Source organism: Cervus canadensis, chromosome 19 (genome assembly GCF_019320065.1).
Source record: "Cervus canadensis isolate Bull #8, Minnesota chromosome 19, ASM1932006v1, whole genome shotgun sequence".
Lineage (NCBI taxonomy): Eukaryota > Metazoa > Chordata > Mammalia > Artiodactyla > Cervidae > Cervus > Cervus canadensis.
Genome location: NC_057404.1, coordinates 8088129 through 8151535, shown reverse-complemented (window position 1 = coordinate 8151535; position 63407 = coordinate 8088129). Strand labels below are relative to the sequence as shown.

General features: G+C 43.4%; 1 protein-coding gene and 1 long non-coding RNA gene across 5 annotated transcripts; both read right to left on the bottom strand.

The window, feature by feature from the left end:
- Positions 1–27717: 27717 nt before the first annotated feature.
- On the bottom strand, positions 27718–44081 carry LOC122422364. 3 transcript variants are annotated; one of them, XR_006263794.1, is made up of 5 exons: positions 43802–44081; positions 36444–36871; positions 30043–30245; positions 29266–29449; positions 27718–28041 (listed from the first exon to the last, which is right to left on the bottom strand). It is a non-coding gene; the product is annotated as an uncharacterized LOC122422364 (long non-coding RNA). The 3 variants fall into 3 exon arrangements; XR_006263792.1 differs by lacking the exon at positions 43802–44081 and having other exon boundaries at positions 36444–38750; XR_006263793.1 differs by lacking the exon at positions 43802–44081 and having other exon boundaries at positions 29403–29449; positions 36444–38750.
- Positions 44082–55946: 11865 nt separating this feature from the next.
- Positions 55947–62719, bottom strand: TLR10 (toll like receptor 10). Of its 2 annotated transcripts, XM_043438867.1 has the most exons (3): positions 62651–62719; positions 58095–59032; positions 57456–57625 (listed from the first exon to the last, which is right to left on the bottom strand). In XM_043438867.1, exons 2-3 carry the CDS (start codon positions 58942–58944, stop codon positions 57591–57593), a joined length of 885 nt encoding a protein of 294 aa, XP_043294802.1. In that variant the 5' UTR covers positions 58945–59032; positions 62651–62719; the 3' UTR covers positions 57456–57590. The 2 variants fall into 2 exon arrangements, with proteins under 2 accessions (XP_043294801.1, XP_043294802.1); XM_043438866.1 differs by having other exon boundaries at positions 55947–59032.
- Between the last annotated feature and the right edge of the window lie 688 nt (positions 62720–63407).

The window sequence follows — 63407 nt, the reverse complement described above, 5'->3', positions numbered from 1 at the left end:
GCTCCTTTGTCCAAGGGATTCCCCAGGCAAGAATACTGGAGTGGGTTGCCATTTCCTTCTCCCTATTATGATCCTAACTACCTCCAAAAAGAATTTTCCGTTTCATGTGTGTAATAACTTTAAACTTTTTAATAAAAGATCAAAATTCATAACTTGGACAGTGGGGAGTCAGGAATTATATCTGGATGAACATGATTTCTTTAAACCTTCAATAAGCCATGTCCGTGGACACTGCTGTGTCTTTGTCATTTAGAGTTTCTAAGACAAAATGTCTTGCCCTCTCAGAATCCCTAAATTTAACTGAAGCTGGCTTTTTAGCTCTCTCAACAGCTTCCTCCAGCAAACTTCATCTTAGCATAACACAAAATAATGTCTGACTGGTGCTGGTCACAAGGCAACTTCACCGGTTGGATGAGTGAAAGAAGATGGGGAGAGGCTGAATTCAGTCTTCGAGTACTCTCCATCAGCCTACTCCAGGGAACTTCTCTGCTTTTATATTGTGATAGTTGGCTGCAAGCTCTAAACGTATTGTATGTGTCTATTGCATTCCAATGGAACGTCACCTTGAATTAGTCCAAATGATGGGTTGCAGTCCTCCACTACACATGGGTGAGATGATGCTGCCTGCTGAGTTGAAAATGCGAGCTAGTCATCTAAGAAAATACTTTGTTAAAGCTGGATTCTGCCTGAGTGAGTGATCAGAATGATGACAAATACAGGTTTTATGAGAAACCAAATTCCTTGAGAAATGGTTGAACAAATTAAGATGTTCAGCACACACACACCAAATACATAACCATTGCCCAATATTTTATATGCTGTAAGGTTGAAGACCAGGAGCTGACTATGGCTCAGATCATGAACTCCTTATTGCCAAATTCAGACTTAAACTGAAGAAAGTGGGGAAAACCACTAGACCATTCGGGTGTGACCTAAATCAAATCCCTTATGACTATACAGTGGAAGTGAGAAATAGATTTAAGGGACTAGATCTGATAGAGAGCCTGATTAACTATGGACGGAGGTTCATGACATTGTACAGGAGACAGGGATCAAGACCATCCCCAAGGAAAAGAAATGCGAAAAGGCAAAATGGCTGTCTGAGGAGGCCTAACAAATAGCTGTGAAAAGAAGAGAAGCAAAAAGCAAAGGAGAAAAGGAAAGATATTCCCATTTGAATGCACAGTTCCAAAGAATAGCCAGGAGAGATAAGAAAGCCTTCCTCAGCGATCAATGCAAAGAAATAGAGGAAAACAGCAGAATGGGAAAGACTAGAGATCTCTTCAAGAAAATTAGAGCTATCAAGGGAACATTTCAGGCAAAGATGGGTTCGATAAAGGACCAAAATGGTATGGACCTAACAGAAGCAAAAGATATTAAGAAGAGGTGGCAAAAATACACAGAAGAACTGTACAAAAAGATCTTCATGACCCAAATAATCACAATGGTGTGATCACTGACCTAGAGTCAGACATCCTGGAATGTGAAGTCAAGTGGGACTTAGGAAGCATCACTATGAACAAAGCTAGTGGAGGTGATGGAATTCCAGTTGAGCTATTTAAAATCCTGAAAGATGATGCTGTGAAAGTGCTGCACTCAACATGCCGGCACATTTGGAAAACTCAGCAGTGGCCACAGGACTGGAAAAGGTCAGTTTTCATTCCAGTCCCAAAGGAAGGCAATGCCAAAGAATGCTCAAACTACCGCACAATTGCACTCATCTCACACACTAGTAAAGTAATGCTCAAAATTCTCCAAGCCAGGCTTCAGCAATACGTGAACTGTGAACTTCCAGATGTTCAAGCTGGTTTTAGAAAAGGCCGAGGAACCAGAGATCAAATTGCTAATATCTGCTGGATCATCAAAAAAGCAAGAGAGTTCCAGAAAAACATCTATTTCTGCTTTATTGACTATGCCAAAGCCTTTGACTGTGTGGATCACCACAAACTGTGGAAAATTCTGAAAGAGATGGGGATATCAGACCACCTGACCTGCCTCTTGAGAAACCTGTATGCAGGTCAGGAAGCAACAGTTAGAACTGGACATGGAACAACAGACTGGTTCCAAATAGCAAAAGGAGTACATCAAGGCTGTATATTGTCACCCTGCTTATTTAACTTATATGCAGAGTACATCATGAGAAACGCCGGCTGGAGAAGCACAAGCTGGAATCAAGATTGCCGGAGAAATATCAATAACCTCAGATATGCAGATGACACCACCCTTATGGCAGAAGAGTGAAGAGGAACTAAAAAACCTCTTGATGAAAGTGAAAGAGGAGAGTGAAAAAGTTGGCTTTAAAGCTCAACATTCAGAAAACTAAGATCATGGCATCTGGTCCCATCACTTCATGGGAAATAGATGGGGAGACAGTGGAAACAGACTTTATTTTTTTGGGCTCCAAAATCACTGCAGATGGTGACTGCAGCCATGAAATTAAAAGACGCTTAACTCCTTGGAAGGAAAGTTATGACCAACCTGGATAGCATATTAAAAAGCAGAGACATTACTTTGCCAACAAAGGTCCGTCTGGTCAAGGCTATGGTTTTTTCAGTGGTCATGTATGGATGTGAGAGTTGGACTGTGAAGAAAGCTGAGCACCGAAAAATTGATGCTTTTGAACTGTGGTGTTGGAGAAGACTCTTGAGAGTCCCTTGGACTGCAAGGAGATCCAACCAGTCCATCCTAAAGGAGATCAGTCCTGGTGTTCATTGGAAGGACTGATGCTGAAGCTGAAACTCCAGTACTTTGGCCACCTCATGCGAAGAGTTGACTCATTGGAAAAGGCCCTGATGCTGGGAGGGATTGGGGGCAGGAGGAGAAGGGGACGACAGAGGATGAGATGGCTGGATGGCATCACCAACTCGATGGGCATGAGTTTGAGTAAACTGCGGGAGTTGGTGATGGACAGGGGGGCCTGGTGTGCTGCGATTCATGGGGTCGCAAAGAGTCCAACACAACTGAGCGACTGAACTGAACTGTAAGGTTGAAGAAGAGATTAGAAGGCTTGCTGGGGGCAAGTTATCAAGTCTAGTATGCCTTCAAGGAAAGAAGTGGCTCTGTTAAGGGAAGGATGGGTTCAGGAAAATAGACTAGGTGGCTCAGTGGGTAAAGAATCCGCCTGCAATGCAAGAGATGCAGGAGACGTGGGTTTGATCCCTGGGTTGGGAAGATCCCCTGGACAAGTAAATGACAAGCCATTCCAGTATTCTTACCTTGAACAGTATCCTCCCACAGAGGAGCTTGGCGGGCTACAGTCAAAGGATTGCAAAGAGTCGGACAAATCTGAAGCTGCTGAGCAGGCCCACATGCATAGGTGTCTGAGTTGAACGAACAGACCAAAGTACACACAAAACAATAAACTGCCTTTCAAGGGTACATTTATTTTCTTGTTATTCAGTGGCTCAGTCGTGTCCGACTCTTTACAACCCATGGACCGCGGCAATGAGGCTTCCCTGTCATTAATTGTCTCCCGGAGTTTGCTCAAACTCGTGTCCATTGACTCAGTGATGCCATCCAACCATCTAATCCTCTGTCGCCCTCTTCTGCCCTCCATCTTTCCCAGAATCAGCATCTTTTCCAGTGAGTTGGCTCTTTGCATCAAGTGGCCAAAGGTATTGAAGCTTCGACTTCAGCATCAGTCCTCCTAATGAATATTCAGGGTTGATTTCCTTTAGGTTTGACATTTGTTTTAAGATATATAAACTGTACCTGCTACCACTTCCTATTCTCTGAGCCGATAACAGACCTGGTGGCTGGGATGAGACTGCATGTGCAGAGTGTGATCCCCAAATTAAAATGATGCATGCGGTCATTAGAATTCTTTCTAAGCTTATTCCTTTCCTGTGGGGAATAAGTTCTCACCAAATAGTTCTCACCAAATCTAGACATACTTACTGCTTTGAGTTCTGTTTGCTCTGTCCTGGTTTTGCATTCCCTGTGGGTGTCCTGAGTGATATCGGTTATGGATAGAAGACAGAAACTGGATCTGCAGGTTCCTAAACCGATATCTCTCTTTCACACTGAGCATATCCAGTGTTTCTTCCTTCTCAAGACTCAGTCATGGTTCTCTGGAGAAACAGAAACAATAAGACATATAGAAATGTAAGTGTAGATATAAAGAGATTGTCAGTGTTGAATTGGAGGCTGAGGAGTCCCATGATCTGTTATTTACAAGCTGGAGACCCAGGGAAACCAATGATTAATTCTAGTCCAAAAGCCCCATAACCAGTTTAGCCAAAGGTGTAAATCCTAAGGGGGCAGGAGAAGACCAGTGTCACAGCTCATAAAGCAAAAGAAGCAAATTCCTCCTTCATATACCTCTTTCTTTGCTGCAAGCCCTCAATTGGATGAAAGTGAAAGTGGAGTTACTCAGTCGTGTCCGACTCTTTGCGACCCCACAGACTGACTATAGCCTACCAGGCTCCTCTGTCCATGGGATTTTCCAGGTCAGAATACTGGAGTGGGTTGCCATTTCCTTCTCCAGGAGATCTTCCCGACCCAGGGATTGAACCCAGGTCTCCCGCATTGTAGGCAGATGCCCACCCAAATTAGGGAGAAAATCTGATTTACTGAGTGCACCGATTCAAATGCTAATCTCATCAAAAAAACTCCCTCACAGACACACCCAGAAACACTGTCTAATCTAATCTCTCTACAGCCCAGTCGGGAAAAGACCCTGATGCTGGGAAAGATTGAGGGCAGGAGGAAAAGCGGGCAACAGAGGATGGGATGGTTGGATGGCATCACCGACTCAGTGCACATGAGTTTGAGCAAACTTCCAGAGATAGTGAAGGACAGGGAAGCCTGGCGTGCTGCAGTCCATGGGGTTGCAAAGAGACATGAGCGACTGAATGACAACTACAATCCCGTCAAGGTGACATAAAATTCACTGTCACACTCAGGAACTTCATCAGCCCAAGGACTGGGCTTCTAAAGAGCTCTGTGTGGTAGAGGAGGCCTTTGAAGACCTTTTGCTAATATTTTCTCCCAGCTTGTGGCTTGTCTTTCCATTCTCTCAACAGTATCTTTTGAATAGTGATGTGTTTAAAACTGATGAAGCTTAGTTGATCTGTTTTTTTCTTTTATGGGTTATATTTTTTATGTCCTAAAAAGTCTTTGCCTAAGCCAAGATTACAAAGTTTTTTTTTTTCTTATTTTTTCTTATAGAGGTTTTATAGTTTCAGGTTTTACATTTAGGTCTATGATCCATTTGGGGTTAATTTATGTATATAATGTATGATTCAAGATCAAAATTTTAATATACATGTCCAATTGTTCCAGCATTATTTTTTTAAAGACCATTTTTTCTTCATTAGATTGCCATTGCATCTTTGTCAAAAAGTCAATTAACTATATATATGCATGGGTCAATCTCTGGATTTTGTATTTCATTAATCTATGTGTCCATCCTTTCACCAATATCACACAATTTTGATTACAGTAGCTGAAACCAAGATCTATATAAATCCATGAACATGAGTAAATGCAAAATGCAAAACACTTTTTTAGAAGAACATACCCTTAACCCATGACACAGAGAAAGCCCTACTTATTTAAGTCCCTAAGTCAATCTAGCAAACACTACAAGCAAGAGTCAGCAGTCACTGCAAACAATACCACAGAAGAAAGTCATGTGGTGGAATTGTCAGAAAGAATATAAAAATAAGTACATTTACAGACTTAATAGGATTAATCAAAGCCCTGAGAAAAGAGTGTCTGGTTCAGGTCAATGTGAATAAATGCATCCCACTCTATTCCTCCTGCTAATTACAACCAAGAACTCTAGAGTAAAACATAAAAGCGACTATAAGTAGACGCTAAAAGGTGATGAGAAGATGGTAAACCAGCTGGAGAACTTAGGACTTAAGGGACCACCCAGCAGTAAGTTTCTTGAGTAGTTTTTTGTTTATTTGTTTAATATCCTGTCATATATCCTGGGACCTAGAGCAACCCAGGACCTGGAACCACTCTCAGGTACCAACCAGAAAACAAAACAGAAAACAACTCTTTCTTAACCAAAGACCAAGAGGATGACTACAGGATGGAACATTTTTTACTCTAACAGACCTAATCCAGGCAAATACCGTACGTGGTGTAACCCCGCCCCGCCCCCCAACCCCGTTACCCACCATCACCATCCCTACTCTGCACAAAATGAAGGTCAAGCAAGATGTGGCTCCCCTTCGCTTTCTGAGAGACAGTGGGGAGCTGTCGAGGCTCCCTGCCCTGCATTAAATAAACACACACAGAAGCAGCACTTCTACCACCAAGCGCGCTGCTGAGAGGCTGTGGGGTATTGCCCTGTTGACAGTATTCACCCTGCACTAGGCCAGGAGGCAACATCCCCTCCCCCTCCCCGCCAGAGAGTCAGGAAAGGATTATGGAAAGGAGGGAGCAGAAGAAAGAGACCTTCTAATCTAAGCCCCAGGCTCATCGCTGAGTGGCTCAAGCATTAAACTGACCAGAATCAACACCTCAAAAGCTTTGCGAACTGAACCTCAGTGTGGAATACCACCCAGGTTTCAGGCTGGCCTCTCAGTAGTACAGAGTGGGGCAGACCAGAATAGTGCTGCAAAAGTTTAAAAGTTAAATTAACATTCAAACCACAGCCCACAAAAGTGGGCCAGGATGTGTGTTCTAAATCTAAATGGGTTGACTGCTTGCTAAAATAGAAAATTTAAAGAGGAACAAGAGTCTCATAACATAATACACAGAATTTCTAAAATACAGTCCAAAATTACTTGGTATAGTAAAAGCCAGGACACTCTCATCTTGTGTGAGAAAAGAAATCAACAGATACTAAGGCCCAAAGATGGAAGTGTTGGAATTGTCTGATGAAGATTTTTAAGGAAGTTTCATCAAAATTCTCAAAAAAGCAATTATGAACATTCTGGAAACAAGCAGAACACTAGAAAATCTCAGGAAAGAAAAAGAAGATATAAAAAAAAAATCAAATGGAAATTTAGCACCAAGAAATAAAATATCCAAAATAAAAATATTCACTGAATAAGCTCAATTACAAAGATCACAGAGCAAAGAGAAAATTTAACACGTGCATGTCAGTCACTCAGTCCGGTCTTTGCAACCCCATGGACTGTAGGTTCCTCTGTCCATGGAATTCTCCAGGCAAGAATACAGAATGGGTTGCCATTCCCTTCTTCAAGCGATCTTCCCAATCCAGGAATCAAACACAGGTTTCCTTTTAGTGTAAAAGCTCCCCCAATTTGTTGCAAGACAAAAAGAAATGAAAAAAAAAAGCAAACTCCAGATTCAAGTAGCTGATTAAATTTGAAAAACAATAAACCCAAAGAAATCCCCACCTAGACACATCATAATCAGACTGCTGAGATAAAAGGGGGAAAACCAACAAAACAAAACAAAAAACCCAGGATTAGACATAACATGGATGAGACATGATACAGCATTTTTACATTGACAACTAGATAGATAATAAATACTAGAATTGTAAATGGTTTTCCTGATGAAAACATTTAATAATAGTTCGTGTAATTTCTAAAAATTAAATGAAACTTCTCCACCTGCCCGTCTGCCCAATCCTGTTTCCCACATTCTCATGCAGGGCCCATTCTCTACTACTATTGCAGGTTCTGTTCCCCCACTAAACCACCTACATGCAGATCTCTCTCTTGGAGTGTATTTCCCAGGAGCCTAACCCAGCTATGTGCAGCTATGGCCTGATGGCAGAAAGAAACATTGGTCTTCTGTCTTCACTTTCAGATGGTGATGTAGTGAGACAAGCAAATGGTGAGCTTGCTGGTAGACATCGTTAAATGTACTCCTGTCTTAAATGTAACTTAATTTAAATAGCTTTGTTTTTTTAGTATTTATTCATTTGTCTGCATCGGGGCTTGGTTATGGCACACCAGGTCTTCACTGTAGAAGATCTTCACGTGGAATGTGTTGTTGTGGTGCGGAGACTCTAATTGTGGAACACTCGCTCAGTAGTTGTGGCCCCAAAGCTGTCTAGTTGTAACACACGCACTCTGGCGTGCGTGGGCTTCAGGAGTTGTGGTCTGCAGGCTTAATTGCTTACTCCTCAGCATGTGGGATCTTTGCTCCCTCACCAGGAATTGAATCTGCACCCTCCTGAATTGCGGGGAGGATTCTTAACCACTGGACCACCAGGGATGTTCTAGCTTTGATTTTTAATTTTAGATATTTAAGTATTTGATGTCTCTTCATTTTGTATTCTTATCCCAGGTGCCACAAATATTTGGAGTAGGCCTTCTCATCCCTCTTTATTTCTGTTATATTTTTTAGTTTCTGTCCTAGAGGAACACCATTGGTTTTATTAAAAAATGATCTTGTATCTGGAAAACAAGGTGAATTTTCATATTTTTCTATTCCTTTTCTGATGATACTACTTTTTTTTTTTTTTTTTTAGTAAAGATAAGTATAATAACTGCAGTAATAACTATTAGTTTTCTCCTTCAATCCTCATAGCTCATATGCTTTTCTCCTTTTACAGTGTTGGCTAAATTTTGCGATATCATGGTAGGTAGTAGTGGCACCCTGTGGCATCCCATTTATTGTTCTCTTCAAGGAAATACATCAAAATTTGTTCAATAAGCATGATTTCTGTTGTAAGATTTTTAGTATACTCGCCTTTATCTAGGCACAGAGGGTCCTTTCTTCTTCTGGTTTTCTGAGCATTTTTTATGTAAATAGGTGTTAAACTTCAACAAATGTTCTTCCTTCATCTGTTTAGATACGCTTATGGATTTTCTCCTTTAGACGATTAACATGGTAACTTACAGTGAAGGATTTCTTTGATGTGAAACCATTTCTCATGTAAAGCTTGCTTGTGCACAGGATATACAAATATGCATATTTTAATAAAATGTAAAATGTGTTTACATCTGTGACAATAAGTGAAATGATCCTATAATTGCTTAAGGTTTCATTTGCTCCCTAAACTGTGTAGAAATAAACAAAGACCAATCAGATGAGAATAGACAGGGCTATTATTCAGAGCTTGCTGAAGCAAGAGAGTCAGTCACCATCACTTGCATTTGGGGAAAGACTCAAAGGCAGGCAGAAGAGGGGGAAAGCCTTAGTGAAAAAGATGAAAGGCTGAAGGTTTGCCCTGCTTGGAGGTCGTTGACATGGGGAGGCTGTAGGAGGGCTAACGAGTGGGCCCTTCTGTGTGATGGGTTAGGGGTACACATTTGGCTTTCTCCTATTGGTCCTAAATTGGAAATAGGGACAAAAATTAGAGAAGCTGTTAGTTATTAATCAAGTCCTGGCTTATTCAGGGCTGATGACTGCAAAAGTTATAGTTGGTTTCCTGGACTGTTTGCTAGAGACAGTGGTCTAATTTTCTACAAGTCTGACTTGGAGATAGTTAGCTTCCTAGGCTGGTTACCGTAGATTGTAGACTAGCTTCCTGGGCCAATTATTGCCTATTTTGGGTCCGAGTTCTATTTTTATATATGATCTGGTCATCATCTGTTTGTATATTTAGACCCTTCACTGACTTTGGCAGCTTTCCCTCTTTTAAAATTTTCTGGAACAACTTATAGAAGATAGAGATTCTTGAAAGTTTGGGAAAATTCCTCTGAGAAACTACCCAGGCCAAATCCTGGACAGTGGAGGTCTTCGTTTTCAATAGTCATTAAATAACCAAATAACCATTACACTATTTAAATTATCTGTTCTTCCACCAATTTTTGCCTTTCTTACTTTCCCGAAAACATATCTGCTTCATCTAAGTTATCATATTTACATGAAACAGTTCATCATGGTAGCATTTCACAATCATTTTCATCTCCATAATCCTACTTTTTATGTATTTCTGTCTTTTTTTTTCTTTCCTTGATCAACCTTGCCAGAAGTCTATCATTCCAATTTTTCAAACAGCCAAATATGTTTAGCTAATTAATCTTCTGGGAGGCTTGTGTTAGTTTGGTTAGTATCTGATTCCATTAGTTTCTTTGTTACTTCCTTCCTTCTTGTTGGGTTTGCATTGTTGCTATTTTTTAACTTCTTGAGAAAATTGCCTAACATTTGTTTTCAACTTCCCTTGTTTATTTTTTCAATGTATTGTTAAAGTTACGAATTTCTTTCTGTTTGCTTTAAATGGGTTCCCTAAGTTTTGGCACAAAGACAGGGTAAGCCACAAAATGTAATGCATGCATCATCAGGCCCATCTGAGGGGTGGGTGGAGGCTCTGGGATGAAGATTGTTATCTTCCTTTTAAATACCTAGAAGACATGGACATGCCCTTGGGTACTAGTAGGTGTAAACACACAAAAAGTCAAGAGATCTGTGCCCCCAACTCTTTTGTGTGTGTTGGGGCAGGGTGGGGAGGTGGTTTATTGAATTTGTTACAATGTTGCTTCTATTTTATGTTTTGGTTTTTTGGCGGCAAGGGATACGGGTTTAGCTCCCCCACCAGGGATTGAATCCCCACCCCGTGCATTGGAAGGCAAAGTCTTAACCATTGGACCACCAGGGAAGTCCCTGTGTTTTAAGATTCTTGATATTGGTTTGTATTTTTCATGGTGGAAAATCTCCTTTAAAGAGCAGGACAAGCCTAATGTTACTGAAGGATTCTGGAGCCATTTTATATACATATGTGTGTGTGTGTGTGCTATTAATATACAATCTTCTACACACACACAAGTTCAATTCCAAGAGCACATTTGTAAGTCCAATTTGTTCATAAATCCAACAAAGTTAGCATAGTTACCCAACAGACATAACTGACTGCATAGTGACTTCGCACACATGTAGTATTATACTGTAATCAGTTTGTAATGCTTTTCACACAAATAATAGGTTAAAAACAAATATGAAAATAAAGAAAACATGCTTAATCACACAGTACAGTACCTTGAAAAGTACAGAGGTACAGTACAACCGCTGGCATACAGGGGCTAGCGTTGACTGAACAGCAAGAGGACTTACTCACTGGAGGAGGGAGAAGAGGTGGCCGGTGGCGGAGCTGAAGGATCGTCAGTAATAAGAGATGGAGGGGGCAAACTACAATTTCACTCACGCCTGACACTGATAACGCAGGTTCTCGTTCCTTGCTGGATTCAATTCTATCTACCCTTTGAAAAAACGATCCAGTGATGTCTGCCTAGTAGCTCTTTCTTTCTCATCATAGATGACACAGTAGCCCTGGGTTGCATTCTAAATGACTGCTGCAACCCTCATGTACCATTCTAGGTTTGGGTCTTGTGCCTCAAAAACTAGTAAGAGAAAGTGAAGTTGCTCAGTCGTGTCCAACTCTTTGCAACCCCATGGGCTATATAACCTGCCAGGCTCCTCTGTCCATGAGATTTTCCAGGCAAGAATACTGGAATGGGTTGCCATTTCCTTTTCCACAAAAACTAATAATGCCTCCTCAAGTAAAGAAAATCCCCTTGCCATTTCCTGCATCCCGAATCTCTTTGGTTCTCCAGTTACTCTTCTTCCTCTTGTTGCTCTTCATCCTTCCTCTGGACCTCCAATTCCATCAGGTCCTCATCAGTAAGCTCCACACAAGCACTTGTAGAGAACGCACACGCATGACGATGTACGCCAGTCACAGGAACTGACTTGCGTGATTGGACATGCAAACACCCATGCTCATCTTTGAAAGCTGGCAACTTGAAGGTTTATATGTAGGAGACTTACCTATAAACATTAGGAACATATGTATATATGAAGGCTGCTTTTGGTTCCCATTAGAATTCACCACTGGACCCATGCACCTGATACATAAGAAAGATAATAACCCACATAAGAAAGATAATAACACACATTAAGAGGTTTGTTTTTTGTTTGTTTGTTTCTGTTTATTTGTTTTGGCCATTTCACATGTCTTACGGGATCTCAGTTCCCTGACCACGGATTGGACCTAGGCCACAGCTGTGAAAACCTGGAATACCAACCACTAGGCCACCATGGACCTCTCGAGAGGTGAAAAGCTATTTAGAAAATGATTAGAAAAAACTGGAACACTAGTCAGAGAAAAATAAGCTAGATTTTCTACTTACATAAAAAAAAACAAATGTCTGATGTAAAAGAAAAAAGCTAAATGCTAACAGGAAAATGTAGGAGACCATCACTGTGAGCTCCAGGTAGGGAGAGAGTTTATGAACGAGACTGGAAATATATAAACCATATGGCAAAATTGTAGTGGATTTCACTGTACCAAAATTCATTTCTTTCAACAAAGTTAGCAATAGTTAACAGAACAGAAACAGATACTTCTAGTATCTATATAAAAACTGTACAAAAAACATATAAACCATTATTGATAGACCTCAAAATCAGTGTTGAGTGAGAAAAGTAGGAAGCAATATTAATGTTGCATGCCATCCGTATGGGGCTTCCCAGTTGGCACTAGTGGTAAAGAAGTTGCCTGCTAATGCAGGAAACATAAAAGATTCAGGGTCAATCACTGGGGTCAGGAAGATCCCCTGGAGGAGGGCATGGCAGCCCACTCCAGTAGTCTTGTCTGGAGAATCCCATGGACAGAGGAGCCTGGCGGGCTACAATCCACAGGGCCGCAGAGTCAGACGCGACTGAAGCATATCAGCATTCATGCATGCCATCCATAGAAACAGCTGCACATATGCACACAAAACAAAATGACATGTTTTATAAGAATATAGACATATTTAAAGTCAGGACTTAAAGTATGTATATTGGATGGAGATGAATGACAGTAGAAAGTAAGGGAGAAAAGGGAGGGAAGAAAGAAAGACAACCTACACTTCAGCTCAGAGCACTAGTCTAAACATGAGTACTCAATTCTATGCAAGAAAAAATTAGACTAAAAAATGTTCGTCAAACGTTTAGTCTAGCAACTCATGGACCAGTCATTAGCTCCCTCCCCAGCACCACCTCAAAGACTCACATAAGTTTATGCCACCAAGACTAGGTTTACTGTACATATTTTTTTCAATGAGCAGAATCATTCAACCTTCCTAATCAGAACTTTCTTTTTATTACAAATAACAGTAAGGAAATAGTTGAACTGAGTGTTCGAAATGAGAGGAATCCTCTGGCTCATTTCTTTTAAAGGCTTCCCTTCCCTAATAAAATATGGAGTGAAACAATTGGTTGCATTTGAGCTTTTAATTAGACCAAACTTAATATGCCTACAAGTATTTTGCCTGCCAGGCATTGCAAAGATCTTTGCTGCTGATTTTACAAGAATTTAAGACATGGGAAGACACGTTGGCTGGGATTAAATAAGAGATTATCTTGGCAAGTGAGAATGACAAAAAAGTCAGGGAGAAATACAACCTTATTGGAAGGGGTGGGGAGAGAGGGATGGGCTGGCAGCCATATGGAAAATGAGTCTCAGAAATGCAGTGTAATTGACTCAAGAGTAGATATAGTTTTGTAGATGTATATATATATATCTTAAATATATATATTTGAGAGGGGAGAGGCTTAAAAAAATAAAACTATGAACACAAATACAAAATTTAAAAATATGATATCAGTTATGATTGTGAACATTTATTTCAAATGAGAAAAGAAATCTGAGTAAACTTTAAAGGCTCATAGATATGTTAAACATTACAAAATCTCTAACAATATCATACTGTGTCTTCACAAACCATCTTGGCCATTTCAGCAATGCTTGCTTTTCTACATTTTTTTGGCTGCATAGCTTTTTTCTATGATAATAATTTCATAGCTTTTTATATAGAGAGTGAGAACAGAAAGGCAAGTCAGTCTTTCCTCTAGTATGGTTGACTAAAATTAGATTTTTATTATTAATCATTGGATGTATGTATGACTTCACACACAAATATATACGCTTTTGTAAGAATGTTACAGGTTTGTGCCTTATAAATACAGAAATTCTGAAAAACATCTATTTCACATGACGCCAGCAAAAAGAAAAGGTGTGTGATGCTTCACTTAGAACGATACTCATTGCATTACTGAGTAGATTCTTGACAGCAAAGAACTTTTGTTTGGCTCACGTATTGAGGAGAACTGAGTCCCGTGCCTGGGATTCTGCACGCCTGATGCTTGGGAGCATTTCCCCTGGGTTAGCGTCTGACCCTGTACATTTCAAACCTCACTTCTCTTCCACTGGCACATCTGGGCCAGACGCTGCAAGATCTTCTTATTGCTCCACAACCTCTGGCCCTGCAGCTGCATGCAGCCAACAGGTTGAGCCAGCCCTGTGGGCGATAAAAATATTCCTGGATGTTATTCCCACATTGGCAACAATGCAGCACAGAAGTAACAACAACAAAAAAACAGGAGTACATCCTTCTAAGCCCCAAAAATGAAATTCCTCAGTTAGTAGTCCTTTCAGCAAATCCCCAAAGTATCCAAAGCTGCTCTTATCCCACAACCCAAGTCGAAGTCATGAAGGAAGCAGACAGCTGTCTTCACCAACCTTAGTTGAAATATTATACTTCTGCAAATATCACAAGAGCAAATGTTGAGGGAGCAGGACACTGGTGCCCACTTTCCCCCATCACAACCCACCTCAGACTTGCAAAAGCCCATGCTAGTAAAGCCCTGGAAACTTCCTTGGCTTCTCAGCAAACCCACCTGGGACTCTATAGGGCTACAAACCTGGCTGACAGTCCCGCTCAGCTGCAGACCTGGTTAGAAAATACCAACTCGAAGGCCTCTCATGAGTGGAAAGGGAAGTGGTGTTTTTGTAAGCCAGGTGGGGCGGGGTGAAGTCAGCAAGGAGATGGGAGTGGGGAGAGGACAGAAGCCCTCCCTGCGCCCTCATTATCTCATCTTAAATAAATGAGAAAAAAAAAAAAATCACCTTGGGGCTGGTCCCAGCAACCAATGAGCCACTTATCATCTTTTAAAGTCTCCTGGTTTTTCAAGAAATGGTGACCAGGACCAGCGTCTTCAAACTGCTGTCACTGACTTTCTGCCACAAACCGACTTCTCCTTTTACTCTCTTTTTGACCCTTTTCATTTATTCATTTTCAAAAACGTATTTTATTGAAGTATAGTTGATTTACAATGGGTTAATTTCTATTGTACAGCAAAGTGATTCAGTTACACATATATATTCTTTTTCACATTCTTTTCCAGTATGATTTCTCACAGGGTACTGAATACAGTTCCCCGTGCTGTTCAGTAGAACCTTGCTGTTTACCTGTCCTATACATAACGGTTTGCATCTGCTAATCCCAGACTCCCAATCCATCCCTCTCTCACACTGGCAGCCACAAGTCCATCCTCCACATATTTAGACCATTTTTAAATAAGCCACTTACTCCTTGGAAGGAAAGTTATGACCAACCTGGATAGCATATTACAAAGCAGAGACATTACTTTGCCAACAAAGGTCCGTCTCGTCAAGGCTATGGTTTTTCCAGTAGTCATGTATGGATGTGAGAGTTGGACTGTGAAGAAAGCTGAGCGCCGAAAAACTGATGCTTTTGAACTGTGGTGTTGGAGAAGACTCTTGAGAGTCCCTTGGACTGCAAGGAGATCCAACCAGTCCATCCTAAAGGAGATCAGTCCTGGGTGTTCATTGGAAGGACTGATGCTGAAGCTGAAACTCCAGTACTTTGGCCACCTCATGCGAAGAGCTGACTTATTGGAAAAGACCCTGATGCTGGGAGGGATTGGGGGCAGGAGGAGAAGGGGCCGACAGAGGATGAGATGACTGGATGGCATCACCAACTCGATGGGCATAAGTTTGAGTAAACTGTGGGAGTTGGTGATGGACAGGGAGGCTTGGTTGCTGCCATTCATGGGGTCGCAAAGAGTCGGACACGACTGAGCGACTGAACTGAACTGAACTGAACTGAACTGAAATAAGCCACAACACACACGTACACGCTTTGCATTTTCCTCTAAGTTCCTGCCACGCAGGCAAAGCATCAAGTCAGGAACTGAATCTATCGATTGGAATCTCGGACTGGCCACTTGGAAACTGGAAACCTTTTTCTCCTTCCTGTTATAAAACCTCCACACATCCCCCAGACAGTTGAGGAAGGAGAGCACGTCAATGCCAGCCACCTGCAGTGTATAGGAAGGAAGCTCCTTAAAACCTAAGGATGGTTTCCCTTCTTTAAAAAAAAAAGATGCCTTTATTTCTGCACTGCTGGAGGGTAAGAGACTTGATATGCATAACTATGACCTTGGATTCCCATTTAAATCATCAAAAAACAACTGAGAAAGGACATGACAGTTAAAGTCACTTCCATTTAGGACAGAGTAGCCTACAGGAGACCAAAGCTTCTGCCAGGAGAAACTGGAAAATCTAGCTATGATTTTTTTTTTAAAAATCATTCAACAGTGTCAGAGGGCTGAATGAAGTAATAAGTCTTGGGCAGTGCTGATTCTGGAGACAGAACTGCAGGCTAATTGGCAGCCACTCGCCCCAGGGGCCCCTCATCCCATGAGCTTCAGAGAAAGAGTCACTTCCTCGGAGGAGGAGGACTCTGTCTTAAAAGCAGCTCTTCTCCACTTTATTCTCCGCCAAGGGGTCTCCCAGCGTTCACTGCAACTTGTAAGCAAATGTGGATTTAGTTGTGCTTTTATCTGTTTCTCCATTTAGACTATGAATTTCTTGCAGGCAGTTTTGCCTATCTTGAAAAAGTGAAGTCACTCAGTCATGTCCAACTCTTTGAGACCCCATGGACTATAGCCTACCAGGTTCCTCCGTCTGTGGGATTTTTCCAGGCAAGGGTACTGGAGTGGGTTGCCATTTCCTTCTCCAGAGGATCTTCCCGAACCAGGGATCGAACCCGGGTCTCCCGCATTGTAGGCAGACGCTTTACTGTCTGAGGCACCAGGGAAGCCTTGCCTATCTTGTTCCCTGAGGTATTCCTAGCTCCCAACACAGCGCCTGGTTGGTGGTGGTTTAGTTGCTAAGTCATGTCTGACTCTTGTGATCCCATGGACTGTCGCCCACCAGGCTCCTCTGTCCATGGGATTCTCCAGGTGAGAATCCTGGAGTGGGTTGCCATTTCCTTCTCTAGAGGATCTTCCCAACCAGGAAACAGACCCCAGTCTCCTGCATTGCAGGCAGATTCTTTACCAACTGAGCTATCAGGGAAGCCCCGGTACATGGTAAATGTTGAGTTGAATGTGTTGAATTCAACTGAGTAGAGCTGAGTTGAACTGAGTTGAACTGAAACAGTGAATACTTTCTGGCTCTTTCAGATCTTCTGGATTCCAGAGGGACTTTTCCCCAAAACCTGGAGGCCCTATTCTTATACGACTTCATCAATAGGGTCAAATCTAAGATCCTTTCTGACTAGACCTGCATCTTCTGGGTCCTGCTGTAATATCTCGAGGGCTTGGAAATGGGCAGGGTTGGGAGCCTTGCCATCATTTTTCTGTTAGTAAAATCCCAAGCCGGGTCCATGACAACACTGCTAAGACCCCAGGCCTTCTCTCCCTGACCACACTCAGTCCTCGAACCCTAACAAGAGACGTCTAACAGGAGACTTCTCTGGTGGCCCGGCAGGCATTTTCTGTTTAGCTCAACCCATTTCCAAATCGCTACAAAAGGCTGTAGGTTCCTCAAGTCCGCCTTCCGGGCTCAGCACTCACCTGGAGATTCTACACCAGGCTCCATCCTCACTGGGCTCTGGGCTTCCCCTCACTCTACAGGGGCCCCGAAGTCCCCACCCTGAGGGAGCAAGGATGCCGACAGGAAACACACTCTGTGACACATACTCAAGTCCCCAGCTGAGGGATACTTTAAGTTGGCTTAGACAGTCTCAGAACTTAATTTTGGTGCATTTTATGTCCTTTTTTAAATTCCTTTCCAAGAATAAAGAACTGTGACTGAAGCCAAGGCAACTGAGTTCTACCCCTGGTTCTGCTGCTGTGTGTCCTTGTATTGTTATCGAAAGAGTGTGTAGGATCTGGCTGCTCACTGATCAAAAGCCAATAAACAGCCAGGCTGGTGGAAAGGCAAGTTTGCTTTATTCCAGATGCCAACAACTCAGGGAGAAGGGCAGACATCTGTCCAAAAGCCAACTCCCCCCAACTGGCAACTAGGGGGGCAAAAGGTTTCATAGACAGAAGGAGGGGGCCATATCTCAGCTCTGACAGTCATCTTCAAATTGGTCATCAGTGGTCTGACTAGCATCATCTTGATTGTTTTAGGTACAGTTAATCTTCAGTTCCGGGGTCCACTTGTTCCCATTTCTCTGAGTCCAGTTCTCAGAACTGTAGCCGCTTATGTTGTGGGTACAGTGTGGTCATAATGTAGTTAACTTCTTCCACCTGGTGTTAGCCTCCATAAGACAGCTCCCAGGCTATGGCTCAGAGTATTATCTATAGCCCTTGAGAAAGAACCAAAGGTCCTTGACTAAGCTTAATGACTACGTTATTATTATGTGGTCTCCTTTGACTGTTTTCCTTTGTCTCCAAGTGTTCTCGTTTCTCTGATTAAACTTATTCTTTGACTAAAGTTTTCCCCAGACAAGAGGCGGGCAGAGGACACGGTGGGGACAGACCACAGGGTCCTGACCTGTTTCCTTATCATCAGTTCTTTGAGGGGACCCTGACCCATTCACTTTGGAGAGAATTTTATTTTCTTGGAGCACCTCGAGGCTTTCAGGCTCCAGGAAACGTGGGATGTACATTTACATGAGACTAGGCTATAAACCCAATGCCACATAATTAAATCCCAATGAGAGGCTTGCAGGCACTGTGTGCTACCCACCCAGGATCCAGTGACCAAGGAATCCAAACCACTCATGAGAGGACTATTTTGGTGCCTACAGAAGGACTAGTAGTGCTGTGGGTAAGAGCAGGGGCCCCGATGCCACGTGGCCCTTCTCTGCTACCTGACTGGCTGTATAGGATGGTCGCCTTCAGTAAGTTACTTAAACCTCTCAAGGCATCAAATTTTGAAATTGTTGGAGGGACAGTATACCTATTCCATAAGTTTATTGCGAGGATTAAATGGACCATCAGATGTCAAGGGCTAAAAACAGCCCAGGGTACAGAGAAAGCCTCTGTAAGTACTAATGTGACAGATTTACCCAAGTGTGGAGGGTCTTAAAAAGCTTTCGCTGACCCAGACAGCTCACACCTTTCCTGATGGGATCTTGCACCCTCCTGGGGGCTGGATAATGACTAAAAGAATGGGCTTGAATGCTTCCTTTCTAGGACACCATGCTGGCTCTGTATTTTTATTGTCACATCAAGGCTTTAACCACTCAGATTAATTCAGTTGATTAGGTTATACCTTTGTTGACATCTAGTTCCAGGTAGCACTCTGAGGCACCTGGGGGGCAGGGGTGGTGGTTTGCTTCATCTTTAAATCCCCACTGTCTTTGTTTGCAGATTGGCCGGTGAAGCTCCTTGTGGGCAAGTCCAAGGTTCTGCTCACAGAGACAGATCCAGGACCAAGCTCAGGCCCCAGCTGGATGAGTTCTGTATGCGCTTATGAACTGAGTTATTGGAACTTTCAGTGGATTAAAAAAGGTCACAGTAGCTTGGCTCATAGTAAGGCACTCAACCAGCGTCTCTTCACATGGAGTTGGTAAACAAAAAGCACTGAGGCACAGCTATTTGGACCCAGAGTTTGGGATTCAGAGTCAGATAATCCCAGAATCAAATCCCAGTTTTGCTTGCTTCTTTTTGCATGCCCTGGGCCTCTCCTCAGTAAAGGCCCTACCTCACAGGATTGCCGTGAGATGGCATGAAATCACACATGTGAAATCTACATTAGCAATTACTGATGCTTGCTCAAAATTACCTGGGGCCAGAGGCTGTTCTAGGGCTTTCCACTTGATCCTTATACAACCTGAAAAGGAAGGTGCCTTTTCCCCCCCACATACTTTATTTACTTAGTTGAAAGCCTTCTATGGTCCATAAAATGTTTTATATAGTTGATCTCAAATTTGTTCACACTGATTTCAGTGAGTCAGATATTGGTTTTCTATGCTCGGGACTCTACTCAGGGTCTGCCGTTGCCAATTGATTTATTTCAAGATCAAGGTTGGCACTTTCATATCAAATCCTATTTTAAATCCCTCTCTGTCAATTCTTTCCTGGATTCTAACTTTGCATTCCTACATGGAACCAGCATCATAAAGTCACCAAGATAAATCCCTTTCCTCCGATATCATGTGATCTAATTCGACCTGCCCCTTCCCGGGGCCACCAGGCTCCAGAGCCTTGGCTGTGATGCCAGCTGGGCACCTCCTGCTCTACCCTCAAGGAAAGGGCCTTTAACCACCCCCACCCCCCACCATACAGGTGAGGACGCGGTGGAAGAAAAAGGTAAGTCAAGTCTCCAGGGTCATTCAGCTAGTGGTAGTGATTCTGTGAGCCATACACAGCCCATAATCTTAATTAAGGGAGAGCTGCAGGTTGCCACATGTGGCTAGAAGTACCCATAAAAGGGATGCCATTATTATTGCTTCCCCGGTGGCTCACACGGTAAAAAAAATCTACCTTTAATGCAAGAGACCCAGGTTCGATCCGTGAGTCAGGAAGATCCCCCTGTGAAGGGAATGGCTACCCACTCCAGTATTCTTGCCTGGAGAATCCCACAGACCGAGGAGCCTGGCAGGCTACAGTCCATGGGGTCACAAAGAGTAGGACGCGACTGAGCAACCCACGCAGGTATTATTAATGCAGCCGTCGTGTCTGAGGAGCAGAGAACCCGAGTCCCCACGGCTCCCCCGCAGAGCAGTCACCCCGGGCCTGCGCGCTCAGAGCTGGGCTGCCCTGGCTGGCGTCCCCGGCCGCCTTCCCCAAGGCCGGTCCCGGGCAGCCACACCCCGCACCCTCGCCACACCCTGCGCTGGGCTCTCACCACCCCAGAGGTTCTGGCCACACCCTGTCTGCTCCCGGAAGGTAAACAGGGCCACCGGAGAAGGGTGGCATTGTTGTGCCTGCGGTCTTGGCCCCGGAGGCCCAGGGCTCAGGCTTGCAAATGCCACAAATCAATAAGCAGTAAAAGTCAGCACGGAGGCCCTCTTGAACTTCAGCTGACCTCCGTTCCCGGCCAGTTAGTCACGAGAGCAAATGCTCGGAACCGATTCCAGGAGAGAAAACTTCCGCGTGGCCTCTAGTTAACTACCTTGAAGGAAGGGGTTTGCAGCCTGGAGGAGGTGAGGGGGCGTTAAGTTCTGGGGGAAAGGCAGGCAGTCTTCCAGTGTCACTTAGAGCAGGAAAAAACTGCCCCGGTCCCAGTGAAATTTGCGGTTGTGAAAGAGTGCAAGACCCTTTCTTTTCCGCAGCTGCTTGCATGACTAGGTTTCATTACAGCAGCTCAGATTGATTGATGGAGGGCTTCCTGGACGCCAAGCCCTGTGTTTAATCTTTACCTGCCTTAACTCACTGGAGGTGCTCAACGACCCTAGGAGGCGGATTTTATTATCTTCATTTCACAAATGAGAAAACCATGGTGCAGATAAAGGGTAAATAAACTGCCCCAGGGTTGCTCAGCCTCTATGAGGCAGATGCTAGAATCTGAACCCAGGCAATCTCCTGGGTTAGACAGTCACCTCCCTGGAGGCTGTCCTCGGGGATTTCTCTGTTTTCCCTCCTCATTCAATTTTGAATCGGAATTCTAATACCAAGATATACACAGAAAAGGATGACTTGGAGGGGCTGTTGAGGGTCCCCCTGAAACCTGCGAGGGCTCCTCAGGGGCAGCTGGGGAATGTGTTGGATGTTGGAGAAACATGCATCCCAGGGCCATCAACTTTGTTGCTGTCCCTAGATGAGAAGCTGCCAGTTAAGGTGAGGCCCCTCACCTGATCTTGCCTGCAGATTATTGCAAGGGTGGAGGGAGCATCTGGTTTGGGGACAGACCTCTCAGAGTTATTTCCCCAACACTGTGAAACATTACAAATTCTGCCAAATCTGGTCTCCTGGCATTTCTGTTTATGGTGCAGGTTGAAGTTTGGTTTTCTGTCGTTGCTCCTTGGAGCTAATTTCTTGCAGAGGAGGCAACAAAGGTCACTAGAGAGAAAGCACCCTGGTGCAGGTTTCACGACGGCGAGGCAGCCTGCACCGCACGGCCCCTCAGCTCCGCCAACAGCCTGAGGCAGTGGGGGAGGATTCCCGTGGCCAAGGCCACCCTGAGAGCCGGGGCTCGTTTTCTGAGTGTGATCAGAAAAACCCCTGCCTCAAGTGTCTTTGTGGCTTATCTGCTTGGGGTTTCTGCAGATTTACTGGGTTTGTGGTTATCCATGTCCGTGGAGGAGAAAATGGCAACCCACTCCAGTATTCTTACCTGGAGGAGCCTGGTGGGCTACAGTCCATGGGGTCACAAAGAGTCAGACAGGACTGAGTACTAAACACACACACATGGCCATTGGTGGCTCAGTGGTAAAGACTCTGCCTGCCAGATGAATGGATAAGGAAGTTGCGATACGTATACACAATGGAATATTACTCAGCTGTAAAAAAGAACGCATTTGAGTCAGTTCTAATGAAGTGGATGAAACTGGAGCCTACCTGCCTTAGGCAGATCGAAGTAAGTCAGAGAGAGAAACACCAATATAGTATATTAAAGCACATATATGGAATTTAGAAAGACAGTAATGACAACCCTATATGCAAGACAACAGTAGAGACACAGATGTAAAAGAACAGACTTTTGGATTATGTGGGAGAAGGCGAGGGTGGGATGATTTGAGAGAATAGCATTGAAACATGTATATTACCATATGTAAAATAGGTGATCAGTGCAAATTCAATGTATGAAGCAGGGTACTCAAAGCCGGGACTCTGGGACAACCCAGATGGATGGGGTGGGGAGAGAGGTGGGAGGGGGGTTCAGGATGGGGGATACATGTACACCATGGGTGATTCATGTCGATGTGTGGCAAAAACCACCACAATATTGTAAAGAAATTACCCTCCAGTGAAAGTAATTTAAAAAAAGAATCTGCCTGCCAATGCAGAAGACATGGGTTTGTTTGATCGCTGGGTAGGGAAGGTCCACTACTTAGGCAGTGGTATTAGACAGTCACCTCCCTGGAGGGTGGCCTGGGGGATTTCTCTCTGTGTTTTCTCTCTCATTCAATTTGGAATCAGATTTCTAATCTCAAAGTATACACAGAAAAAGGATGACTTGCAGGAGCTGAGGAGGGTCCCCCTGAAACCTGCAAGGGCTCCTCCGGGCAGCTGGAGAATATGCAGGATGTTGGAGAAACTTGCATCCTCAGGGCCATCAACCCCGCTGTCCCTAGACTGAGAAACTTCCAGTATTCTTGCCTGGGAAATCCCCATGGATGGAGGAGCCTGGCAGGCTACAGTCCCTGGGGTCGCAAAGAGTCAGACTCAACTCAAGGACTAAGGAATAACAGTAATGCCCATAGCAGGTCCTCCAAGAAATACACTGGATCATTCCCTTGATTACTCCCACATATTGGGTCATTGCTTTGATTAATGCACTACAAATACTTCAAGAATGATACATAAAATTGAAGATCCGGGCTTCTACTGAAGGGTCTGGAGTTGTGGTTCTCAGTAGGGGAGGCATCAGGCTTTAAGAGGGAACCCAGAATATGTGGACTATGGGCGCCCCCTGCTGGAAAGGGGAAGCTAGACATCTGGGACCTTGCGTTCAGAGCCTGCGGTCTTCTGAGGGCTTTTGGAGCACCTCTTCTCCCCTCGGCTAGACGGCTCTTTTTCTTGTTTGACCGAGACTCAATTAATTGCAAGAGAGTAAAGAAAGGCAACATGGCTTAGTGGTAAAGAGTGTGGATTCTAGAGCCAGACCGTCTAGGTTCAAACCCTGTTCCACCATTGCTGTGTGACTTCGGCGAGATCATTAAACCTCTTTGTGCCTTACCTTCCTCATCTGTAAAGTCAGGATGATAATACTAGAACGCACCTCACAGAGCAGTTACAAGACATGAATGAAGTAATATCTCAAACACTGAGATAATAAGAAGTAAAATATGTGAATGAGCATTTGCTGTTGTCAGTCACTCAGTCATGTCCGACTCTTGCGACCCCGGGGACTGCAGCACACCGGCTTCCCTGTCCTTTACCGTCTCCCAGAGCTTTCTCAAACTCGTGTCTTTTGAGTCGGTGATGCCATCCAATCATCTCGTCCTCTGACGTCCCCTTCTCCTTCTGCCTTCAATCTTCCCCAGCATAGGTGTCTTTTCTAATGAGTCGGCTCTTTGCATCAGGTGCCCAAAGTACTGGAGCAAAGTATTGATCCAAAGTATTGGAGCTTCAGCTTCAGCATCAGTCCTTCCAAAGAATATTCAGGACTGATTTCCTTTAGGATTGACTGGTTGGATCTCCTTGCAGTCCAAGGGACTCTCAAAAGCCTTCTCCAACACCACAGTTCAAAGGTATCAGTTCTTCGGTGTTCAGCCTTTTTATTGTCCACTTCTCACATTAGTACATGACTACTGGAAAAACCATAGCTTTGACTAAACGGACCTTTGCTGGCAAAGTAATGTCTCTGCTTTTTAATACGTTGTGCAGGTTTGTCATAGTTTTCTTCCAAAGAGTAAGTGCCTTTTAATTTCATGGCTGCAGTCACCATCTGCAGTGATTTTGGAGCCCAAGAAAATAAAGTCTGTCACTGTTTCCATTGTTTCCCCAGCTATTTGCCATGAAATGATGGGACCAGATGCCAAGATTTTAGTTTTTTGAATGTTGAGTTTTAAGCCAACTTTTCCACTCTCCTTTTTCACCTTCATTGAGAGGTTCTTTAGTTCCTCTTCGCTTTCTGCCATAAGGGTGGTGCTGAAAATGAGTATTATAATAGTTAATTATACAAATATGAGGGCTTCCCTGTGGTTCAAACAGTAAAAAGTGTGCCTGCATTCTAGGAGACCAGGGTTCCGTCCCTGGGTCAGGAAGATTCCTTGGAGAAGGGAATGGCTACATACTCCAGTATTCTTGCCTAGAGAATTCCATGGACAGAGGAGCCTGGAAGAGTCAACTCTTTGGAAAAGGCTCTGATGCTGAGAAGGATTGAAAGCAAGAGGAAAAGGGGGCAGAAGAGGATGAGATGGTTGGATAGCATCACCTATTCAATGAACATGAGTTTAGCAAACTCTGGGAGATGGAACAGGGGAGTCTGGCATGCTGCAGTCCATGGAATTCCAAAGAGTCAGACAAGACTTAGCAACTAACGACAACAACAAAAACAATATATGTTGATTATTGCTCATAAATGCTGCCACCACTCTTTCACCATTATTATTGATAAAGTATAAAAGAAAGCTTCCACCCTCTCTCTCTCAGTCTTCGGGGTCATTCTCACGGTCATCAATAATTCTAACAATTTTGGGGGGGTGTTGCTATGCCACTCAATATGAGGAATCTTAGTTCCCCAACCAGGGATCAAACTCATGCTCTCTGCAGTGAAAATACAGATCCTTAATGACTGGACTACCAGAGAATTCCCAAGTTCTAACAGTTTAGGAGTTGTTAGCAGGGAGATAGCACAGACAGATATGATAATGATAAACCATATCTCCCATCCCACCCTTCAGTAAACATTCAACTACTGTCAGCGTCTAGTCATTCAAACCATGGCATGTGTCACGAGACACATCATTCTAGACACCAACAGAAGGGAAGACGTAATTAACACTCTACCAACAGGAAAGCTTTCTCAGAGGAAAAGGTGGGATAACTTTTTATCAGCCAGACACATTCAACATTCGCTGGGTTAGGGTTAGCAGTAACCTCCCTTTTATTTCTGCTTTTGGGGAAATTTAATAAAGTTTTAGTGTCTGAGGTAGCAACAGGTAAGCACAACAAAACAATTAGTTTTCTTAGAAATTTGGAGATTATACATATGTATATTCACATACATACATATACGTATTGTGTATGTATGTGAACAAGTGTACCTATATCTTATATTTAAGGCATTTGCATATATACACATTTACTGTGAAGATTTTTAAGACTGCATGCACTACATACGTTTCATCCAGAATGTCTTAAAAATGTTGATGCCCCAGGGACTTCCGTGGTGGTCCAGTGATTAAGAATCTGGCTTGCAGTGCAGGGGACATGGGTTTGATCCCTGGTCCCGGAAGATTCCACAGGCCGTAAGGAATCTGTGCACCACAACTACAGAACGTAAGTTCTAGAGCCCGAGAACTGAAACTAGAGAGGAGCCCCCCTCTCTGCAACTCAGCAAAGCCCTGGAACGGTCAAAAAATAAATACAATTAAAAAAAAATACAAACGGTGTATTTAAAAAAAAAAATACGTTTATGCCCCTTTGAGTGCAATATCAGTGGTCATGGGGAGGGAGAGGGGCGTGAAAGAATATTTGATAGTTATAGGTCTACACAAAACACTGTATTCCTAAGGAATTTAAAAATTGGGGAGGGTTTAGAAAGTGGTGATGGCGGTGATGACGGTGTAGCTAAAGGATGGGACTTCCACTTGCCACTTCCAGGAGCTTGATTTTAGGGGTAGCTGGTAGTTATGGTAGAAGGAGCTCAGCCATCCCTTTGCCTGGAAAAGCTTGCGCTTGGCATCGTACTTGTGAAACACCCCTCCTGACCTCAGCACCTGGACTGAGTACCTTCCCTGAGCCAGGGCAGCACCCAGTACTTATCACCCTCGTGGGAGGGAGGCCACGCCTTTTTTCTCCCCTCTGTATCTCCTGGTCAGAGTTGGCATGCAATGAATATTTGTTTCGTCGATGAATGGATAAACACTCGATGGAACATGCATGAATGCACAAGCAAATGAATGAGAAAATGAATAAGAGAAGCAGAGAGACCTGTGAGTCTGGAACTGAGGATGATTCCTACGTGAGAGGTTCAGAGAGGCAGAGTCAGAACCTGGGATTTAACATCTGCTAGGGTTTGTCTCCCAACAGAAAGAATTAGCAGCAGCAGCAGCATTTTAGTATAGCCCAAGGATATAACTTAGTGTTCTGAGTCAGCAAGTCTTTCTTCTGAGACTGGGGAATCTCCTAGCTGACAAGATAAGCTCCAATGAAGCCAGAGGCGATGGAAAGTCACTTTTGGACAAAGTCACTCTGCAGCAGTTTAAATAAAACACAATACTACCAACACCTAGAATCCACAATCAGTATTTTCACATTCTCTCTGTAGCTCAGACTTCTAACACCTTGCGAAGCAGCGTATGGGCAGCCACTCAGGATGGCGGTGCTCTTGCTCTCTGCGTGTCCCCTGCTGGACCAGCCCTGCTTCAGCTCCGCTCACACTCGACTCACATGGCTATCCCATCCTCCTCATCACAGGGCTCCATCAGTGACTGCCCACGTGCTTGTCCCCTGCCCCAGCTGCTGGTTTCCCTGGTAACTGATGAGCCAACCTGACTTCAACGCCCCTGTAATGATAAACTCCCATAATGATAATGATAACTCCCAAACTTCCTCCCAGTAATGAAGCATGCTGCCACATCCTGCCTGCCGTCTGCTGTTCAGAGTCGAGTGTCACTCCGGGACTTTTGCTTTGGACACGTAGGAAAATATCCCTATCCAATAAATCATTGATGTCGCTGGGCTCCTTGGTCTTCCTGCTGGGCAATTACAAAGCTTGCAGGATGCAGCTCAATGAGTGGATATGATTACAGATCAGAAACCTGCACCTCGAAGAGGGTGGCTGACCTCCCTAAAGTCACACAACTGGAAAGTAGCAGAGTCAGGATTCAGTTCTGTTGGTTCCAGGATCCCCTGCAGCTATTTGGGACAACAGGGGCGATGAACCACTGGTGATGAAAGGGAAGGAAATCTACCTGTTGGTTAGGGAAACACTCACTGCTATAAAAGACTCTGAGATGTGTAATCGCTCCAGCAATCAAAGTTTATTTCTTCCTCGTGTACAATCTAAAGTTGCACAAAAGTCTGCTGAGCAGCTGGCTTTCCTCCAAGCAGGGATTCAGGAACCTACCCTCCTTCCATCATGTGGTTTCACCAGCTTTAATATGTGACTTCAAGCCGCCACATACGATCTGCATCAGGCCAGCAGTTGGGGAGAGAGCGCAGAGGTCTTCGGTCAGACTTGGAAGTGCACACATCACACCCAAGCACATTTCTTCAGCTAGAATTCAGTTACTTCACCGCCAATACTTAGCAACCAAGAAACTGCAAGGGAGGCTGGAAAATGTAGAACAGCTCTGCGCCCTGGAAGAAAGGGAAATGAATTTGGTCAAGTTGGGCAGTCCCCGCCACCACCCCTATCCTACAACAAGGAACATGAGATTCCAGGACAGAGCAAAAGCCCCGATGTGACCTTTGCTGGGGACATGAGTCCCCAGATGAGTTTGTAGGAAATCAAACCTTCAGCTGCACCTCAAGCTGCAAGCATGCCCAAAGCCCTTCTGTAATAAGCCTTGAATGTTTTATCCTCTTGTGTGGGAGAATACTCCCCTCCACCTTCAACCTTGCCAGTCTGAGCACCCCTAGACCCATGGCTAGAGGTGGGCACATGTCCTGAGTAGACCCAAGCATATTTTTTCATCCCCTAGGAATCAGGGGTCGGTTTAGGGAAGGTCATGTGATCCAAGGAGAGCCTGTTGGCCTCCTTCCCTAACCAGTTAAGAAGGCTCTCCTGTCCCTGGTTACAAGACCATAAGAAGAGAAGGTGGGGCAGTCTGGTGTCATGCCTGCAGCCTCGTGGAGACAGCTGGAACCATGAGGGAGCACGCGCAGAATGAAACTGGACAGCTTCAGTTTTTGGATCCTTAAGGCTATTCCTTCCCCACCATTTCTGTAGTTTAATTATATAACCCAATAGTTTCTCTCTTTGCTTCACTTAATTCAAGTTGCGTCTGTCAGTTGCAACTCAAAGAGTGACAACTTCATACATCCAACGTGCCAGAAGACATTCTAGAAGGTAGATAGGATGAACAGCAAGTCTTCTTGTGTCTAGTGCTAGCCATATTCATGTTCTCTTGCACACACACATACACACACACACGCTATGGGCTTGTGTCCCCCATACAAGATAAGCTGAAGACCAGCACTTCAGAACGTGAATTTATTTGTAAATAGGGCCTTTAATGGTCTTCCCTTGTGGCTTAGCTAGTAAAGAATCTGCCTGCAGTGCAAGAGACCTGGGTTTGATCCCTGAGTTGGGGAGATCCCCTGGAGAAGGGAAAGGCTACCCACTCCAGTATTATGGCCTGTAGAATTCCATGGACTCTATAGTCCATGGGGTTGCAGAGTCGGACACGACTGAGCAACTTTCACTTTCACTTTTCAGGGCCTTTAACAGAGGAGATCAAGTTAAAATGAGGTCACTAGATTCAGCCCTCATCTAACATGACTGGTGTCCGTATAAAAAGGGGAAACTTGAACATACACAGCGCAAGACAATGTGAAGAGACAGAGACACAGGGAACACACCACGTGATGAGGAAGGCAGAGACTGGGTGATGCTCCTGCAAGCCGAGGAATGCCCAAGACTGATGGCGAAGCACCAGCAGCTGAGAGAGGCACGGAACAGTTTCCCTCACAGCCCACAGATGGGACCCTGCAGACACCTTGATCTCAGACATCCGGACCTCCAGAACCGTGAAGCAAGGAGCACCTGTTTTTTTTTTTTTTTTAATTTTTTATTAGTTGGAGGCTAATTACTTCACAACATTTCAGTGGGTTTTGTCATACATTGATATGAATCAGCCATAGATTTACACGTATTCCCCATCCCGATCCCCCCTCCCACCTCCCTCTCCACCCGATTCCTCTGGGTCTTCCCAGTGCACCAGGCCCGAGCACTTGTCTCATGCATCCCACCTGGGCTGGGGATCTGTTTCACCATAGATAGTATACATGCTGTTCTTTTGAAATATCCCACCCTCACATTCTCCCACAGAGTTCAATAGTCTGTTCTGTATTTCTGTGTCTCTTTTTCTGTTTTGCATATAGGGTTATCGTTACCATCTTTCTAAATTTCCATATATATGCGTTAGTATGCTGTAATGTTCTTTATCTTTCTGGCTTACTTCACTCTGTATAAGGGGCTCCAGTTTCATCCATCTCATTAGGACTGGTTCAAATGAATTCTTTTTAACGGCTGAGTAATATTCCATGGTGTATATGTACCACAGCTTCCTTATCCATTCATCTGCTGATGGGCATCTAGGTTGCTTCCATGTCCTGGCTATTATAAACAGGGAGCACCTGTTTTTGAAGTCAGCCAGGGCATGGCTCTCTGCTATGGCATTCGTAGGAAACTAATGAACGTAGTTTTTTGGCAGGTAACTTGGTGACTCTGCCAGAGTTCTCTCTTCCAGGAAGAAAAGCATTATGTGTTATTCTTCGTCTCTGTAACCTCTCTGGAAAGGCCTTAAGGACTTCCATTTCTCCTTCTGTATTATATATTTCTATAGGAGAGAGGGAAAGAGAATAAGGAAAGTTAAAGCAATGTAAGATACAGATTCTTTGTTATTAATATTTCACACACGTGTGCATGCACCTGTGTGTGTGTGTGTGTGTGTTAGACCTAGAGGAGGAGGTTACCATAATGATAACAGCAATTGCCATTTATTGTCTACTTTATGTCGGATACGGTTCTTGGTCATTTTAAACATATTATCTCATTTACTTCTAGAAGAAAGTGAAATGTCTCTTGATGTCAGGTCAATTCAGACCTGAGTTTGAATCCTAGTTCTGCTGCTTATCAGGTATTAGGCCTTGGTCATGTAATTTAACCTCCATGAACCTTTTTTTTCAATGGAATAATAATTTCTACTTTGTGGAATTTCTGTAAGATTATGCAATAATATATATGTATAAATTGATTATCACCTTAATAAGTGGTAAATATTACTATTCATCTTCAGAATCACCCTATATGACAGGCATTTATAATTCCAATTTTATAGGTGAAGAAACTAAGTCCTATGTGCAAATAAGTGACAAAAACTAAATTAGACCAAGATCTGTCTGGTGGCTTCAAAGCCAACATCTTTCTACTATACCAGCCTTGAAAAGAAAATGATCCAAAAAGCAATAATTTGTCAATCCGGCACAGTTACATTGTAAGTGAATTTGAATTACACGTATCTGAAACTGTGATACAAGACACTTACAAGGTCTCATTTTGTGCTCAAAATGAGAAATCATACAAATCCTCAGAATTAAAAATCAACAGTTGCTCAATTTCAAAGCCTGTTCAGCCAAGTGAATTACAAACTGCCACTTTCATTCTAAAACAGAAATTCTGTCTTCATTTTGTCAGTATCTTGCAAACTACGCTGTTATGTCACAAGGCTCAAAACTTCATCAACTGATTTTGGTGACAGTTGTGTAGTTATTATGCATTTTTAAATAACCTATCACCATGTCATCAGAGTATTCATAATTGGTAATGCAGAAAGGCACCAAAAGCAACGCATTTATTCCCTTCTTAAGACATCATAAAAAGTGCTCACTTCGGCAACACATATGCTAGATGTCATAAAAAGGCTCTAAAGAAGACCCAACAGCCATTATGATATGCTATGCTTTCAATTTACCAAATTCATTTCTGCAGAATATCAGAGATCATCTAAAGAAATGAAAAGCACCGTTAAAAGGAAGTTACAGGCCAATGGGTGTTGATTTATGTGCTCTGGGAACATACTCTTCCATACTTTAGTTAGTGGAAAAATTTGCTTTGAATCACATAGGTTTTGAATAACACAAAGTCTTCAGGAATGCATCCATTGTATAAAATGAACCCACAGTGAAGATATCATCACCTTCTCCCAGGAGCTTGGATATCCCAATGCACTTGGTAGCTATATTTCTCATTTTGATTTACACTTTGAAAGTTGACTTCTACATCAGTCTCCAATGACTTTGATTATTATGAGTCACCTCTGGTGATACTGAGGAAAATCAATTTCCTGGTTTATAAGAGGTTGTTGCTATTTAATGCAACAGCTGAGTCCCTGGCATGCAACGGCATCCAGCTCACCTACCTGAACCCCAGTCTCATCTATTTCTATGCCAACTTGGGGCATAGAAATAGAGAGCCAGGGCCTTCTGTGAGGAGTGAATCTTGCACGTGGTGTGTAGCTTATAATAGCAGCTTTCATTTATTATTGTCTCTTGTGTGTCAGATACAACCCTAGGTACTTCACATGTGCTATCTCATTTTATTGACCTAACAATCCATGTGTATAGACAAGGGAGAAAACTAAGGCATAGAAATGTTGAATAACGGGTCCAGGTTATTAGGAAGTGGCAGACATGGTTGTTTCAGTGTTTGCATTTTAGTTTTAAATACGTCCATGTATACACTGTGATGTGTGTGATATCTGGTTAAGCAACAACCCCAGTGTCTAGTCTGATGAATAATCAGCAGTTCATGGGGTAGTGGCAGCATCCTCACGAGGAAGCCTGAGCTCCCGGTTACCATACCCCCTTCAGGTATGTGTATCTTGATCGATATCTGATGCATTGCGAGTCAGCATAGCAGCAGTCAGAAACGGGTTTCCATCTGTGATCACAGTGGCTTCTTCACCAGCATGATGGATTTTAGACACAGGATCTGATTGGAGCAATTAAAGGTATTTAAAACATGTGACTCAGCTAAAATATTTTAGAAAAATTCTCCACAATTGCACAAATGAAATCTATGGACCCTTGACATCTGTAGCTTTCACCCTTAAGGATTCACTCTAACTGGCTCCATTGTACAGCCCTGAATTCAGAGGAAGCTGGCTCACTCTCCAGTCACTACCCGTTCTCTAGGGAAGAACCCCTGAGTCTGGATGTTTGCAGAGTCTGCTCTGGATGACTCATGTGCCATTCAATGTATCATGTGAGGTGATGGGTAAAGCACCTATGATGGGACAGACAGCTGGGGCTTCCCTCCAGCTAAAGAACAATTTACAGAAACAGTTCTGTACTGGACAATAAATGTTCGCTTAATAAGCAGTCAGCCGATGGGGCGGAATTATAATCCGGTAAGCGATATTGTGAGGAACAGAGTTATTTACCCTCACTTCAAACCTGCTGTGACTATAGCAGGAACCAAATAGACTCACGTTAGTTTCATCATTGGTATTGAACCCAGAGGGCTTCCCTGGTGCCTCAGCAGTAAAGAATTCGCCTGTAGTGAAGGATAGGCGGGTTTGATCCCTGGGTCAGAAAGGCCCCCTGGAGGCGGAATAGCAACCCACTCCAGTGTTCTTGCCTGGGAAATCCCATGGACAGAGGAGCCTAGTGGGCTACAGTCCACGGGATCGCGAGTCAGACACGACTAAGCAACTAAACCACCACCACTGAACCCAGCACGGGCTTCAGGGGCAGAACTCTCAACCACTAGGCTAGAGTCAGACAAAAACTCCATGGCATCAACCTTTGAAACCATGAGTAGATAAAACAAGAGAGTCACCCAAGATTCTGAGAAATAATCATGTACAGCTGACTTCCAACAGGGCCATACGCCAAGATGCCGGTCTCTGCCAGGAAGGACTGGAATGATTGAGGGGAAAAGAGACCAGTCGGCTCTCCGGTTCTCCTACAGTCCCCACTGCACCGGCCTCTTTGGGCCAGTATATCAGAGATCGCCATCAACGTTGACTTTGGAACCAACGGACCTGGGCTAACCCCAGCTGAGATGTTATCAAAAGGAAGTTGGACTGGATGCTTGCTATTAAACCTTGGGTACTTCTTGGGAAGTACTGATATATTTTGAAAATCAGAACACTGCTCGCTTCAGGAAGCCTTTGCATTTATGGGAAGGGAGGGGAATTTGTTCCCTAATGAGGGTCTTGTTTACCAGCTGCCCTGCCTTGATCCCTGCCCTCATCTTCCTCATCGTCCAGGTCTGGGTTCGGTCTCTTGTACTTCCTGCCTTGCCTGGTTCTCCCCCGCAGCCCCAATGTACCGGGTCTTGACTAGATTTTGAACAGAATTGCTTTACTTCTGGTTTGGTTAGCGGTTTATAGAGAAAACTACCAAGTCATCCAAAACTCTGCTTCACCGCAGAGCATCTATAATAGTCACCTCGACACAACTGTTGTGAAAAACCCACAGGACGCAGCGCTCAGACTGCAGTCCTGGCAGCCTAGGTTTCTGGTGATCAATTTCCCTGTCTTGCAGGTCCCCGGCCCCAGGAAACTGGCATCAATTCCCCCTCGTGGATTTGGGGAAGTTCTGTGGCATAGAGTGACAACTGCTTTTCTTCTAAGGTGTTTAGCAAGCATGTCATATACCCACATACATATAAATCAGATTAAAGATTTACCAGCTTAAATCAGTGTAAACCAAAATCACTAATAATCATCATTATAGATGTTTTTAAAACTATGAAAGCCCTATACAATCACCTTCCATCTAAATAATCACTCTGGGAACTACATGGTCACCTGCTGTATTTTCTGAGGAGAAATCTATTAAACAAATAGATATAAGGATAAAACCCAATTATAACATCATTTTAATTAAAACACAAAATTAAATGCTACATTTATTTTGATCAGTTGTAAGGATGATCGCACTGATTATTTTTATGGAAAACAGTTGCTAATTAATAAATGCCAGAGAGAGAGAGAAAAGAATAATGAATAGTGAATTCATTATTCAAACTGCCCTAGAGTCCTGGATTTAATCTGGTCCTAAAACCATTCATTTTGGGCTGTGCCTTTTAAGGCTGAAGTTTTTTCACTGTCACTCAAGGCAAAAACAGAAGCCTCCTTAAATTATGTTAGAAACAGATCAGCTCCCCGATAACATACACTCCACCAGAGACAGAAAGGAAGGAAAGAATAAGTCCAGAGGTAAATTAACCCCTGATGTACGGCGTCAGGCTTTACCCCCAAGCTCCAACGCACTGATGCCCTAAAAATTCCACCAAAGACTGCACGGTCTGTTGATTCTCGGGGAGGCTGGGGATGGGGAAGGAGAAATCCCTAGGCTCTTAAACAAATACAACCACATTTAAATGACCCCCTTTAAAAACACAGCCTTTCTTTTTCAAAGCAGTTTTAGGTTCACAGCAAAATCAAGTGAGAAGAAAAAGAAACTGAATGGAAAGTAGAGAGATTTCCCCTGAACCCTCTGTCCCCAGGTAAGCACAGGCTCCCCCACATCCGCACCAGGGTGGTACATTTGTTGCGATCAATGAACCAACATTTTTTTTTTTACTTGTTTTATTTTTAATATGCTGGTTGCAATACTAGACTTTTGAGATTTCTAAAATTTATTTCTAAAATTATTTCCTTTTTTTTTTCACATTTATTTTTATTAGTTGGAGGCTAATTACTTCACAACATTGCAGTGGGTTTTGTCATACATTGACATGAATCAGCCATAGATTTACACGTATTCCCCATCCCGATCCCCCCTCCCACCTCCCTCTCCACCCGATTCCTCTGGGTCTTCCCAGTGCACCAGGCCCGAGCACTTGTCTCATGCATCCCACCTGGGCTGGTGATCTGTTTCACCATAGATAATATACATGCTGTTCTCTCGAAACATCCCACCCTCGCCTTCTCCCACAGAGTCCAAAAGTCTGTTCTGTATTTCTGTGTCTCTTTTTCTGTTTTGCATATAGGTGAACCAACATTGATACATCATTATCACCCAAAGTCCACAGTCTACATCAGCGTTCACTTGTAGTGTGATACATTCTGTGGGTCTGGACAAATGTAAAACAACATGTATCCATCATTAGAGTATCATATAGAATAATTTCCGTGCCTCAAAAACCCCCATCCTCTGTCTATTCATGCCCTCCTCCCTAACCCCTGGCCAACACTGATATTTTGTACTGTCTCCATAGTTTCACCTTTTTCAGAATGTCATATTAGTTGGAATATTACAACCTATAGACTTCTAAGGTGGGCTTGTTTGACTTTGTAATATGTATTTAAGTTTCCTCCATGGCTTGATAGGATCCTGATCTTTAAAATAATCTTTTCTACTACACTATAGTAGGTACTTATAGATCTTTATGCCTTAAAACTTTAGAGGAACACTATACAGTTCTGCTCTTTTCCTGGGATAGCCCTTCTCTTTTCTACCATCTAGGCAGGTCCAGGGATCTAAAAGAACTCATGGCCAAGCACTTATTAATGTACTTAGTGTCTATCACTGACCACTGTTCCAATCACATGGCTGTTGAACAAGTGTACCCAACACTTAGTGATGCGGTAAAAACATTTATTATGCTCAAAGAATCTGTGGGTCAAGAATTTGGATAGAGTACCCCAAAGACACCTTGTCTCTGCCCCTCAATGTTGTAAGCCTCAGCTAGAGGACTTGAAGGCTGGAGGCTGGAATCATCTGAAGGCTCGTCTGTCTAGCACTTGAAGTTGGCTGTCAGCTGGTGGCATCACTGGCAAAAACATGAATCACCTTTGAGTGGCAGGGACTTTACCAGATCCTAGGAATTTATAGTGAAAAACCATGGTTTCTGACTGCAGGACATGAGGAATGATACCAGTGACCAGGTGAACTGACAATACCACTAATGTTTTAGGTTCTAGGGGAGAACTTAAACCGAGGTGCTTCAGAAAAGCATCAAACTGGGAGCTCACAAAAGGTGTCTCAGGGAAACTGCTGCAGAAGCTTATGCAAAATCTCACCTGAGTCTGTGAAAATACAGATGTAGCTCCGTGGGATCTGACTTCAACCCAGGCCTCAGGGCTACTTCCTAGAGCCACTAGCACAGAACCTGTGGTCACACACCACCCTCCTGGGTCATCACAAGTCTTTCCTAGTCTCCTTGAGAAAGATACGATGCTGGCAGAAAACTCCCACACCTTCTTCAAGGTGGCAGCGTGGACCAAACCAGGGCAGAGGCGGCAGCTCTGATCTCTGGGGTTACCTGGAACAGTTGACAGAGTCAGTAGGTCATAGAAATGGTCCTGTCAGAATTAATTGCTCCACCAGCTTATTCTGAAAATGGTCTGAGGTCAAAGATGGCGGAATCAGACACGGGCTAATGGCTCGATTCATCACTCTCTTCCCCCTCCTCCTCCAGGCCAGGTTTCCAAGAGGACTCAGGAGACCCCTGTTTGAAAATGATCAAGTTTGTCATCTTCATTTTACAGAAAGGAAACTGAGAACCAGAGAGATACAAGGGACTCGTGGTAGATGACTCACACCCAAGGCTAGTTTGGGTTTTTATTTTTTTACAGTAGGCAAAGCACTAGAAAATATTCCTTTGAAATGTGTGAGCAAGTGTCCAATGTGCAGTGGGGTCTGAAGGGGATTATCAGTCAGTCACTTCCCTAATTGACCTCACATTTGGAGAAGGGAAAGGCTACCCACTCCAGTATTCTGGCCTGGAGAATTCTATGGACTGTATAGTCCGTGGGGTCGCAAAGAGTAGGACATGACTGAGCAACTTTCACTCACTCACTTGGGTGAGATACTGCAGATGGCTACAGAGGTGGCTGTCCCTCCTCTCCTTAAATGCTACCACCCCACATGGCTGAGGAAGCCAGTCCTTCCCCCCGTCAACCCCCTCCAACCCCCCACTTCCCCCTCTCTCTGCCCTGAAGTACACTCGGTTCCCTCAGGGCTGAGAGAGGCGACTGGGGCTGAATGAATGATATAGCCTTTTAATTTGCTTTTAATTATCATGGCCTGGTAACCCTTCCAAAGACCCTTCACGGAGAGTAGTTTTATTTTTCTACTTATTAACCTCATTCACTAGACTGGAAAAAAGAATTCCCATCCCTCAAAGCCTCTCACTTTCATTCTTCTAATTCTTTTTTTTTTCAGCACCAGGAAAGTAATGTGTATAAAGCCGGAGCCAAGTAGATTGTGGCTTCAAACACAAGCCTGTTCGGAGCAGAAGCCCGTGGGATTGCTGCGTTTCAGCCTCAGGGGACAGCCGCAGTGGCCTCAGTCTGTGAAAGGGAGGGGCCTGAATGGCCCTTTGATTCAGCCCAGATCTGGGGGTGGAGGGTGGGGAAGGAGCAGGCCTGTCATTTGACACACTCTGTTGGGCTTGGCCCTGGGCCTTTCCCTTTTCAGGCCTCCCTGGAGCCTGCAGGCCTCTCTGAGGATGCCCCTACGCAGCTAGTTGCTGCCATGCCAGAAATTCCTGGGCCCTCGGAAAGTATACCGGCCACCCCAAGGCCTCGGCGAATTCCACTAGCTTTGAGAATGCTGCTCTTCATAGCGTTCCTCCTCCTAGCGTTTCCAGATACACACACACACACACAGAAACACACGCACAGAGAGATATACACACAGCCGCCCACAGCCGCACACAGCCCCACACCTTGTCCTGCTTTAATAGGGCATTAACCATATGCTTGCTAGTTGATGTTTGAAGTATGTGTTGTCCTTGCTTGCACGGGAAACCGAAGAGTTTCCCACGAGTTAACTAGAAAATTATTAGAGCTGATGAAAGAGCTTAACAACGATAAGAGACAAATATAGTTACATAGTTATATATATATAGCTATAAATATAGTTATAACCACAACAAATATAGGTTTGGTTATAGCTTTGGATATTGGATGAGTTTGAACTCTGGCTTCACCACTTAGGATCTTAGACCGTTTACTTAACCTCTCTGCTCTTCAGTTCCCTCATCTATAAAAGGTTATAATAATAAAACTTGCTTCACAGAGTCATCGGGAGACTGAGTGCATTCCATACATACAAAATGCCTTGAGCAGTGTCTGGCTCATAGTGAGGACTATGTGAACGTTAGCTATTATGGTGAAAGTCACTGGCTTTGAGATCAGTATACAAAAATTGTTTATATGCAACACATGGCAGCAAATTTTGATGATATCAAGATATTATTTTTAAAAGATTGCATTTATATCATTTTAACAAGCATAAAATAAGGTGTATGGTTTTGTGAGTGCTGAGTCCCTTCAGTCGTGTCCAACTCTCTGTGACTCCATGGACCACACCCTGCCAGGCTCCTCTGTCCATTGGATTCTCCAGGCAAGAGTACTGGAGTGGGTTGCCCTTTCCTACTCCAGGGGATCTTCCCAGTCCAAGGATCGAACCCAGGCCTCTTCTGTGTCCTGCCTTAGCAGGCGTGTTCTTTATCACTGGCACCACCCGAGACACCATGTATAGTTATAAATCTAACTAACAATGGCATGCTTTAAGAAGAAACTTATATAATCTTATAGAATGTAATTAAAGATGACCCACATACGTGAAGAGGAAGATTTCTTATCTAAGACCTTTTTTTCTTCCCCATATTAATCTTTAATTCAAAGAAATTCCAAACAAAATGTTGACGGGTTACTTTTAGAGTGTATATATATGGAATTGTACAAGCTGATTCTATTAATAAATGAAGATTAAAGACCAAATAATTGAGAAGTAGAGTATTAGCAGAGGCTGACAATAGAATATAGAAAGGGAAAAGAGTCCAGAAAGACTCCTGCATTTATGGAAACTTGATACATGGAAAAAGTGGTTTTACAGATCAGTTGGGATAGGATGAATTATTCAAAAAACAATGCTAGGGCAATTGGTTAGCCATTAACAAAAACTCAGTTGGATCCCTGCCTTACCCAGAGTCTGGACTAAAGACTTAAGCGTGAAAAACAAAATAAAGAAGACTATGGAGTTCTCGGGTCAAAGAAAAATTTCTTTTCTGTTTTCTCTTTCAGTTTTATTGAAACATAATTGATACATAGCAAGGAAGAATTTCTTAAACAAGACTTGGAAAGCACAAATCATAAAGGAAAATGAATATATCTGGGTTAAAATTAATTTCTGTTGATATTGTATTATTTTCTGGTTAACCAAGGTAGGTTAATGGTCCTGCCTTTACACTCTTTCCTAGTAATAGAATAATACAAACACATTGGTGCCCTTTCTGTGGTGGCTTTTCATTGCCTGCCTTCAAGTAGGTAGAATGCACATGTCCACACGACTGGGTTTGATCTTGACCACGTGATTTGCTTTGGCCAAGAGAATCACATAGATGATGCTCAACCAGAGATGTTAAATGCACTGGTGTGATTTACCTTGCCCACTATCATTTATCAGAAGAAGAATATGCCATGAATAGCTTCTGGTGTCTTCAAGCGAGAGGTACATGGAACAGACCTAACCAGACCTGAAGTCTAAAGCAGAGCCATCCTGGCCTACCAACATGTTGAACTGTGGGTTAGGAAAATAAAATCCTGTTGCTACAAACCATTGAGATTTTGAGGGTGATATTTTTATACAGCATTATTTTAGCAATAGCTGAGTAGCACATTAACTTAATTAAAAGAAAAAAAATTATTTTGGAAGGATATTGGGGGTTCACAGAATCAATAGCAGAATGGAGGCTTGGAAATAGGCAGGAATTAGGATACTTCTGGAGGACAGGATTCAAAGGCCAGCAGGAAGTCTAAAAGCAGGTTCTAGAAAGCTGGGGTGAAATAGAATTCTTTCCTGTTTCTTTGATCCTCCCGTCAAGATTCAAATACCAGGTAGAGAGCATATACCTGTCCTAGCCTGGGCCATCTCTCTGCCCATTAATGAAGGAGTGCTGGAATCTTGGTCACTGTCTCCCAGACACATCCAGTGGGAAGAAAGAATGCCCAAAAGGAAATCATGTGCTTTTTTTTTTTTTTTTGCCACAGTGCCTGACTTGTGGGATCTTAGTTCCTTGACCAAGGATGGAACCCATTCCCCCTGCATTGGAAGCACAGAGTCACAACCACAGGACCACTAGGCAAGTCTGTAAATGATGTCCTTTTGAAAAGAGGGGTTTGAAACTGGGCAGCCAGAAACAAGAAATGGCCATGACTCATACTGACCAAGCAACCTTCTGGTTATGCTATTTCTTCCACTGAGGCAGGGCCTGCAGCAGAGAATACTCACCGCTTATACTTACTTTGTCCCTCGGACTGCAAGGAGACCAAACCATTCATCCTAAAGGAAATCAAACCTGAATATTCATGGGAAGGACGGATGCCGAAGCTGAAGCTCCAATACTTTGGTCACCCGATGCCAAGAGCCAACTCACTGGAAAAGACTCTGATGCTGGGAAAGATTGAAAGCAGGAGGAGAAGGGGGCAACAGAGGATGAGATGGTTGGATGGCATCACTGACTCAATGGACATAAATCAGTGTTGAGCAAACTCTGGGAGATAATGAAGGACGGGGAAGCCATGCTATGGTCCACGGGGTCACAAACAGTCAGACATGACTTAGTGACTGAAGGACAACAATACTCACCTGTCGATAATGAGATTTTTCACAGTGAACTCATGCCTGGTCTTGAGAAAAGGCTGTCCATTCCTTGCCAGAACTGTGTTCCTGTGTCTGTGTAGGACCTCTGCATTCCAAGTGACTTAATCAAGGTAATGCTTCCTGGGGGGAGGGTCACTTAGCCACTAGCTGGCCTCCTGGATGTCTCCACTGAGGCCACAATTTTCCAACAGAAGAGACTGGAGAAATAGACTAGACAGGAAGGGTGGAGCAGGAAGCAGGTTGGTTGGTTTTAGATTTTACTTTGAAAACCTAGATATCAGAACAGGCTTTAGCTCACATAACCAGCTGGGCATAATTGGACTAATTTTGTGTTGGGGAAGAACTCAAACAGAATTTTGTTTCAGGAGAGTTATTCTTTCCAGGCTGTATGGGTGGGAGAAGAGAAGGGAGCAAAGGACATGGGGTCTCTGTCTCCTTAGTGCAGCTTTTCAAGCTAGAAGTGTAACCATGCGGAACTTCTTGGAAATCAGTTTCCAGCTCCCCAGAAGTCTCCTCTCCGACACCAGGTCAAGCCCTATTCTGCCAATCATCAGAGACCAGATGAAATCAGCTGTGTTCATGACTGCCTGGGATGGCATCAGTGAAGGACTGGTGGTGTTTCTACATTAGGAGCTCTCAGGCTGTGAGCCATGAATCCTCTGGAAAGCCTTGGAGCTGTTGCAAGAGGCTCCAAATATATAAACATCCCAACCACAGTCTGAGGCTCGGTAGATAACATATCATCTGTGTCTGCACTACTCTTCCCTAAATGTATGAAGAAGTGCTTGGATTTAATTCAATGCAAATTCACTTTCAAGAGTTACTAGAGTCATAAGTTTCTTGTTAGTATAGACTTTCCTCAACCAATAAGTATCACTGCCAGGTAGGTCTTCAAACTAAATATAGCTCCTGTCTCATGGATGGTGACTGCAGCCATAAAATTGACAGACACTTGCTCCTTGGAAGAAAAGCTATGACCAACCTGCTGATGTGCTCAGTCATGGCCAACTCTTTGTGACCCCATACTGTAGCCTGCTAGGTTCCTCTGTCCATGAAGTTTCCCAGGCAAGAATACTGAAGTGGGTTGCCATTTCCTTCTCCAGGATGACCAACCTAGGTAGTATATTAAAAAGCAGAGACATTACTTTGCCAACAAAGGTCCGTCTAGTCAAAGCTGTGGTTTTTCCAGTAATCATGTATGGATGTGAGAGTTGGACTATTGAGAAAGCTGAGCACTGAAGAATTGATGCTTTTGAACTGTGCTGTTGGAGAAGACTCTTGAGAGTCCCTTGGACTGCAAGGAGATCCAACCAGTCAATCCTAAAGGAAATCATTCTGAATATTCACTGTAAGGACTGAGGCTAAAGCTGAAGCTCCAATACTTTGACCACCTGATGCCAAGAACTGACTCATTGGAAAAGACACTGATGCTGGGAAAGATTGAAGGCAGGAGGAGAAGGGGACGACAGAGAATGAGATGGTTAGAAGGGATCCCCGACTAGATGGACATGAGTTTGAGCAAACTCCAGGAGTTGGTGATGGACAGGGAAGCCTGGAGTGCTGCAGTCTATGGGGTTGCAAAGAGTCAGACGTGGCTGAGCGACTAAACCTAACGGTCTCACTGAATTGATGTGAGGTTTAATTGATTAGCACATGCAGGCTCTTAGTTCTTGAAACAGACTAAAAGTTCAGCAAATACAAACAATTATTTAAAGCAAGCTTCGTGCTTAAAAGGGGGAAACTACTCATTTTTTATGATATCTAGAATCATTTTTGTGCCACTGAGTTGTAAAGCTTTATGAATTGTATCATAAATCTTGTGAAGAGGAAAGAAATACTTAGAGATCTGTTGATCCTGCTGCTTCTAATGCAGAAAATCGCTGTGCCTATAAACCGTTCTCAACTCTGGTAGAAGGCATCCTTGGAAAAGAGCCCGTATCTCTTTGATTGACAGCCTGGCGGAGACAGGCCGAACCCAGAGCCCTCTGGACTCTAGTACAGCGTTCATCTGTTTCCTCCAGGGATGAACAATTAACTGCTGGCGTGGAAAATTCCATGGACAGAGGAGCCTGGCGGCCTACAGCCCAAGGGGTCGCAAAGAGTCAGACACTGAACGACTGAGCACGCTTGCACATTCAGTGAACAGCAGCTGGCTCAGCGGAAAACACAACCGCTACTACTACGGTAACCACAAGATGTCGCTGTGACCCAAAATTTCACACCAGGTCTACCCCCGCACCCCCCGCCCCTCCACCCCTCCACCCCCCCACCCCCAGGGGCGGAGGGCAAGACCTCCCTTCATTTTCAAAGCTTTCTTTCCCAGTGCTTCCCAAACCCTACCGAGCAAACTGAATCAGCCGAGGTCTTGTTAAAATGCATGTTCTAATTCAATAGGCCTGGGATGGAGCCTGAAATCCTGCATTGCTAACAAGCTTTCAGGTGATGCCGAGGCTGGAGCTTTCAGCATTTCTGCATTGTGGTTTTGATGTGGCCTGGGAGTAGGAATTAAGTAGACCCGAAAAGCGGGCCCCATTCTACTCCTTGCCTTTCAGAGGTAGTGGAGAGGAAGAAGAAATCAAAATGAGAAACAGCAAAAGAAAAAGAGGGCAGCTTTCTTTTAACGTGCCAGTCTCCCGAGCCTCCTGCAGTTCGTGCTCAGAAGAGTGAGGACGTGGCAGGTGCCCCCGCCAAGGTGAGCGGTAAAGAAGGTCAGAGGGTTTTCCCAAAACGTCCTTTCTCTGACACGAGGGCTCATTAAAGAACTTACCGCAGAACTTCGTGTTTCCCTTGGTGTTTTACACATTCAGTGGCCAGATGCTTCAGCACACACTCCATAGCTCCCCGCAAAAGCCGAGTTTCCAATAGAGTTCATATAAATGGGTTGGGGGAAGCCAGCCTGAGCAATGAAGCGGGGGACTAGCCGGAAGAGACGCCCGGCCGATGGTGTTGCTCTAGCATGCACAATGGGATCTATTTTAATAACATGAACTTCTGCTTTCTGCCTCCGGAAAGGCCCCGCGGGGAGCAATCGGCGAAGTGAAACTGCTTCTAACCCGACTTCTCTGGGGCCCTGGCTTCAAGGTTAGATGCATGCTGCAAAATGAGAAGTTACTGTGCCTCTGAGTTGCTGTTTTACTTGACCTCTTTTTTTTTTTTTTTTTAATCTGGCTTGGTTTTTCGTTTTTAGTGATCTTCGCTTATCATTTGTGTCCTTTTCTGGCCTGAAGCCCCCAAAGTCCTTTGGTTTTAAGACGGAGATTTCAAAATGGAAAACAGAGGGCTGTCTATTGAGTTTTGATCTGTTGTATCAGTTCAGTGTAAAGCTTGGCCAGCTTTTTGCTTGTGAAGTCCCAAGAAGATGTTGGCTCTAAGTTCTTTTCTAAGATTCTGGAGTTAATTTACCCCCTCCATCCTCTCCTGAGCCTCCTTAGGGGGCAAACCTGCCCATCCAGTGGGCATAAAATATGCAGCAGGCTGGGCTTCCCTGGTAGCTCAGATGGTTTAGAATCTGCCTGCAATGCAGGAGACCCCGGTTTGATTTCTGAGTGGAAAAGATCCCCTGGAGAAGGGATAGGCTACCTACTCCTGTGTTCTTGGGTTTCCCGGATGGCTCAGCCGGTAAAGCATCCTCCCGCAAAGCAGGAGGCTCGATTCCTGGGTGGGGAAGACCCCCTGGAGGAGGGCATGGCAGCCCACTCCCGTATTCTTGCCTGGAGAATCCCATGGACAGAGGAGCCTGGCAGTCCATGGGGTTGCAAAGAGTCAGGCACGGCTGAGCGGCTAAGCACAGCAGATGCTGAAGGGTGTCCTGCTGCTGCTGCTGCTAAGTCACTCAGTCGTGTCCGACTCTGTGCGACCCCATAGACGGCAGCCCACCAGGCTCCCCCGTCCCTGGGATTCTCCAGGCAAGAACCCTGGAGTGGGTTGCCATTGCCTTCTCCAATGCATGAAAGGAAAAGTGAAAGTGAAGTTGTTCAGTCGTGGCCAACTCTTAGCGACCCCATGAACTGCAGCCTACCAGGCTCCTCCGTCCATGGGATTTTTCCCAAACCCAAACTGGGAAGAGAAGTTGGGCTGTTTGGGTGATGTTCACTCTTCTGTTTGTAGGCATAAGTTGATATGCATAAGTAGGGGGTTGTGTTTTGGGGGATCCCCAAGGAGGGGTGGGAAGGAGTACAGATAGTGGAAAGGATAGGGTGCCGTTTCATACTCCTTGCCCCCCAGACTGGTTTGGAGCTCCCAGGAAGGATAGGAGTGAGTGCTGAACAAAGGGATTTCCTTAGAGACTGGGTGAAACTCTGGATCCCAGCACAGAAGCTTTGAAATGCTGAGACGTTAACACCCAGTTTTGAGGAAAGAGGTTTCGTTGTTGTTTTTAATCTTATCTAGCAGATGTAGTTCAACTATTTGTTTTGATTATATAAACCACATACTTGCCTTGGGGGAGCTGATTTCTGGAACTTTTTTTAAAGGATACAATGTTTTAAAATTCTAATTCGAACTTGCTATAGAAATTGTAAAGGCTAAGAAAAAAAGGCACAAGTTTATGGTATTTGCCCAGTTAAGAATCCTGAAACAATCATGTACAAAAACTGGGAAAGGAAACAGCAAAGGAGCAAAGTTTATTTTTGCCCAATAGGCTAATGAGTCACAATTTCACCTTCATAATTTATTATTTTAAGCATCAGAAGATTTTTTTTCTTCACTTTCACTTTGCAGGAAAATATTATAGAAAAGAAGCCAAAAGAATATTTGACATTTTTAAGTGGGGCAGAAATTTAAATTTTTTGTTATCATTATTTTGATTACACATACTTCTGGTACTATTTTTATTGGAATGAATACGTGATGTTTTCCTCTTTCCTTGTTGCTCAGTAGCCCAGTCGTGTCTGACTCTTTGCGGCCCCATGGACTGCAGCACACCAGGCCTCCCTGTCCCTCGCCGTCTCTCAGAGTTTGCCCAAGTTCATGTTCATTGCATTGATGCTGTCCAGCCGTCTCATCCTCTGACTCCCTCTTCTCCTTCTGCCCTTGATCTTTCCCAGCATCAGGGACTTTTCCATGAGTCTTCCGTGTGCATCAGATGACCAAAGGAGCTTCAGCATCAGTCCTTCCAGTGAATATTCAGGGTTGATCTCCCTGAAGATTGACTGGTTTGATCTCCTTGCTGTCCAAGCGACTTTCAAGAGTCTTCTCCAGCACTACACTTCGAAGGCATCAATTCTTTGGCATTCTGCCTTCTTTACAGTCCAGCTTTCACAACCTTACATGACCTCTGAGAAGACCATAGTCTTGACTATATGGACCTTTGTCGGCAGAGTAGGATCTCTGTCTAGGTTTGTCATGCCTTTCCTGCCAAGAAGCTGTCGTCTTCTGATTTCATGGCTGCAGTCACGGCCCGCTGTGATTTTGGGGCCCAAGAGGAGGAAGCCTGTCACTCCTTCCACCTTTTCCCCTTCTATTTGCCGCGCAGTGATGGGGCCAGATGCCCTGCTCTTAGTTTTTTTAATATTTAGGCTTAAGCCAGCTCTTTCACGCTCCTCCTTCACCCTCATCAAGAAGCTCTTTAGTTCCTCTTTGCTTTCTGCCATTAGAGTGGTATCATCTGCATGTCTGAGGTTGTTGATGTTTCTCCCACCCATCTTGATTCCAGCTTGCAACTCATCCAGCCCGGCATTTCTCATGACGTGCTCAGCGTATAGGTTAAACAAATAAGGTGACGGTAGACAGCCCTGTCATACTCCTTTCTAGATCTTGAACCAATCAGTTGTTCCATACAGGGATCTCACTGTTTCTTCTTGACCCGCATACAGGTTTTTCAGGAGACAGGTAAGAGCTTTCCACAGTTTGTCATGATCCACACAGTCAAAGGCTTTAACATAGTCAAGGAAACAGAGATAGATGTTTTTCTGAAATTCCCTTGCTTTCTCTATTATCCAGCGAATGTTGGCAATTTGTCTCTAGTTCTTCTTCCTTTTCTAAACCCAGTTTGGACATCTGGAAGTTCTTTGTTCACATAATGCTGAAGCCTAGCACACAAGATTTTAAGCATGACCTTACTAGCGTGGGAGATGAGAGCAATTGTCCAATGGTTAGCACATTCTTTGGTACTACCCTTCTTGGGAATTGGGATGAGGATTGACCTTTTTCAATCCTGTGGCTGCTGCTGAGTCTTCCAGATTTGTTGACATAATGAATACAAAACCTAGATAGCATCCTCCTTCAGGGATTTGAATAGTTCTGCTGGAATTTCATTGCATCCACTAGCTTTATTAATAGCAGTGCTTCCTAAGAACCACTTGACTTCCCACTCCAGAATGTCTGGCTCTAGGTGACTAACCACACTATCGTAGTAATCTGGTTCTTTAAGATCTTTTTTATATAGTTCTTCCGTGTATTCTTTCCATCTCTTTTTGATCTCTTCAGCATCTACTAGATCTCTACCATTTTTATCCTTTATTATGCCTATAAAAGGCCTCTTCCCTTAGTGTATTTAATTAGCAAGGTTTCTGAGATTGTGTATGTAGCCAAAATCACTTTTTATTTTAAAAAGTTGATTGGGTGCTTTAGAGAATTAGTAGTTTTATGGTATATATTTATGTGCACTCAAATCAATAATAAGTTTTGTTTTTGAAGGTTTATTTATCTATTTCTCTAACAGAGTCATTTAATATGACATCAGATTTTAAATTATTTGTCACTTTCAGATAAAACTCTAAGCACTGATAGGATTGTCTTATGTTTCCCAATTTTTTTATTGAGACATAATTTACATATAATTTTACAGTAGTTTCAGATGTACAATATAATGGTTCACTATTTGTATATATTGCAAAATGATCCCTACAATGTCTAATTAACATGTCACCATACAGAGTTACAAATTTTTCTTTCTTGTGATGAGAATGTTCAAGATCTACACTTTTAGCAACTTTCAAATATGTCATATGGCATATGAACTATAGTCACCATACTGTACATTATATCCCCTCGGCTTACTTTATAACTGGAAATTTGTACCTTTTCATCCCCTTCACTCATTTCACTCACACCCCTTCCCCTGCTTCTATCGCCCACCAGTCTGTTTTCTCTACCTATGAGCTAAAAGGTGTTTTTTGTTTTTGTTTTTATTTTGTTTTGGAGTCCATGTATAAGTGAGATCATGTAGTATTTGTCTGTCTCAGCCTGCCTTATTTCACTTAGTATAATGTCTTCAAGGTCTATTCATGTTGTCACAAATGGCAAGATTTTTTATTGACTAAATAATAGTCCATTGTTTATATACCACATTTTATTCATTGACTATCCTTGGGCATGTAGATTATTTCCATATTTTGGCTATTGTAAATAGTGCTGAAATGAACATGAGGGTGTATATTCTTTTCAAATTAGTGGTTTGTTCCCCACCCCCCCTCCCCCGCCCGAAACCCAGGTGTGGAATTGCTGAATCATATGGTAGTTCTCTTTTTAATTTTTTGAGAAAACTCCCTATTGTTTTTCATAATGGCCATACCAATATACATTTCTATCAACAGTGCACTAAGGTTCCTTTTTCTCCACATCTTCACCAACATTGTTATTTCTTGTCTTTTGGATGATGGCCATTCTAACAGGTGTGAATTGATCCTGTTGACTAGGTACGACTCTGGATCCTAGCATTGCAGCTTTGAGATGCTGAGATGTTGACACCCAGTTCTGAGGAGAAAGACTGAATCCACCACTACGTGGAACTCAGCATGGCTCCTCACCACAAGATAAATGGATTTGGGATTATTAGCAGAAGCACTGTTAACATGAAGATTAACACGGTCTGGAAGGCACTTCATTTGGCAATATCAATAGTGCAAGGTTCCTTCCTGGGCTTTGACAGGCCCCAGGCTAGCCCCCTGAGATAGCTGAAGTGGAGTAGACTACAGTAGCACCAGACCATGAGTGTGGCTGACAGTGTGGAGGGTGAGCGTATGCAAGGCCCTTGGGGTCTCACAGAAGTGCTCACGGGGACCGAGAATGAGGCTGCTTGCTGTTGATGAGCCTTGTCTGTAGCCACAGGCAGTGAGGACTGACAGCATTCGGGTTATGCACCAAATCATGCCAGCTGCTCTTGTGCAATAATATCCTTCCATCCAAGAACAAGGTCCAGCAGGACAGTAGTTAGTTTCCAAGCCCATGGGAGGCTGAATAGCAGAAAAGATATGAAAGCCAGCTCTGTAATCAGACTGCCTGGGTTTCTCACTATAATCAGACTAACCATGAAACCTTAACCTTTTGGTGCCTTGGGTACCTTATGATATGAGAATAATAATAAAATTTAATTCACAGGTCTACGAGAATTAACAAGTAAAACTCACAACAGCCTTAGAACAGTGACAGACATGTGTAAACCCCGAGAAAGGTCAGCAATTTGTATTATTACACAATGTGCCAGGATGCTTAAAACAGCATCATGGGGACTGATTCAGCTCTTTCTTAGAAACAAAAGAACCAGGAGGAGGGCTGATTGGTCTCTGGATCTCCACGGGGCTAGTGAGTCTGGGAGTTAAAAGAAGACAATGAGATCGCAGCACTGTTTGTAACAGCCAGGATGTGGAAGCAACCTAGATGTCCATCAGCAGATGAATGGGTAAAGAAGTCATGGTACATATATACAATGGAATAAACTCAGCCATAAACAAAGAATGAATTTGAGCCCTAATGAGGTAGATGATCCTAGAGCCTGTTATACAGAGTGAAGTAAGTCAGAAAGAAAAAAACAAATATCCTATGTTATTGCATACATATGGAGTCTAGAAAGATGGACCTCTTTGCAGGGGAGGAATAGAGAGAGATGCAGACAGAGAAGAGACTTGTGAGCACAGCAGCAGAAGGAACAGTGGGACAGATTGAGACAGTAGCCCTGAAACATATGCGTCACCGTGTGTCAAATAGACAGCTAGTAGAAAGTTGCCGTATAACACAGGAAGCTCAGCCTGGCTCTCTGTGACCACCTGGAGGGATGGGAGGGTAGTTCAAGAATGTGGGGACATATGTACACGTATGGCCAATTCATGTTATTGTATGGCAGAAAGCAATGCAACATTGTAAAGAAATTATCCTCCAACTAAAAATAAAAAGTAAAGAAGACAATGAGAGCTAGTAGCTGGTAGAGGTTCCTCCGGCATCTTTCTGTGGCCCATTTTCCACCCCCCACCAAGATCACAGGTACTATGCTTCCAGGATGACAAACACTTCAGTGCCTTGGGATTAGAGAGTTTGTGGGCACAGTTAAGGCTCTAACTTCCTCTTTGGGGGAGAACGGAAGTTAATAATGTGGTATTCTCACTCATCATGAGATAAAATGAGATTCTTCTTTCAGGTTTTATAAAAACCCTAAGAGGAACTTCCTATAACCTTAACACGGTGGAATTTGCCTTTTCCGATATGTCAGACCCATCCGTCTCAGCACGGACTTTCACCACATCCCCATTAGCACTCAACACACAGACTGTTCTGCTGCTAATAACTTACTTTAAAACTGAAAAAAAGACATCGTGCCTCCAAGAAATAAGAAGCAATGTATGTTCTGGCTGCACGCGCCAGGATATTCTTCTCAAAGCTGCCTCTAGGGTGTAGAGGGCTGTAGGTATAGGTCCCTGCAGGGCTGTAGGAAGAAAATTTTGCAGAGCTCCTGTCTATATAAATAATCTGATTTTAAAATGTTTCTAAAAGTACAGACCTGTGTGAAGTATAGTGACTTATTCCTGGAGATGGGTAGAGAAGAGTTACCTGTCACTGTCTATTTGGTAAATCAAAAAATTCCTTATAGGGTTCAAGCACTGTCTCTTCCTGTTCAAATCCAAGAACCATCTCTTCAGGCACTTTATTGTCCAGTGTAATGTTCCTGGAGAGTTTCCACCAGGAATCAATAGTAGCAATGCTGTAATTAATCACAGGACCAGGGCTCTTCAGGACCCGTTTCCATTAAACAGCATGGATCTGTTTGTGTCTTCAGTTCTCTGCTAGCGTGTCTCTAATAATGGTTTCATTATTACTCATTACTCATTACAATGCATCTCCTGTCCACACTGCCTTCCAATTACTCTCTCTCAAAGGTCGGTGGTACTGCGCCTTGTTGATGCAAGTCTTCCAAGAAGTATGCAGGGAAATGTAAACTGATATTTGTTTTCTGGTCTCATTAAGTTTACCATTCAGAATTTTATGGTGGAAACAGAGGATAAGGCATATCCCAGCCTGGACTCTTGGGGCGGGAATCACGGCATCTCTAGAACGGGAGCCCTTTCAGTGTTGACTGAACACACACCACTGCCAGTGGGGAGGGTCGTGAGGGGTCCATGCGTGAAGAGAGAGGCTCACCTCCACCGCTACAAAATAGGAACTTCCCTCTTCCACATGACGTAGGGCTGGAGAGCATGATTTTGCCGTGTCAACGGGAGGCAAGAGAAGACAGTGGCCAGAAGACCCGTTGGTGTTCAGTCTTGAAAGCCACCCTCCAAGGACTGCTTCGTACCTGGCCTGCAGCACGGAGGTTCTCGCCCTGGATGCCGGAGGCTCAGGGGGGATGGGGGTAGCACCCACGGTCACCCTGCCACAGGTACCGAAGCCAGGAGGTGGTACCACGCTGAAGTCACAGAGGGACTCAGGCTCACATGGCAGCTCAAGCCCAAGGGTTAGTGGTAAACGGCTGGTATCCCAGACCCCAAAGTCAGCCTGAAGTCAAGAGCGTTACCCCAAACCAGCATGTGTGTACCATTCTGGCCCAATCTTGAGGGATTCCACAGTTTCAACCAGCAGAAGTGAGCTGCTTGCCAGACCGTCCACCTCAGATGGGGACCCAACAGCAGTCGCTGAGAGCCCCCACAGGCATGAAATCCAGAGCCCTGTAAGATGCCTGGTTGGCCTCTGTGCAAGGCAGAGGGTCAGAGAGTACCTCAAAGGGTCAAGTGAAGACCAGGGTCCATGCAGGTCTGGATCTGGGCCAGGGACATCCTGCTTGGAGGACGTCATCAGGCCTGGCAGTATTAGACCCTCAGAATGTAACCACCGTTACAGACATGCTATCAGGGAACCACAGCAACAAGGAGAAGATGCAAGGAAGTCTCTCCAGAGAGCTGGGTGTGGGGGAGAGCAGACAGGGCCTGAGGTGTGGGCCACAGCAGAGACCTCATTGGCCCAGAACTTCCATTTCTCCTCTTGAAGAGCTGATACAGCAATAAGAACAGAGGCGGTGATGGGGGGTTGACCCATAAAACCCGTTTGTGGCGGTCCATATAATATGCAGACTCTGAAATCATTCACGGGCAATCCACAGCAAGCCCCTCAGATGAAGCAGAATCTAGCAGGAGGAAGTCAAGGGCAGAGCCAAAAGTGGGGACAGGGGAGACAATCCAGTGACAGATGGGCCAGGAAAAGGAAAGAAAGTGAAAGTCGCTCAGTCGTGTCCCACTCTTTGCAACCCCATGAACTATACAGTCATGGGAATTCTCCAGGCCAGAATACTGAAGTGGGTATAGCCTTTTCCGTCTCCAGGGCATCCTCCCAACCCAGGGACTGAACCCAGGTCTTCCACATTGCAGGAGGATTCTTTACCAGTTGAGCCACAGGGAAGCCCAAGAATACTGGAGTGGGTAGCCTATCCCTTCTCCAGAGGATCTTCCCCACCCAGGAATCGAACTAGGATCTCCTGCATTGCAGTTAGATTCTTTACCAGCTCAGCCATCAGGGAAGCCCGGTCCCGGAAAATGTAAGGAAAAATATACTTGCTGAATGTGAGGTATGCTGCCTGACTAGTAAACCTATGTGCCTGATTTACAACAAGGCCCAGCACTGAAGTGGGTGAACTTGGCTGCCCTGCTGGACCTCAGAAGAGCAGAGGAGGTCAGTCAATGAAGTGTCTACAGACAAACTGTGTTTCCTTCAGAATACCCTTGGAGGGAAGCTATGCGCCAGGCACTGTCCTGGGCAAAGGTAGGAACAACATCTGTGAGCAAAACAGACAAGATCTCTGCTCTAAAGGAGTTTGCATTCTCGTGGGGGAAGACAGAATAAGCAAAATAAGTAGAAAAATGATAACAGAGGGCTGAGATCGGTACCAGCAGCAGAGGAGTGGAAAATGGAGCTAGGGTACCGTGGGAAGCTTCCCCAGCAAAGCATCAGTGATAAAATTGTCCTTGCGACCTCCTGGGGAAACCAGGATCCCAATTATTCTTCATCCTTTGTATAGAGAACATGTTCTGGCTTGCGGGTAAACGGCGGTTAATCTGAGGAGCAGCCTCAAGTCATGAGTTACTGATAAAACAAGCACATTGTTTTAGGAATATTGGGTTGCCAATGCAGGATGCCTTGGCAAGTAGGGAGAGACTGCAGACAAGAGTCCAGATCTCAAATAATTGTGAGGAAGACTTAGGGGTTCTCCAGCTGCTGAAATTAGAAGTTGCTGAGAGCTAAGCCTAATGTGCTATTTTTAAAATTATAATAAAATGTCTGTTAAAAAAAAAAACTGTATCTACTAAATTGAGAACTGGAATAACTGCCATGAATAACCCAATCCTGAAAACTTTAGTGCTGGTGTTCTCCTCTTTCTTTGTTCCAAATTAACTAATCTGTAAAAGTCTTACACTGAGTAATTTATGCAAGATGTACAGAATCTTCACACAGTATGTCTGACTCCTCCAGAAGCCCTGAAACATACTGACGTCAGCAGCCCAGCTGCAGGGTGCTGGGAAGAAAGGCATTCTCTCCGTCCTCTGCCAGGGCTCCACTGTGGTTTCCTAGGGTTTCCCCTTTTACCAGACAGACCAGCAAGGAGGAGGAGGGGCATTCAGCCTCAGGGCTGCTGAACTCCCACTCCGAAGAGTAGACAGCCGTCGGCCAAAGGGAAACACACCCTGGCCTCTAGATCCACGCCAGACTTCTCCCTACACTCTCAGGGACCTTCCTGAGAACTCTTTTTTAAATGATCACTGGTGTGAGGAATTCATACAACCACAAATCATAAGGAAACAAAGTTAGATGCAGAACCCAGTTTTAGCCTGCTTAGGAGATTGGCTTTACTAGATTGAACAAGCTGAGATGGATGTTTTCCTACGTCGAGTACGTCTGTGCTCAGTTGCTTGGTTGTGTCCAGCTCTTTGCGACCTCATGGACTGTAGCCCGCCAGGCTCCTCTGTCCATGGGATTCTCCAGGTAAGAATACTGGAGTGGGTTGCCATGCCCTCCTCCAGAGGATCTTCCTAACCCAGGAGTCAAACCCAAGTCTCTTGCATCTCCTGCATTAGCAGGCAGATTTTTTTTTTTTTACCACTGCACCATCTGGGAAGCCTTTCGTAAGTTAAGAACAACCAAATATTGGCAAATTCACTGATTCAAGCTATACTCAGGAATCCTTCAATTATGGGTTCTCTATCTTCTCTCCCAAACTTTAACCTATGCCTCATCTTACTCTTCGGCTTCTCAGAATTCACCTTCAAATTCCACTCTGTCTTGAAGCCGGGCTTCCCAGGTGGTTCAGTTGATTAAGAAGCCACTTGCAATGCAGGAGACACAAGCAGATGCAAGTTTCCCAGGTCAGAAAGATCCCCTGGAGGAGGGAATGGCAACCCACTCCAGTATTCTGGCCTGGAGAATCCCACGGACAGAGGAGCCTGGCGGGCTACAGGCCACGGGGTCACAGAGTTAAACATAACTGTGTCGCTGAGCATGCATGCACATCCTGAAGCCAGCTGAGTTTCTCTCGTTAACCCAACGTCCATTCCATGAAAGGTCATTGAGCATCTTTTCTGAGCCATGCACTGAACAAACTGCTGCTGATACAAGGGCAGGGGGAAGTCTGTCCTTACCTTAGTGGAGCTCATAGAAGAGGGAGAATGGGTTTTAGAAACATATGTAATCAATTTGGTGATATAAATATGTTCAAAGTGTTATAGAGAATAGAGGAGCATCATGCTTGGGGAAGAAATGAGGAAGGTTTCAAAGAAGAGTCAATATTTGGATTTTGGCTGAAGGATGTATACGATTTCCTGAATAAGCTAGGGCAGAAAAGTATCACAGGCAGGCATGATGCAAGTCCTAGAGTCTGGGCACATAAAAAGAGACGCATGTTCTGGGAAAGGGCCAATAGTTCAAAAGGGCTCGGTGATAGGAAGCAAGGACATAAGTGGTGATGGTGTCAGATCTTATAGGCATTTCCTTCCTTTATCATGCAGGTGAGCCACAGACATTTTCCTAATTGGGGAAAGAACATGTTTGTTCTTGATGCTCATTTTGAAATATAATTTTGCAAACTTCAAGACAGCTTGTTCTCTTTCAATGATTGGTGAGGCTAGAAGGGAAGATCAAAGAAAATGAGTAGGACATGTAGGCTTTAAAAATTATCTTTAGGGCTTCCCTGCTGGTCCAGAGGTAAAGAATCCACCTGCCAATGCAGGGGACACGAGTTTGATCGCTGGTCTGGGAAGATTCCACATGTTGTGGGGTAACCAAGATCATGTGCCACAGCTACGGAAGCCCATGTATCTAGAGCCTGTGCTTCTCAACAACAGAAGCCTCCACAATGAGAAGCCTGCACACCACAGTGAAGAGCAGCCCCCACTCACCACAACTAGAGAAAGCCTGTGAGGAGCGACAAAAACCTCGCACGTGCATGCTTGCCAAGGTGCTCCAGTCACGTCCAACCCTTTGTGATCTGTAGACTGTAGCCCACCAGGCTCGTCTGTCCTGTGGGATTGTCCAGGCAAGAATACTGGAGTGGGTTTCCATGCCCTCCTCCAGAGGATCTTCCCGACCCAGGGATCGAACCCGTGTCTCCTGTGGCTTCTGCATTGAAGGCGGATTCTTTGCAGCTGAGATACTGGTGAAGCCCCAAAGACTCAGCGCAGCCAACAATAAATGAATAAATAAATAATAAAAAATACTTTATATATAAAATAATATCTTTATTGTTTTCTCTGCTTGCAAAAGAAATATAGATTCATTCTAAGCAACTCCAACATTATAGAAATATACAACATAGAAACAAAATGCTCCCTTTAATCCAAACTCCCAGACCCAAACCACTATTACTACACCAATGTGCTGGTCTAGGTTCCTTTAGACTCTTATTTCAATGTATAAACCAAAATATAATTTTCTCCATGCAAGTTAATAAATACACAGCAACCTCAGTTTTAATGGCTATGTAATATTCTGTTGTGTTAATGTACTGTAATTTATTAGACAAATCCTTACTTTGTGGGCATTTGAGCTGTTTTCAATTTTTCAGGATTATAAACAATGCCAGGATGAACACCATTTTTACCTAAATCTTTGCAAAATGTGTTTCTATAGGATACATTCTTAGAACTCTTTCAAGGAACTGACATGAAGAAATGATAGTTTTTCATTTTAATAGATATTGCCAAATTGCCATCATAAAGGTGATATCAATTTATATCCTAACAGTGTATGCCGGTCCCAATCTCCCTAGGAGTGGGTGGGGCTCTACAGGCAGTCTGTTCTGATCAGAGAAATTGCAGAACCTCGAAACACTTCGTTCAGTTCTGTGACTGTCTGTGGTTCACATGTCCCTCTGGTGTCTAATAAACTAACATGAAGAGCGGCTTGAAGGTTTGCCCAAAAAAGGCCACATTTACGCCTATCCTGGGGCCACTCCAAGTATGCTTTCTTTTCCATGAGAGCTTTCAGCTTAGGATATCTGGTAGGGATGCAGTAGAGTGGAATGGGTTCCAGTAAGATAAGAACTATGTAATCAGGACTCTCATGGGAGAGATTGTGGTGGGCAAAGTAGGGTTCATAATGGCACCACTCGCTTTGGACAAAGTTGGGAGACAAAACAAAGATGGACTTGTGACTTTTCTCCATGCAGTTGATGGCATCTTCCGTCATACTCTGGCCAGGGTCAGAGTTTCCCTCATGAAGGCAAATCAGAACAGAACCATCTTCTTTCTCTAGCCTGGGAATCAACTCATACTTCACCCAGGCAGAATCGTGTTCGCTGTATGAAATACACACGTGGAATTGGACACTTCTTCTGAGTTGTTCCTGAGTTGTCTTCCTAACCCTGAGCCATGTCTGAGTCCACTGATGTAGCATCCTGAGATACCAGGGCAAATCAAAGTGGAAGCAGCAGAAGGCCACAGCCATCCCCAGAACGAGCATGATAACCACAATGGTGACAATCAGCAAACCTGTGTTGCAAGATATTTCCGGAAGATGAACATCCTTTAACTGAGTCCCCTTTAGATTCAAAGGGTATTCACAGATGTATGAATCTGACCATCCAACCATCATGCCCTCTGAGTATTTTCCAAGCTGAATGAAATCTCTTAATTCACAAGTACACCGGAATGGATTTCTTCCTGCATTTAGAGTTTTAACTTCCTGGCAGCTCTGGAAAAAATCCAGAGATGAGCTGAGAATTAAGTTCATTTCAACATTCAGAACTGAGAGTCTTCTGAAATGACTGCAACCAGGAAGATCAGTTAAAAAATTAAATGCAAGATTTAACTCTCTCAAAGATGTCAGGTGAATAATCTCTTGAGGGACAGTTTGAATTTTGTTACTATTCAGGTCCAGTATTTGAATGTTTCTAGGCAAGCACCTGAAAACAGAATCAGCAAGTTTGTTGAATGACAAGTTCATGGTGACCAAGGTTTCTGGCCACAAACAATTTTCATCATTTTCATGTTGTAACAGATTTTCACTCAGATCTAAGTGCCTCAAGGATGTGTTGCTGGCAAAGCAACTCACTAAGGAAAGGGTCTCCAATTTATTGTCCTTCAAGATGAGAGTTTTCAAATGAGGCAATTGGATAGATTTTTTAAACACGTCATCTGTTAAGATATTATTAGCGAAATTTAAATATTGGAATCTTGTAGGATACATAGGGAACAGCATGTGAGGCATTTGTGCATCTGATATTGTCAGGTTTTCTATATCCATTTTGGTAAAAAGCAAGTAGACGCTCTCCTGGGGGATATTAAAAATTCTAAAGTGTACATGTTCCAGTTTTACAGTTCTCATTACAGTATTTGAGTAGTCAAATGAATTGTGGTCAAGATAAACCTTACCTCCAAAGGTCACGTGTTGAATCTGGAAGTACTCTACTGATGTATGCCAAATTAATTGGAAGATGAGGAAAAGATCATCCCAGGATAAGTCAACTTTATTAAGTAACAGAATGGATGTCTTGGCATTCTCTAAAATAGGGTTTTGTTGAGATCCATAACTTGTAAACTGGCTCTTGTGCAAATCTATATTCGTGACTTCTAATATTTTTGAAGTTTTTATTCCATCCTGCAAAAGAACCCAGAAATTTGTGTCCACTGGTAACACAATGTGAAGTTTTCTTGTGTTTAAGATGGGCAGGCTACCTTCTTCATAATGAGAAAGAGTTCTCAATCCTAAGAAGACGGTATTTAGATGCAAATGAGCAATTTTCTGAAAATCTGATTTTTGTATTTTTGCCCCACTCAAACCTAGGGTTTCCAGCTGTGACATGTTGCCAGTCTCCACGCAGATAGGCACAGCGTCAAAGTCATTGAAGGACAGATCTACATGTCTGAGATCTGCCAGTGGGAACCAGGTTACCCTCTTCAGTCTGTTGTTAGACACATCTAAGTATCTTAACTCCTTGTTGAATTCAAAGGTCTTGATATCCAGCTCTTGGATTCTGTTATGGCATAGAATCAAAGCTTTCAGTTTAGAGAGAGAACGAAAATCTGAATGCTGGAGTTGAAAAAGGAGGTTATAGGACAAATCCAATGTGGTTGTGATTGGGGACAAGTCTTCAGGAACCTTTCTTAAAGACATGCTGGAGAAGTTGGTAGTCAATTCCCTTTCTTCTGGCAGCTCTGAAGCCCCAATATGCACGGACCTAACAATACTACAAAATATGTAAATGCTTCTGATGTGTCTCATTGTAATTCCAAGGATTTTATCACTGGTTCACCTCAGATGAATTTTATCACACATAACCTCACATGAATGAGGAAGATGAATTCAAATCCTGGAAAGACAACATACCGTTAGGTGGTTATGTGATTTGTTAAACCTTGTAGGACTTTTCTTTAATGCCAACATCTGATTATATTCACCAAGAATTTGGAATAGGGTCCCAACCCACTTACTGAATCTTTGACTTCATCTCAGAGCTTGGCTGATAGATTTCCAAGCCAGTTGCTGAGTTACACCTCCATCACTGAGACAAGTCAACATTCCCCAAACGGAGATAGATACATCATAATTGGCAGAAGTGCCTCTCACCCAGTTCAAATAAGGAACGGCATTTCCAGGTCATATTCAACGGTCCCCACCACCACCACCACTACATCCCCTTTTGATAGCCTGAAAGCTTTAGGAAGATTAAGAGAAATTTTTAAAAATCAAGACATTTTTTAAGAGCAGTTGAAGATTCACTGCAAAATTAAAGGGAAGGTACAGAGATTTTTCCGTATCTCTCCTGCCCCAACATATGCAAGCCTGCCCCATTATCAACCACTCCCCCACCCCCCGCCATCAGAGTGATGCATTTGTTATAACTGACGGACCTACAATGTCTCACCATAGTCACCCAAAGTCCATAGTTTATGCTATGGTTAATTCTTGGTGTTGTACATTCTAAGGTTTTGGACAAATGAGTGATGACATATATCCATCATGCCTGGAAGCATCTTCACACCATATTGACTCTCCTGCAAATGAGGCAGTGGCCATTTGATGTCTTTTGGACAGCAGCTACCATTCACTGATATTCCATAGACTGACCCTTAAAACCACCGCCTTGTAAGGTAAGTATCATTATTCAGCCTTTATAGGTATAGAACGTGGTTCTTAAAGAGGTCCTGAAACTGCACCACAGTCACAAACTTAATTCACGGCAAGGGCAGAACCTGGGCTTAACCACTCTGCTATCTTGTCTTTCTAGGATGAGTCAAGATAAATCTGCTTTCAAAATATGCTGTAACACATGAATCATGATAAAATTGTATCTCTCTTGGTCATATTGATTCTTCAGTGTTTCCTTAAACACAGTTCAAGAAATCCAGTAAATAAATCTGCAAATGCTACCCAACTTAGGTTTTAGATCAGTTACTTACAAGGACTGACTTGGATTAAGCCATTTCGTTAAGCACTGTCTTGTTGAAGCTACTGTATTTAGGAGTCACTTGTTGTAGCTCCCTACCTATGTCCTATCTAACGTATTGATACTATTGCACTTAGAATGAAATCCAGACTCCAAATGCTGAACCATAGCATCCTCCACGTGCTGCTATTGCTTCCTCCTGGGATCTCATTTCACGCCACTCTTCTTCTGGCCCTCTGCACTCCCATCACACTGCCCCTCTCTTTGTTCCTTGGCTACATCATCTTGCCCTGACCTCAGCCTGGGATGCTCTTCTCTCATCCTTCCTTGGCCAGATCTTTCTTATCATTTAGGTCTTGGCTTAAAGTATATTTCCTCTAAGAAACCGGATTTGACCACTTAATCTAAAGAGGCCATTTAGATTAACTTGCTGTTCATCCCCTTGATCCTATTTTATTTCTCTACAAAATAGAGCGCTGACCACTATCTGAAACTTCTGTTCATTTATTTATTTGTTGACTACCACTCCCACCTCTCACACCCGTGAGAGAAGGGGTCTGACAATCTCGCCCACCTCTGCATTCCAAGCAGAGAGATAGTGCCTAGTACATGGCATGTGCTCAGAAAATATACATTATGTATTTACAAGTAGATTAATGATCTCAATATTGTATTTCTTAGCACAGCGTGGTACATAATATGCTCTCAAAAATATATGTCAAATGAATTAATTGGAGTTATGAATTCCTGCTATAATGTAGTACATGATGATTAGAGAATGAGTTTAGTGATAGAAATTAATATGTCTGGGTTTCAGTCCAATCTTAACGTCTCACTGGCCATGATAACATAGATTATTCATTTAACTGCTGAAAGGTTCTGTTTTCTCATTTGTAACATGGGTTTTGTGCAAAGGCGTTAAAGAGATAATATATATATAAACCACCTGGGCTTCCTTGGTGGCTCAGACGGTATCACGCCTGGCATGTCACAAACGGTAGCAGTTATCAGGGCCAAGACTAGGGTGATTTCAGCACAGATTTTGAGAGGCACCAAGAAACTTGTTAATCAAGATAAATAGTATTTTAATAAAATTTTTAAAGTAAAATTAATGTCAAACCCACAATGAACAAAATATCAAAAATTTTTTTCATAAAGACAGGATTAGTACTACTTTTTTCCTTGACTTTTCTTCTTCTCAGGCTCCAGTGTGGCTTGTAGGACACTGGCAGTTTATAGACATTTAGATGATGAGGTGTTTTTAACATTATTACCTCAAAGAGTACTTCAACATAACAACTCATCTTAAGTTGCTCCTATGTCTAGGAGCTAGAACCCTTGAAAAATGCAGCAAAATCTAACCTACTTCCTTCATCTGGAATTCTGTAAGTTGAGATGTCATAGCTTTCATGTTTTACTCATCTTTTCTCTTTTTTACCCAATAACACAATCTCATTTGAAACTTATTCTAAAGAAGTAAGCAGAACTGACTCTGAACTTCTCTTAATATAATAGAAAGGTCCTCTGTCTCAGGCAATGCATATAAATTATACCATTTCATTTAAACATTTTAAAAAGTAGGATGTAAATTTTTGATGAAAGATGCAATCAATAAATATATTTTTATTATGGTCATGCTACTCTTGCTGGGTGCTGAAAGCAGGTGAAAAACAGAATGATTTTTTTTAATAGCTTATGATTTAAAGTCCAAGTCAAAAGACACCATAAAATTAAATGACAATCAGTGGCTTGCCAAATACTTAATCTAATCTCTCTTTTCCAAATGATGCAAAAAAATGGAGAAGGGGTTTAAACTCATCAAATGTTGGAAGATTTTTACAAAATAAGAGTAAGAATGACTGACATTTTATGAGTGTTTCCTGTTTCACTGGCACTGAGATAAATGCTTTCCATACATTATTTTGTTCAATCTTCTCAACAACCCAACAAAATGATGGATGTTTTTATCCCCATTTTGCAAATGGAGGAGCTAAAACCAGAGGTTAAGTAACTTGCCCAAAGTGAGCCAGTGAATAATTGCTAGAGCATGAATTTGAACCCAGACCTATCTCGTCCCTTCAAAGTACAAACCAAAGGCATTTCAAACTCCGAAATGAAATAGCATAGGGTGTGATTACCAAGACTAATTCCGTTGGCAGGGTTAGGGCCTCTGTGGTCTCTTCCTCACTTCTACATACGTGCCTCTCTCGAAGCTATCTATGCTCTGCCAGGGCTCATGAATTTCAAGAAACCAGAAACAGGAAACCCAAAATCTCAAGCAACTGCAGGACAATTCCTCAGATCAGCAGTGGTCAATACTAAGCCCAAGGTCACTCACTCGTCATTAACCTTCAGATTAGTATAGGCCAAATAATAAATACTAAAAATCTGAACAAGGCAACTTTCTTCCCATCTATGGAATAAGCATGAAAAATCTGAAAATCTGAATAAATCCTTTCCTCCCATTTTCTTCAGAAAAGACCCACACAGCCCTTCTCTCTTTTTCTTGAGTGTTACAGGAGTCAAAGCTAGAGTTCTTACCCTCAGGCTTGCAGCGGCTCCACAGAGGTTGCAGGTATGGATGATTCATGCACAGGACCAGAACTGGCTGCAGAAGTGGCTGAATCAAGCTTTTCTGTGAAGCGTACCCTCCTTTGCCCTCTACTGCATGCTGGTGGCATTACATGTTGCATGAATTCATACAATCTTAGGTTATTTTTTAAAGAATTGCAGTGAAATACTGGTGGCTCAGATGGTAAAGAATCTGACTGCTACCCACTCCAGTATTCTTGCCTGGAGAATCCCATGGACAAAGGAGCCTGGTGGGCTACTGTCCATGGAGTCAACTCGGACATGACTGATCGACTAACACACACATAAAGTAAAATTTGCCAGTTTAGCCATTTTAAGTGTACAGTTCAGTGGCATTAAGTATGATACATTCACATAGCTGTTCAATCATTAGTACCATCCATCTCCAGTACACATATTCTTTTTTTTTTTTTTGCAGTGTAGACTGCAATTTTATTTTATAATTGAAATTTAATCAATAAGTTTTATTTTAGATCATTTCTTATAAGTAATATGTAAACACATTATCACTTCATTAAATATTTGAAATGAAAAATATCTCTCCCTTCCAATTATCTCATTTCTTTTTTTTTTTTTTCAATTTCTCCTTTATTTATTTATTTATTTTTCAGTGGGTTTTGTCATATATTGATATGAATCAGCCATAGATTTACACATATTCCCCATCCCGATCCCCCCTCCCACCTCCCTCTCCACCCGATTCCTC

Excerpts from the sequence above, each read along its gene's own strand:
- TLR10 (XM_043438866.1), bottom strand. The coding sequence starts at position 58,944 with ATGAGACACATCAGAAGCATTTACATATTTTGTAGTATTGTTAGGTCC.